The sequence below is a fragment of the Trifolium pratense genome, linkage group LG2 (assembly GCF_020283565.1).
Source record: "Trifolium pratense cultivar HEN17-A07 linkage group LG2, ARS_RC_1.1, whole genome shotgun sequence".
NCBI classification, from domain to species: Eukaryota; Viridiplantae; Streptophyta; class Magnoliopsida; order Fabales; family Fabaceae; genus Trifolium; species Trifolium pratense.
The window spans coordinates 10,060,034-10,132,122 of NC_060060.1; the positions used below are offsets into that span (position 1 = coordinate 10,060,034).

Genomic DNA, 72,089 nt, shown 5'->3' on the forward strand with positions numbered 1-72,089 from the left:
AGAGAGTGAAATTCTGCCCATTTCCTCCTAATTCAAAACATTTGGGAGCTCTCTTGATCTTTTCAAGAAGTATCTCATGCCAAGGAACGTTGCTCGCAAATTGCAGAAGCAATGACTACTATTGGTTCCTAAAGCATGGACTTACCTTCCCATAACATTTTATGTGGAATGAACGATATTGGTGATTTGGGAAATTTTCTCATCCCACCCACTCACTTTCTCGCCTACTCACCTAGCGTGCAAAAAAAATTCGGAAAAATACGTTCCGAACTGTTTTTCTAGTGTAAAATTTACACTATAAAAAATTCGGAAAACATTTTCCAAATTGCTAGGGGTAGGGGAGAAAGTGAGTGGGTGGGATGAGCAAATTTCGTGATTTGGTGTCTGTCCCTGTTCCGATAGGAAACTGGCACTGTTTTGCTGAAAAAAAGTGTGCCTGTTGTCTCAACACTTGCTTTGGAAAAAGGCCTTTGTAATCCGTTGTAGAAAGTCCAACACTTGCAATACTCTGATAGTTTTATAGAAGAAAAAAAGAGAGAGAATGTGACAAAAAAAAAATGGTTGGATAGATAGGAGAAATGATAAATATTATTGTTTAAATTTCGTTATTGGATAATTCATAAATTATTTCTTAAAAATCGCCCTCGCTATACATGCCTGACTATTGTCTTTATTTCTTAAATCTCCCACGCCATGCATGCCTACATATTTTATGTTAAATAATTTCCCCACTGCCTTACTTGGAAAAAAAAGGGGTAATGCAGACAAAGCTCGTGGCTCTCGAGTAGTAAACATTCTGTTGGATCTTATATTCTTGTTTGTATACATATTTTTTATGCCTTAATGATACCAATTTATTTGAAGATTTGAATGGAATGGATTCATTGTAATGAAAATGTTACATTATCTATGTACAAGGAAAGTACATCATTTATTTGGTTAAGCTAGTTTCTTTTTTTGGTTGATAGACAAAAAGACAAAGCCATTGAAAACTTACACACACAAAGTGGAGTGACTGGGGTTCGAATTCCCGTCCCGTTCGGCATTTTTTTCCGTTGAAAATGGTTAAGCTAGTTTCTAATAGTGAAATATATTGAATGCAAGTGTACAAGGTTTTATCCCAAAAAACACACGTTATTCAAAAAATCTCACCGATCCAACATTATTTATTAGCTTCTAAGTTCCATAACATTACATTTTCTTTCATATTTCAGCTCATAGGTACCAGAACCACATTCATAGGATCAACAAAAGAAACACAAACATTTAATTAAACAAAAATGAAAGAAAGTGATTTTTAGTGGCAAATTCTAAGGTTAAACCTTGGCAAGTTTAATTGTCTTAAGCTCCTGAATCAATTCCACCATATTATTATAAGAAGAACCACCAACTTGAACAGCTTTCTTAGCTTCAACACTCAACTCCTTAACTCTTTTCCTCATAGCAACTTCTTCTTCACCACCATCCATCATTAATCTTATAGCATTCCCAATATCTTCTCTTTTCACAACCTCACTCCCAAACTCATTCCAATTCCTCCATTCTTTAGCTCCAACAGGAACACCAATTTTCAACACATCAACCACAAGCTTCTCATTAAAAAAATGTTCTGCAAACAAAGGCCATGTCACTGTTGGTAATCCAACATTCACACTTTCAACAACAGTGTTCCAACCACAATGACTCACTAACCCTCCAATTGCAGGATTCTCAAGAATCAAAAGCTGTGGTGCCCAACCCCAAATCAAGAAACCTTTTCCACTTTCCTTCATTCTCTTCTCAAATTCTTCTAAAAAGACATCACTTTCTCCATTTTGTTCATTTTTTCTAACAACCCAAATGAAATTATGACCTGAATCTTCAAGTGCATGTGCAATTTCAACTAATTGTGAATAAGGAAACTTGTTCATACTCCCAAAACTTACATATAAAACAGAGCTCTCTGGTTTTGAATTCAACCATTTCAACCATCCTTCTTCTTCTTTTTCACCTTGTTCTTTCTTTGCATATCCTCTTGCAGCTTTATCTGAGTCATCTTGATTAACCCACAAAGAAACAGGTCCTAGTCCCCAACTTTTAGTTCCCATAACTTTCTTGTAATGATCATAATAATCACTTTCAAGCTCATAAAAACTATTGAAAACAGAACCAAAGCTTTTTCTTTCTGATTCTTTAATCACTTTCATTAACTCCGTATATTGATTCGGAGATCGAAGCCAATCCGGTAACTGCAACCGGGTCATCTCCAATTTATCAGGTAAATCCGGAATAACGAATTTTTCAGTATCGGATTCAACATTCAAATGTGGAGCAAATTGTTCAACAGAATGCGCAGCGGATCGAGCAAGATAACTAGCACCATGAAACATAATCCTAGGAATGCCAAGTTTCTTTGCAGCATCTGCTGACCAAGGAAAAAACATGTCAGTGACAATGAAATCAGGTTGAAGTGTTTCGAATAGGCTTTCGATTTCGGGTTGGAGAATGTATAGACCCATGTAAACTTTTGGGATCATTTCTTTTGGTGTGTTGACATTGAAAGCTTCAATTCCTATTGGGAGACCAACTTTGCTAGCTGGGAATTCTATGATGTGTGTTCTAATGGATCTTCCACGTGATGAATCAAGGTTAATGGAGTTTTGGAAAATGGTGGAGTTGTGTTTTGTGGAGATTATGGTAACATCCACGTTGTGAAGAGCAAAGAGTCTTGCCATGTCTACTAATGGAATTATGTGACTTGTTGAAAGAAAAGGAAGGAAAATTGATTTCAACTTTGGTTCATTTTCCTTCTCCATGATGATTGTGACTGTAGTTTTCGAGGGTACAATGTTTTGGAGGTCAAACTCTGTAGTGTATTTGGTTCTTTATAGCCGTTTATCTAAATCTTTGGGACTCGTGGTGCAGTTCTTACATCACCATAGATTATTAAACTGAAATTTAATAATTCAATCGTGGGACACGAGGACACATTTTTTTTTTTAAAAGATTACCTATTAGACATTTGTTTTTTTCCATAGATTTAAACTTTAAAGTTTACATTGTTTATGAACAAAAAAAAGCTTACGAAGTGTGGCGTAGATATTTGAGTCTTTTAACCATTTGGTTTATGATTCGATCTTCGGTGTGCCCATGAATTTTTTTTGTTGAGATAGATCAACCCTTTGAATGGATTTTATTCGAGAAAACTAGTACTTACAATTATGTGCAGATGATGCTTTTGATTTTAAAAGAAAATTTATGGTATTTTATTTCAAACGTGAGACCTGGACCAGAGTCCATATTTTTGTAAACTCGAATTATCATTTATTTTTTTGTTTACAAGACTAATCAAAACAAAACAAAAAACAAACAGAAAAAAGAAAAGGGAACTATTCTCTAAGGTAGAAAGTTCCAGTCGCGTCGCTCTGAAGAATATCAAAAAAATCTTCAGGGGAAGATACATGAATCGTGAGATCAGAATCTGAAGAGGCTTCAAGTTTGTCAAAAAAGGAAGAAAAAAAAACTCAACAAGTACAAATGAGTATGAGTGTATGACTCCTGAAGAGTCAAGACCACGAACCTTAACTCTTAGCTCAATTAAAACTTGAAGAAAGCCTGGTTATTGAGGTGGCCCTCATCATCTCTCCCAAAGTTAGAAATACTCTTTGTTTAAAGGACACATCCTAAACCAATCGTTAGTTGGTTCAATGATGATTGAGGTTGAACTTGGTAGGGAGGAATGCGGTTCGATCCCCGCAACTGCGATCGAGAGGGTGCTGAAACCACTTGATGTCAGAACTAACCCCGAACCAGATTCAACTAGTGGTGAAAAAAAAAAAGTAAAAGGATACATCCTAATTTAATTGTAAAGTCCCTCGAAGCACATGCAATGATGCAAACTCAATATGAATTATCTCATGTGGGTATACCCCATCAGACCACTATATCATTTATTTTAGGTTTAATTACACTTGTTTTTTATCTCTTATCTAATTTTTTAATTTCGTTTTGGTCTCTTAAGAAATAAACATTTTGTCTGAGTCCCTTATATATATTTTTCTCAATCACTTGATACAAAAACTGATCTCTAAATCGCATTAAAAAGAGTGGGTCTTGACTCTACAGACCAGCCCACCAGTCCACTACAAACCACAAAAATTTCACCATGTTTTTTTTTTTTTTTTGACAATAAAAATTTCACTATGTTAAAAAATTAATAATTCAAATTAAAAAAAACAATTGAAATCGAAATCAAAATTCTAGGGTTTGTGTTGTGAACTGCAATCGAACTTCAATGGACGATATGGCAGCTTACTACGCACAAAATCAACCGCCGAATCTTCTACCTTATCAGTATTATCCACCGCCGCCGCCGCAACCACCGCCACCTCTGACATTTGTACCACCGCCCCCTGGTGCTCCACTACCGCCGGCGCACCACCTTCATCAGCCTTACCATCCGCAACATCCACAACCACATGTGTATGGTTCTTACGCTCCTCCTCTATCTTCTCCTCCTCATCAATCTTCAACCAATGATGTTCGCACTCTTTTTATTGCTGGTCTTCCTGAAGATGTTAAGCCTCGTGAAATCTACAATTTGTTCCGTGAATTTCCTGGTTATGAATCATCGCATCTTAGAAGTCCCAACGGTTCGTCGCAGGTATATTCTTCATGTTCTGTTGGGTTCTGTGATGTGTTGTTATTGTGGATTATTACTATGGTTTGTTTCTGATATGTTTTTTTTTTTTTTGTTTGTGTGGACAGGCGTTTGCTTTCGCTATTTTCACGAATCAGCAATCTGCAATTATGGCATTGCATGCTCTTAATGTGAGGATATAATGTGTTATTTTATGTGCCATCAATGATTTCATGATTAAATGGCTAATTGGGTCCATGAATATGTGAGGTGGTGTCACAAAAATATCATTGAATGTATTTTTTGCTAGTCAATTTGATCTGGTTTGGTTCTCAAATGTGTCTTATGTTTGATGTTTGATAGATTGGTCGTCTAGTTTGGCCGGTAAAATTATTGATTACTAAATGATGGATGACACACCAAGGGTGTTTTTGAATTTTTGATGCATTGAGTTTGAGACTATAATGACACCGCCTCACACATTTAGGGATCAAAATGACCTGTTCCTTGTAAATATATTGATAATTTGGTTTTTTATATATGAAGATTGAACTTTTTGATTGATGTGGTTTGTAGGGGATGATCTTTGATCTTGAAAAGGGTTCTACTCTTTATATTGATCTGGCTAAATCCAACTCTAGAGCTAAACGTGGAAGGATAGGTGTGTGTTTTGATTTTCCTTATTATGCCATTCAGATTAGAACTAATTTTGAATTGTAAAAGTAGATAGGTTTTGTGGTTTTGGGTGAATGTTTGAAAGTTTCAATTCTCTCAAGATTGTGAGTTTGAATGAATGTTTGATATAGGTGAATTAGAATGAAATTGATTGTGAAATAGTTTTAGTTACAATTGAGTTTCAAGTCAAATGGTTTGTCGTTTAAATTTTCAACTCAACTCCCAAAGCCACATTTTTTTCACTTCCCGTCAAATTGAGGTTTGGAGGAAAAACCAGTTCACTAAAATTACGTTTGACAGAGGGTAATCAATTTTGAATTTGAATTTTGTTGATCATAAAATATCACTCAAATAAATTGACTGCTATGCAATATGATTAAGGGTAGCGTAAAATGCTTCAAATCCAATTGGGAACGTAGTAGGTTGATTTTGGAGTCATCATTTTTGGCTGTAATCTTCAAAAAAATATTTAACTTCATTTTATTTCAGAGCTTCCAACTAAGTTTGGTGTGATTGATTGCCATTTTCATTGACATACAGATGATGAGAGAGCAGGCTCAGATAAGAAAGCTCGAGGATCTGCTCCATCATGGCCAACTCCTGATTCTGGTAAGCCGGTTCAGATAAATGCATAGATGTTCTCTATGTATGTGACCTGTATGGATTTTTTCCCTTTACTAGTATTCTTTTGCTCAGTTCAATGTCTAATATCTTTCTTGGAGACCAGTTAAGTATTGATCACACAAGACACTTTTATATATGAGCTCACTTTGCACATGTTTTGCACTCTTCGGCACTAGCAGGTGTTAGCAGCATTCACGTGCCTGGAATTGGTAATCCTGCTTTCAACACGAACATGATTGGTTATCCACCTGCACAAAGGTCATCTGCACTACTTAATCACAGCTTTGTTATATGGAAGTGATTGCTTCTAGATTGGATAAAGCACATTTTTCAATTTCCAAAGTTATTTCGAGATTCAGTTGTCAAACTCTTCCTCACTAAAAGAAAAATAACCAATATGTTTGAATATCAATTAATTTTTTACGGTAGCTGCTTCCGTTGTATTTCATGCTATATTGTCTAATTTTAGTTTTATTTTTTGGTGATAGTTATGGAAACGCTCCAGGGAATGCTCTGCATGACAATCTATTTCCACATCTGGTTAGTGTTATAAAGCACTCAATTCATTTGATTTCTGCATCACCCTAAATAAAATTGCACTATTATTTGGTTCAAGTCATTATATCTTTCCGTGTTTGAAAAACGCCAAGTGCCGTTGATTATAACCTGTCTCCCCCACTTGTTGTGACTGTTGATGGATTCAAAAGCTTGTTTTTGGATGTGTCTTTTTTGTTGGTGTAGGAGAAAAGCTTTTTTAAAAGTCAGATGAATTTCTCCTTTTGTTTTTGCAACCCTATGAGGCACGGGAAATTCACCTCCCTTTTTCATTTTCTATTTATATTCACGTTGATTGAAGGTTTTGATATGGAGAACATAGCAGTTTTTTCCCTCATACAACTATTTTACAGATTCATATTTCATTTTGCCCCTTCTTCCATTGTTACACAAATAATAGTATATTCTGTTGATATTGATAGTATTCACACAATGATTTCACCGGTCTGACTCTTTTCTTGACTGCTATTTAGTGTTGCCAAGATTGCATTGTTGCTCATAGGATTGACAATTTTACAAGTATTGCTATCCTTCTCAATCCCAACTGTATAGAGGATTGTAATCCCTACCATGCAGGTCTCGTAAAACCCTACCCTCTCCAATCCTTGGTTAGATCTCCATTTTGATTACCTAACATAGAAATGGTCATCGGAGTGGTATATGATCTGATGATGACTATGTTCTGGTGTGTATGTAATGACTAGGTTTTGGTGTGTGGTGGAAGATAGTAAGCTGGAGTATAGGGAATAATTTCTATTCTAGGATTCATTGATCTCCAAGATGACTTGGTGGTTGGTGCCACTTTAGATACTCTTTCAGTGTCCCAACCCATACCACTAGACTACACCTTCAGAGACAGGTTCTTTAGTTAATTGATTAGGTTGCTTAGTGTTATTTAGATTGACATGGTACTATGATACTTCTCTGAAGGATACCTGATTGGAATATTTTCTTCTAACTATTACATCACTCACTCACCTTACTCTGCAACACCCGTCAACAAATCATGTCTTTAATAAAATAAAATATAGTTTTGGTCATTTTTATGCAATGCTTATGTCAGTATGTTTCTAATGTTTGAATTGCCATGTATAGTCATGTGTTTTCTTTGTCATGTTTGACAAATTTAGATTGTATATCATTCTAAAAGATGCATTTCTTATTTTTTGTTTTGACAGAAAAAGTGTGTCAATCCCTACATTCCAACAAATACAACCCCATGCGCAACTTTATTTGTAGCTAATTTGGGGCCGTCTTGTAATGAACAAGAGCTAATCCAAGTATTTTCCAGGTCAGTGAACAAGAACCATGTCAAAGTACTTTATTATTTGTAAAATGGGTATAAGCTGAAGTTGTTTTTGCTTATTTATATATGTATCTTCTATCAGATTCCCTGGATTTTTGAAACTGAAGATGCAGAGCACATATGGGGCTCCTGTTTCATTTGTTGATTTCAAGGTTTCTCTTTTTTGCCCTTTTAATTTTTTGCTACATATTTAATGATTATGTTACTTCCTGTTTCAATTATAAATGGATTCCCTGGGTATTCTATATCTACAAAAAAAAGAAGCATGCAATGACATTAACTTCTAGCATAAAAAACTTGGTTTATGTTAACAAATGGATAAAACTTGTATATGAACTTTTGCATCTACTAAATGACATATTTACTGTCATATTTGATTTGCATGATTAGATTTAGATGTTTTACTCAGTTTGATTGCTAACCATACATGCAGGATATTCCTAGTGCAACTGGCGCCTTAAACAGTCTACAAGGCACCATTCTTTATTCCTCACCAGCCGGCGAGGGAATGCGTTTAGAGTATCCTTTGATTATTAGCATATCATCTTTTTTGGTGGGTTTTATTTCATTTTTGTTTTTTTGTAGGGTTGCATGTCTTTACTTTTCACGTTGTCTGGTATTTGCTTAATAAGAATTTTAGATATGCTAAATCGCGGATGGGTATGCGGAGGAAGCCCAAGTAAATTAAGTGCCGGAAAATGGAAAACAGAAAAACAAAGCAAAACAATACAGTGTAGAAGTCACTCATGACTTTATTGAGAGACACACACACTTACCTTTGGGCGGAATAATGAATTTTATTTGCGGGTGCAATAGAAGGGAAGCTTAATGGATTATGGATTGTCCAAAACTTTGCAAGGCTTAATTATCAGTTTCTGCAGTCACTGTATTTGAGATTTAAATTCTTGTATTTGTCTTGGTATTTGAGAGTTCCTCCACATTCATAAAGATCTCCTATCCCCTTGTAAATTTCATATAAAAGTTGCTTTTAAATTTTGGTAGATTTATCAAGATTCATACGTGTGTACTAATAAAAATTTATATTGGTCAATAATAATGGCTATGCAGATGATTATTTGATATTTAACTTTGTTTACTTCAGTTAACGTCTGTCAAATGAGATCCCTATAGCATCAGCAACGAAGTTACCTCCTCGAAGGGCATAACACAAATCAACGATCCAATCTTTACTCGAGCTTCTTAATCGAGTCACCAAGTCTAAGGAACACATTCACTCGACTTGAACCAACTGAATCTCATGCAGGGAATTCAGAAAACAAGTAACCCAAACCATACGACCAACACAAATTCAGAAAACAAATAATTTGCCGAGAGCCATCTGACCAACACAAATTCAGACATGGTAAAAACTAAAAAGCAACAATATCAACATTAATAATAGAAGATATATCAACATTTATTACCATAGAAAACATGATCTCTTATAAAACTACCAAATCCCATCAATCCTGAATCCATACACATTAAGAGAAACTGAGTCAAGAGGGGAACACTATTAGGACACACTCCTAACAGAACCTTGGATGTGAACATAAGTAGTGTTCCAAACGTCATCCTAACATTAACTTAACATTTTGAAAAACTTGAGATGTGACCATTTTTTTACAAATTTTTTTTTGCATGATTCAGAGAAATTTAAAAGCTAATAGATTTCTACATAATGTATATCAAAACAAAGTAATTAATTTGATATGTCGGTCTGTAGGTCACATGCATTAACCTTCAATACCCCTCTTCTCGGTACTTAAGGGGTGTATTGGATTAGGTTTTCACAATACAATTTTAGCAAAAAAAAAACCTTGAAAATTTTAAAAGACTTTGTGAGATTGTATTGATTTTATGAGATTTTAAAAGACTTTTTTGAAAGACTTTTTACAATCAAGATTCTTAGCACAAAATTTGTGAGACTTTTTTTTTTGACACTAAATTTGTGAGACTTTATAACACATACTTTTGAGATTTCAAAATACTTTATAGACTTTTGAGATTTAAATGACTCAATAAATTCGATACAAATTTTTTCTAAAATAATAATGAATGAATCAATGAAAATGAATAGTTCCTTAAAAAATCAACAATCACCAATATCAAATCAAAACAAAAAATACAAAAATAAATAAAAAGAAGAATAAACGTTATAACAATCTAATCTATCTACTATATAAGAAAAGAAAGTACATATGAAATTCCTAATTTGCCCCTTTTTCATTTTTTGACACATAATCAATTCAGGGTTATTTTGTGTCTTTATTAAAAAAAGTTAGTAGAAAAATGCTAAAAAATTTCTTAGTAAGAATTGAACCCTTAACCTTTTAGTTACACTTCTTATTAGATTTACCACTAAGCCATATGAATTAATTTGTTATATTTTTGGAACCAACATATAATCAACATGAGTTAAGTTAAAAGAAGAAAGGAGAAGTGTTTATTTATTTTTTCTTTTGGTTTTTTTTTTTTACAATATAGAGGTACATGGTATTGTTTCCATTTATTTATGATATTTTATTTGAGTCCAACCCTTTCTTTAGTGTAATTTTATCATTTATTGTTTATGTTTCGTTATTTTAGATTCACTCAACTTGATTTATGGACTTCAATCCAATATTTAATTAAGTTAATTTTTAATTTGTAGTTCAACTCAATAAATTTAATTAATTTAATACAAGAATATGGTGGGAGAAAAACTGAAAAACTCCCGTAAAAAATGGTGAGACAAAAACAATAAAAATTGTCAGTTACCTCAAGAGGATTATTCTCTACAGTTGCGCGTGAATGATACATTTAGTTTAAAAAAAAACAGTAAAAATTAAATACAAAGTTGAAAATAGTTGAAAAATAAATGACATTTTTTAGAAGTTTTTTTTTTAAAGATTTTTTGTTTTTGATATAAGGACTAATATTTTTTTTAACAAACCAAAATGAGATATATTCACATAGAAAACCTCCCCAACACAAGACGTACCGAGGTAGACTACAAAAGTTTACAAAGAGTCAGAGAAACAAAACCATAAACAAATCATACAAGAAAGATATGACTTTCGTTCTTATGAGATTTTTCTATACGGAAGAAAATTATTGGAGAAAAAAAAGGACTAAAATATTATGTTGCCTATTTTTTTTTTAATAATTTTACGGGTTATATTCAAATTAATACGGGAACCTAATTTTTATGGATATATCTACGGGTCTTATATTTTTACTCATATATTAGTAAAGTTGTTTATTTTTTTTTATAATTTTACGAGTTATAGTCATATATTAATATGGGGACATAATCTTTCGTGTGAATTCTACGGGACCTATGTTTTTCTTTTATTTAAAGACTAACAACAAACAATATTCATTTATTCAAGTAAGTAGAGTACGTGTGAATCTGCACTGAATCTGAATCGGAGCAAATCTGCAAATCTGAACAAAACAAACATTGTACTACAACGGAATTAAACCGGACACCGTACCAAGACGTGAACTCAAGACAAAAAAACTTTGCACTAAGACGGGATTAAAACAACATCAGACAAGAACAACAAAAGAAAACTCAAATGAAACATAAGAATGTGTGAAAAATCACTTATTTAAATAAAAAAAATATAAAACAATCAAAAAGGAGTGATTTTAGATCAAAATTGATCCAAAATCACCCCTCTTTGAAAGATGAACAAGAATAAAAAGCAAAAAGTAGGGTTACTATGTTGTTGTTGTGGGGCGGCTATGAAAAAGCAAAAAGTGGCATATGTTTTTCCTCTTATTAATAAGATTTCATGTTCTTTAATAATTTATGTAGGACTATATATATTTATACTCATCAATTAATAAGATAACCTTTTTTTTATTTGTACGAGACTTATAATTTTAATCATATATTAATAAAGTTGTTTATTTTTTTATAATTTTACGGATTATACTAGATCAAATATTAATACAATGACCTAATTATTTTGTTCATTTTTACGAGCCATATATTTTTTTTATTAATATATTAATAAGGTTGTTCATTCTTGACATATATTTATATTCATGCATTAACAGAAGGATATAATCTTTTGTGTGATTTATGCAGTGCCTGTGTTTTTTTTTTTGAACAAACTAAAATGAATTTTATTATTAATAATGAGTCCTGATTGGCACAAGGTGTGCCAAACAAAACAACAACAGTTTATATCATATACGTACGCAGGGCCTATGTTTTTACTCTTATTAATAAAATTTACAGTTTTTAACTATTTTTTGTGAACTTATATTTATACTCATATATTAATATACGATAACCTGATCTTCTGTGTGGTTTATGCGGGACCTATGTTTTTTACTCATATTAATATGATTAATATGTTTGTCCGTTCTTTTATAACATATACGGAACCTATAAAATACTCATATATTAATATGGAAACTTTTTTTTTGTGATTTCTACGAGCTTATACTTTTATTTATATATTAATTAAGTTGCCTATTTTGTTTTACAATTTTACGGGTTATACTCATATTTAATATGGTGACCTAATTATTTTGATGATTTTTGTGAGACCTATATTTTCACTAACATATTAACAAGGTTACCTATTTTTTAATAATTTTAAAAGGATATATTTATACTCATATTTAATACAGGGACCTAATTTTTTGGTGGTTTTTACAAGGCCTATGTTTTTACTAATATATTAATAAGGTAACCTATTTTTCCAGAATTTCTACATTATCATTTATATTCAAATATTAATACGGAGACATAAGGTTTTTTGTGATAGTTTTACCATTGTTCTTTTTCTATTTTTTTTACCAAATATTATATCTTTCTATTTTTTTAATCTTTTAATCTACTTCTCAATAAATTACTATTTTATGTTATCAAGTGAAGTTTTCAATTTTTTACTATTTTTTTTAGACCTATATTTATAATTATATATTAATACGAGATCCTAATCTTTTGTGTGATTTCTGGGGACCTATGTGTTTTTTTTTTGGTACATGGGGACTTATGTGTTTTACTCATATTAATAAGTTTGCCCATTCTTTTATAACATCTGCGGGACATATATTTAAACTCATATATTAATATGGAAACTTTTTTGTTTGTGTGATTTCTACGGGACTTATACTTTTAATTATATATTAATTAAGTTGTTTGAAACAAAAATAAAATAAAAATTAAGTTGTCTATTTTTTTTTTACAATTTTTCTGGTTATACTCATATTTAATACGATGACCTAATTATTTTGATGACTGTTGCGAGACCTATCCTATATTTTCACTAACATTTTAATATGATTGCCTATTTTTTAATAATTTTTACGGGACTATATTTATACTCATATATTAATACATGGACATAAATTTTTTTTGTGATTTTTCAACACATATGTTTTTACTAATATATTAATAAGGTAACCTATTTTTTTTCTTCATAATTTCTACATTATCTATATTAATACGGAGATCTAAAGTTTTTTTGTGATGGTTTTACCATTGTTCTTTTTCTATTTTTTTTACCAAATATTATATCCTTTCATCTTACCAAGTGAGGAGCGGCAATACCGTGACTCCCGTGTGGACGCACGGGTGTCCTGCTAATACCTTTTTGAAGAAACAGGAGAAAGAAAAAAACAAATATATGAACCAATCATATATAAAAATATAGTAACAATGAATCAGTTTAAAAAAGATAAACGTAAAATCGATTGCGATATGATTACAATATAACAGTACCTTTTTAAGAAGTTTTTTTTTTACGAAACCTTTTAACATATACAATAGCTTTCCTTTATCAAGAATTTATCAACAACAACATGGATCTATTACGATATGCATATACAGTAGCATGAACAAGATTTCAATTGAAAAGTTGCAAGCAAAAGAACGGTAGTTGTGTTCGACGGCAGAAGAAGAGAAAAAAAAAAGTCTTGCAAAATTATAAAATGTCTTCAGGGTTTGAGTGATAATTAATGTTTTAGGTGTATTTTCAACTAAAAAGTCTCTCAAAATCCATTTCATAATTAAATCCATCAAATTCCGTAGACTTTTGAATACCAATAGACATTTTAAAAGTAGCGAGAAATCTGAATTGAATACCAACAGATTTTGTTGTTTTAAAAAAAATCTTGATTGTCTTAATTGAATACCATAAGATCTATTTAATTTTTCCAAAGTTTTGATTGAATACCACAAGATTTTATTAACATAAAAAAGTCTTTTAAAATCCTTTGAAATCTCAATCTAATACACCCCCTTGGTAATGTCTAATTATTTATTTTGTCAAATAATTTAATAGTTAGGCGCACCCATTTTTGTATGCGGAGAATTGAAAAATCTTAGATTTGAACTCATGTTTATAAACAGTGGCGTCTCTAAGTTTTAGGGGCTCTGTGCAAAATATAAAAATGGCCTCTTAATAAAAAAATATAATTTTTTTAAAAAAATTATCGATTTAAATTGTATATAATATAAAAAAAGACCACTCTTATTCTTGTAAACATATAGATTATCAATATTAAATCAAATAGGACAAGAAATACAAAACAATTATCCTTGTATATAATGTCAAAAAAGAACATCATAATCTAAGATTAAATTTTATGCAAAGATTAAAATAGACTGAAACTATATTTATGAGTATAGATAACTAATTTATTGATACTCATATGATATTTTATGAACATTAACAATATATAACTATTACTTTATGACCTAAAAATTAATCAATTAATATACATATGATATTTTGTAGGTATAAATAATATATAACTAATATTATAGGATCTCAAAATTTTGAGTTGAGATCTTAAAATTTTAAGGTCCGATGCAGTCGCACATGCCACACATGTATGCAAGCCGCCTCTGTTTATAAATCATCTTAGATTTGAACTCATGTTTATAAATAATGTCCCTTAGTGGATCAAACTTTTGATTTGTTTATCTCTACCATTAGCAGTATTAATAAATGATCTATTTAAAACAAAATATAAGTATACTTAATAAATTGAAATGATACATATATTTAGAGGCAACTTTGTATTTGGCTGTTTTATTTTTCTTTTGAAAGAGATACAAGTGAAAGGTGAAAGTTGTTATTTTAATAAACTTATGATGTATTTTGTTGTGATTTACCCATAGCACAGTTGATTTTATTTTTTTTTGTTAAGCCATAGCATAGTTGATTTACCCATGTCAAATAATTTTTTTAAAATAAATTGCTTACTTTGTTGTGTTTTAAAGTTGCGTTACACTTATAAACCAAGAAATTTTTTTTATTACCGAATAAATTTAAGATATACCCTTACCTTTCATTAATTTATTCACTCACCTACTCCCTCTTTATTGATATAAATGTAAATAATTAATACATGTAATTGTTAATTGAGAAATAACTAAAAATAGCAAACAAGACTTTAAAATAAAAACAAACTTTTCGTAAAGAAAACATGATTTAAGAAGGAATTGATAAAATTAATCAACTATTTAGTATTCTATGTAGAGTTGATAAAGCAATCACGTGATTGAACTTGAACCAATCTAGTATAGGAAGAAGACATGGACTAGTGTTAGTCAAAAAAAGAAGAAAGGAAAATGCAGAAATGGAATCAAATTGCATTACTTACTCAATTGTACTATTATTATCTACTGTTGAACTAGAGTAATAACAAATGTTCATGCTGAAAAGCTGCGTCATAAACAAAAATTATTTTCACCACTTTCGGTTCTTTCTTGTGGTGAAATTAAGTCAAAGCAGACCAAGACCAACACATAGGTAAGGTTTCATCTGAAGAATCTTATAGTTGTACTATATACTAATAAAGAGGATATATATATTCATCAACTCAATTTATTAATCAATAATTATAATTTATTTCACTTTAGAAAAACCAAAATAACCACACAAGACACAACACGACATTTTGCCAACTAGTTTGAAGACTATAATTTTACTCATAGTATCGATAAGGGAAAGGTTCAGAATTTAAACTTCGATTTCTATGTATATAATATGATGTTCTTATCAATTAAGTTAAACTCACGGAATTACAACCATACGATACGCGCGAGTTTAATAAGTTATTAATAAAAATCTCAATTGTTTTATATTTTAATATTTTATTTTGTATTTAAAACTTTTTTTTGTCAAGTAACCCAATATGGCTAGAAGTTCCACTCTTATAATGTGTTTAGATTTGTGGAAAGAAAATGGAAAGAAGGAAAACTACATACTGATTGATAAATTTGGACAAACTCTAATCCAAGTTCATCCATTGATTTCCATAATTTTCTTTCCTTCTACTTTCTTTCATTCAAACCAAACAAAGTCTTAAGGTGGATAAGTGGGATGATATGGGTTCGAATCCCGACCCACTGCATATATAATGTAATGTCTCTACCAACTTAGTTAAGCTCACGAGATTTATTTCAAATCTAATGAATATCTTATTTCAAATCTAATCAATATATAAATGTATAAGTACAAACAATATAAAATGACGGGGTGAAATGAGTAGCTTGAGCTGAAGGTTAAAGAGTTGGAGACTTAGAGTTCAAGTTTTGATAATAAGAAAAACTAACATAACATTATAATATACTAAATACTAACAATTTGCCATTAAAAAAAATATATTATTTAAAATAACTCTTATTCTGGGAGAAAAATGTTATGTTGACAACTTTTTAATTGCCGACACCGTATATTTATACGATGTATACATAATTTCATTTTTTATTATATCAATAATTATAAATAGTATATTTTTATATGGTGTCAAATACAGTTGCAGGTTTTAGTTATTCAAATAATACTACTCATGATCGGATTTGTGTAAAAAATATAACAATACTCATCTCTAAATATATGATATTAATTTTATGTCCCTTTCTATAGAACTATTAAAAATGCTTGTATTATTGAGTCCATATCCTCTCCCTTTTTAAAATTAAATGGTAAGCTTAATTAGTTTATGAGACATAAATAAAATAGAAGATTAGTGAAAATCACTTATATTAAAACATTTTAAAAAATTGAATGTTAGAATATTTTCTAATATTTTGTGGGCTGCAATCAATTGTGAGTTTTGGTTTTAATAAAAACGGGTTGATGTTGTTGTGATCCATTTGATGATGCTTAAACTCGATAATTGTGATCAGTAATAATGGGCTTGAATACTAATTCTGATTTGTGTAGAAACAAAGTGTAGGCCCAACTCTAGAGTTCATGATGGGTGGTACTAGGGTTGTGATCTTATATAAGATTGGCTAGGTCCCCTTTGCTGTCATGTACAAACACAGTAAGCTCATTTGTGGTTTTACCCATCAAAGACCTCAAAGACCGGAGCAAGTGATAGGCAAAGAAAGACCTTGTCTAACATATCAATGGTTCTGATATCGACTCTTCGGTAAACACAATCATTTGATTATCAAGTAAGTGTATTCTAATTTCATATAATATATCGATCTCTAATTGTTAATTTTTACATTGAATCCCATCAACCACTCATTTTAAAAATAATGATCTCAAAATAAGTGCCACTTTTTCATTTTTAATGTAATATTAATTATTAGTTTTTCAAGTACGATTTAAATATTTAATCCATCTTATGCGCATAATCAATCTAAAGTCAATATTTTTCAATAATTGATAGGATTATTTAATTTGGAAAAATTGATAATACTATTAGGGATTCTTTTGCCATTTCTCGCGCATCCTATTTTTACTCTATTACTTAAGTAGCGGATGTTATAAAATGAGAAATTTTGTCCCCGTGAGCTTAGCTCAGTTGGCATGAACTTCATATTATTATATGCAGAACCTAAGTTTGAATCTCAAACACTCCACTCATTTATCTTTAAGGTGAAATTTTTAACCACTAAACTACTTACTACTTAAAAAAAAAATGGTGTTTGAAAAACTCATAAACAGCTAAAAAAACTCCTATACGTACTAATTATAAGAGCCAAAAGTTTCACATATAAATAAAAGTCAACTACAATAATTTTCATAAATTTCACTCTACCATTATTTTTCACCAACATTTGACTTTTCCTTCAATGATAGAACAACCCCCATTAAGTCCCGTAGATGGCTAGATCTATGTCCTACAAACTACTAGCAAAAATTATGATATGGTGATACGCACAAACTTAATTTCTCTCATTTTTTTAAAAAAATTGAGTATTAAACTCTAAGACCAACTAATTTAAAAAGAGACCATCTTACCTCTATCTACGGGGATTCATTTAACTGGTCAGAGTTTTTTTGCTCTGTACGGAATAGCTCACTGACATTGTCCCAAAAAAAAACTTAAGATCTTAATTAGAGAAACATACTCCAAAGACCTAAGCTAACACCATTAAACCAATAGAAATGAGTTTAATTTCTCTGATGTTAAATGATGAGTTCCAACATTTTCCGACACGTTTACATTTTCTTTCAACTTCAAGGGGTCTTGTAATTGTTACCACTAAGTAAGTTCCTAGATGCATGCATAATGGTCTCTTTTTTCCTTCTCGAGAATGGTTTGACAAAAAGTCAAAACATAATTAAACCTCTAGTAAACATACATCTAGTCAAAGATTAAGATGTCATATTCTTGTCTTATGGAACAGGATCAGATAGTTCTCAGCCAAGATGGTCATCACCTTTGCTTACAAAATAGGTGAGTGATGTGATTTTCTATTCTTAGGCATGTTTCGAATACACTATTAATTTTTAGTTGCTAAAATTGAAAAGATGAATCTATAAATAAATTTATATATAGCATTTAAATTAATAATATAAATAGATGAATATCTATAAAAGTGACAAAATTTGAATTACTATAGTATCTATACCTCTAAATTTGTAGCACTGAAGATCAAGTTATTATCGATTTATAATGATTCAAGTTGTTGGTATTTGCTTATATTTCATTTGAAGAAATATTAGTTAATTTTGCTTATAATTTATTTATGATGAAGTAACAAATAAGAAAAAAAAAAATTGAAACTAAAATAAAATAAAGTTTGGAAAAAATATTGTATTTTTCTTTTATTCATATGGTAAAAAAAGAGGAAATAACATTGTAAAACTATAAGGAATTAACTTTATCCATGAGCCAAGCCTTCCAAACTTCTTCATTGTTATTGTCCTTAAATAAAGAGTCAACTCTGTCCATCAATATGAATAATTTTTACGTGATCTCAAATATTTGAACACATATTTTAGTCGCACGTACAAAAAAGAAAAAGTGAAGAAAAATAATAATTAAATAGAAGTAATATATATTGTTTGAATAATTAATTTTATAATTTTTAAGTGTGTGACCGAAAGAAATGACTACACAAAAATTGCTCCCTCCATACCTCTTCAATTGCCGTTCATTATTATTGTTAAAAAAAACATTGTTCTTTAGCTTTATCAATCCATACAAAAAAAATTACAATCTACTACCTCGTCCTTCGTTTATTAAAATAAATTCAACGACTTCAAAAAAAAAAAACGACAATTAAAGAAAATAGAGGAAATAACATTGTAAAACAGTTCTAACGTAAATTTTATATCATCAAATTTTGGCGTGTTCGGTTGGCGTTTACTGCTTAATAAATTGGCAACGACGGAGAATTTGTTTAACAAGAGAATAATTACAGACATTATAAACAGGTTCTATGAGTTTTGTTGCTGCATATAAGTAAGCCATAATCATCTTTTTTTCGAATATCCGATGGCACGTCGTGTATGGACTGATATTTACGGTTGGCTCGGTTGCAGACATGTTATATATGAAGTTAGATGGGCTCACTTGCTAGCTTTTGGTGAGCCACTCAAACTTATAAAGTTTTAGAAGGTGAGACGGTTGGTTTGGTGTGCAACAACTTGGTGTATTTTGTCTCTTAGAAATAATGTTATTTTTAAGGGATCTCTCTTTGTAATTTGCTGGATATGATTAAACACTTTTCTTAGGTTTGGTTTATTAGTAGGAATGGAAGAAACTTATGTTACTCTGGTATACTAATCCTTTATGTTGCATTCCAAGCAGGGGCGTCTCCGGGTTTTAGGAGGCTCTGTGCAAAATATAAAAGTGACCCTTTAATATAAAAAATTTAATTTTTTTTTTTAAAAAAAAAACTGTCGATTTAAATTTTATGCAACATATAGATTATCAATATTAAACCAATTGCATTTGAAATCTGGCACGCAGTGAACACAATGCTGCACAAGATGCTATAGCATAAGTTACAGCAAGACAGTCGCAGAACACAGGAAATAAATAAATAAATTGCAGAATAATAAATAAGACAGATAGTTGTTAACCCAGTTCAGTGCAACGTCACCTACTCTGGGGGATACCAATCCAGGAATGAATTCACTATAATAGCTCTAGTTCAAAGCCCTCGACCAACACCCGGTACTTGACTTATCACCTAGACACTACCCGTGCAATCCTATCTAAGAACCTCTTAGATAATGAGACCCCGTCCCAAATTCCCTCTAACAACACGTACCATGTTGCTGTCAATAATAATAATCAAGATGGAGACACTCTCCTAGAAACTAGACCACACTCTTGCTTAAAAGCTTATGAGTGAATCACACACACTAACTCCGTGCTTAAAAGCTTAGGAGCAGCTTACAATAAACAACAAAAAACACAGTCCTAAACTTGCATCAAATTGACACAAGAAAGGCTGACAAAAGACACAAACTCTAAACCTTAAAAACTCACACTTTGTAAAAACACGGTTTAGAATACATGAGTTGTAAAGGCTTGAGGCTTCACATATTTATAGTCTTCAATTGTCTTGATGTGCAAGCTAGGTCTTCAGACAAACACAGCTGTAAAAATTGCGGCCAACCCTATATTATTTCCAGAAATATAATTTGTTTTGTTTCATGTGTGGCCAAACAAAAAAAATATAAATTATTATTTTCAAAAATATAACAAGTTATATTTTTTTGTTTTCAATAATAATTCTCAAACCGCCTTCAGGAAAACTTGTAGAACAAGCCACGTCTTGAATAGTCGCACATGCTTAATTATAAAAACGACTTAAATCTTCCTTTGATTTGAAAAAGAAATTCTGCGCAAAACAGAGTATCAGGATTCTGTACGATGATGCTACAACATCGCGATCCAGCATCTGGCTGGTTGGCTTTTGCAAAATTTTAGCCAATCTCAAAAACCCAACAATCTCCCCCTTTGGCAAATTTTGGCTAAAACAACCTTAGGCCAGTGCATAGAGAGATACAGTCTAAACTTTCCTTCGAGTCAACATAAGCACACAACTAGGAAAGAAAGTAGAACGATGCTAAGCTATTTAAACTTTCCTTCGAGTCAACATAAGCACACAACTAAGAAAGAAAGTAAAAAGTTCATCAGATGAAAGGATAGCTAGCACGTAAGCATCAGAGGCATGCAACAGCGGAACATAACACATCTAGCCTCAAAGTACAGATAGCGAGAAATAAACTCTCACATAGTGGATTCAAGATAGGAGAAATAAACCCCTTCATATTTAATCAATGCCACAGAGGATAGGAAAAATAAATTCCTATATAAGCATGCATATCATAAGTAGTAGAAAAATAAATTCTACCTACTCCCCCTCAATATATGCATAAACTTCACTCCCCCTCAAAACTTGCATATCACATAGAACAGACATGCTATACTAGATGCTATAGCATTATGCATCACATCATGCACAACATATTACTCCCCCTTTTTAGCCATAAATTCTGACAAATAAAGTCAGTATCACATAGTAGGAGCAAAATACATATTTCCACAGAGTTATCAGATCATAGAGAACATAGAGTGCAGAGATAATCAGAGCATAGGAACTCATAAAGTGCATATACAAACCATCAGGGCATAGAAAACCTGGAGTATCGGACCCAAAGACATGTAATATGCATGTTACAATCCAGAGAGCATCAGGGCGTAGCCCAACAAATTAAAATCCAAAAGGACATGCAAATAAAGCATAAGCAGGTCACATAGAAGGACTTGCGCCAGAGTCCTCCTCCTCTACCTCAGTATCACCACCTTCAATATCATTAAGAACACCAGGATTGACATTGAAAAAACACCTTGAGGTCAACAGTCATTTGCTTCCTAGGCAAAACATCAGTTTGACTGGTTGACAGATGATGCAGCACAGTCTGCAGCATGTGTACCCTCAAACAGTCTAAAATCAAAAGACAAATCACAACCTCTCTTACTAGGAACACCAGCCTTAGTACAAATGTCAGGATGTTGAGCTAGAATAATGTCACACATCAGTGTAGGAAAGACTATAGACATCTTCACAGTACATGACTTACCATGCAGAACAGTTTCATCAAGAATATAAGGACCAAAGGCAAAAGGTGATCTGGTCCCTACAACATATATAAACCTAGCCAAACCTGTAGCCACAGTATTGGAATGAGTAGTTGGAGCCCAGTTGCAGTTTTCATCAATCCAGCTGCATTAATCAAATCAACAAGCTTTTGGCATTGTAAAAAAAACTTCACTTAAATTCCTTTCCACGACAAGCTCCTCAAAAGCTTCTTCTTTTGCTCAGAGGGCCCAGTAATCTTACTCCACTGTCTTTTAAGACCATAGATTTTCTTTTCCTTGGCAGTCTTGACAGGAACATTAGAAACAACTACACCTTTACCAGCATTGCTCCCTAACTTCCTAGTACTAGAAGCAGGAGTCCTCTCAGTAAGGTTGAGATTGTCCACATTTGGAACAGACATAGTTTTACCACTATCATCAACATAAGGGATCACATAGATATGATGAACAAAAACATTATCAGTAGTAGTTGCTTCAGAACCCTTTTCTTTGTTAGAAACAATAACATTATCTGGAGACTCGGGTATAACAATGTTATCCAAATTTTCCCGTGCTGCAGATGTTGTAGCATCATGTGCAACATCTTTCTTAGGAACACTCTTCTTGACATGTTCCAACACAAAGTCATCTTTGACCTCAGTTGGAGCGCTAATATCATTACTAACAAATGTTAAACACAGCAGGGGAGAACACCACATAACTTTCTCTGACAAATACTTTCTCACCACAAGAAACATCCTTATCATCAACAAACACACAATTCTTACCAAATCTTCAGATGTTTCAACATTACCCATAACAGCGTGCATTACTAAATAAGTTGAAGAGAAAACTGCACGTCACACTTGCAATAATTGCTATAACTCTTCAGATAGGCAAATCCCAAGTTTGCCTCGCAATTTTTCAAATTGGACCGCATCTAGAGCCTTAGTAAAAATATCAGCCAATTGCTCTTCAGTTGAAATATGCTCAAGAGTCACAATACCTTCTTCAACTAGGTCTCTAATAAAGTGGTGCCTAATATCAATATGCTTCGTCCTGCTATGTTGGATAGGATTCTTTGAAATATTGATGGCACTAAGATTGTCACAGTACAATGCCATAGCATCTTGTACGACATTGTACTCCAACAACATTTGTTTCATCCATAATAGCTGGGAGCATCTACTACCAGCAGCTATGTACTCTGATTCAGCTGTAGATAAAGATACACAATTTTGTTTCTTGCTGAACCAAGATATAAGATTGTTGCCTAAAAAGAAACAAGCTCCTGAGGTGCCTTTTCTATCATCTGCACAACCTGCCCAATCAGCATCACAATACCCCTCTAGCATAGACTTGTTCTTGTAGACCCACTTGGTACCAATCACATTAGTATTTTCTGGTCTAGGAACTAAGTCCCAAACTTCATTCTTCTTGAACTGATTTAGCTCTTCTTGCATAGCATTTATCCAAAACTCATCAGTGAGGGCTTCCATCACCTTTTTGGGTTCAAACATAGAAACAAAACAAGCATTAGGAACTAAGTCAAGTGTCCTTCTAGTAGTAATTCCATGATTAGGATTACCAATAATCAGATCTGTGGGATGATTCTTTTGAGTACGAATGGATGACCCTTTCTTTGAAGTAGAAAGGATTGGTTCAAGTGTAGTAATCTCTGTATCATTCTTGAATTCCTCAATAGTTTCAGAATCTATACTACCTGGGATAGATGCTGTAGCATCTTCTGTATCATCTTTCACAACTTCACTTGAAATATCATCTATTACTACATTTATAGATTCCATCATGGTTTTGGTTCTGTAGTTATATACTCTGTAGATTTTGCTATTTGTTGAGTATCCCAAGAATATGCCTTCATCACTTTTAGGATCCATTTTAGTTCTTGGTTCTCTATCAGACAAGATATAACATTTACTTCCAAACACATGAAAGTACTTAACAGTAGGTTTTCTACCTTTCCACAATTCATACAGAGTAGATGTAGTTCCAGATCTCAAGGTGACACGATTATGAATATGACAAGCAGTGTTCATAGCTTCTGCCCAAAAACCATGAGAGAGTTTCTTTGCATGTAACATTACTCTTGCAGACTCTTGTATAATTCTATTCTTCCTTTCTACTACACCATTTTGTTGTGGTGTAATGAGAGATGAAAATTCATGGATGATGCCTTCAGAGGCACAAAAGTCAGAGAATCTAGAGTTTTCAAACTCCTTTCCATGATCACTTCTGATCCTTAACACAACATTGTTTTTCTCTCTTTGAAGTAGAATACATAGATCTTTGAATACGTCAAAGGTCTCTGATTTCTTTCCAATAAAATTTATCCAGGTGTATCTAGAGAAATCATTTACAACAACATAGGCATACCTTTTTTCTCCTAAGCTTTCAGTTTGCATAGGTTCCATCAAATCCATGTGTAGAAGCTCAAGAACTCTGGTAGTGGTAAGATGTTGCAGCTTTGGATGTGGCTTCTTGGTTTGTTTTCCAATTTGACATTCACCACAAATGCTTCCTTCTTCGATCTTGAGATTTGGCAAGCCCTTGATGGCTTCTTCAGGTATAGCTTTCTCCATGCTTCTTAGGTTGAGATGGCCAAGTTTTTGGTGCCACAATTTTATTTCATCTTCTTTCGTGATTAAGCATGTCGACACATTTGCCTCTTCTTGGGGAACCCATAAGTAGCAGTTGTCTTTTGATCTGACGCCCCTCATCAAAATTTCACCCTCATCATTTGTAACCAAACATTCAGACTTGGTGAAGTTTACCTTCATCCCTTGGTCGCATAATTGACTGATGCTTATTAAATTTGCAGTCAATCCTTTTACTAACAACACATTGCTTAGTTTAGGCAAGCTATTACTGTTGAGCTCCCCTATACCAACAATTTCTCCTTTAGTGCCATTACCACAAGTTACAAAACTAGTTGAGTAAGACTTTAAATCAACAAGAAATTTTCCAATTCCGGTCATGTGTCTTGAACAACCACTATCGAAATACCAGTCTTCCCTTGATGAAGCTCTAAGTGATGTGTGAGCAACCAGAGCAGTAATCTTCTTCTCAAGTTGAGTACCATCACTGGTCTTCACATTCTTACCTTTAGGTTTCCATTCTTGTTGAGTGGAGACAGTTGTGGAAACTAGTTTAGGCTGATGATGCCTGTTAGGGTATCCAAACAATTTGTAACAAAAAGGTCTTATATGCCCTATTCTACCACAGTAGTGACATATCCAAGAATGATGTTTTCTTTTGTTCTTTGACAAGGGATGCTGGTTATGATGCTGTAGCATCTGTTGAGGCATCTTTCGCTTATGAGTTTCTTTTGGATGCATGTACATGAGATCTGAGCTGTAACCTTTGTGTTTGTTGACATTCTCATAACTAAGCCCAATATTTTTAGGCTTTAGAACATTTTTCTCTAAGATTTCTTCTAGTTGACCATTAGCTTTATGAAGTTTATCAAGATGATCATCATCTTTATACAGCATGTCAGAGAATTTTCTCAAACGCCAAATGTCAGCATTTAATTTTTCAATGACTTCCTTAGCTTCATCAAGATCAGAGGATAGATAATTTACCTTCTTCTGGAGCTCATCCATCTTTGAAATATTTTCAAATTTTTCTGCCTTCAATTGATTGATGGTTACCTTTTGTTTCTCAATGACTCTGCATATTTCTCCACTCTTGAGGCAGAGTTCTCTGTAAGAATCAGCAAGTTCTTCGTAGGTTACCTCTCCATCACAAGATTCTGTATCAGATGTAATAGTACCTGTTAAGACTGAGATATGTTTGGCAGTCACAGATGTTGTATCATCTTCTGAGTCATCATCATCAGACCAACTGACAGTTAGTCCTTTCTTCGTTCTTTTCTGATATGTTGGACATTCAGGTCTGATGTGACCATATCCCTCGCATTCATGACATTGAATATTCTTGTTTAAGCTTGACTTTTCATCACTCTTAAGTTTTCCTTGATTCACAATGCTGCGCATAGTGCCTGGAGCATCATTCTTAGAATTTGGTCTGGGTCTTTTGTCCATTTGTTTTAGAACTTTGTTGAACTGTTTTCCCAGCAACTCCATAGCTTCATAGATACTTTCATTAGATTCTTCATCCTCCTCCAGATCTTCTTCATCATTTTTGGATGAAAAAGCAATGCTCTTATTTTTCTTTTCACTTCTTCCATTTGCAGCACTTTCATAAGTTTGGAGTGATCCAACCAGTTCATCCAGCTTCATCTGAGATATGTTTTTGGCTTCTTCCATAGCTGTGACTTTCATATCAAATTTCTTTGGAAGAGATCTGAGCATTTTTCTTACTAACTTTTCTTCGGGAATTTTCTCCCCCAAAGAATCAAATTGATTATCATAATCTAGAATAGTCATATGAAAATCTTGGATTGTTTCCTCATCCTTCATACGTAAATTTTCAAACTGAGTAGTAAGGATCTGTAATTTAGACATCTTTACCTGAGGAGTACCTTCATGAACAGTTTCAAGAATCTTCCAAGCTTCCTTTGCAGAGACACATTTTTTGATCAGCTTGAAGATGTGTTTGTCTACCCCATTGTATAATGCATATAATGCCTTTGAGTTTCCCAAAGCAAGCTCATCTTCTTCTTTAGACCAGTCCTCCTCAGCTTTTAGTTCAAGTGTTGGCTTTCCATCTTTGTCCATGACCACAGGGGGGTCCCATCCTTTCAGAACAACTTTCCAAGTTTTGCTATCCATAGATTTTAGGAAAGCAATCATGCGTGATTTCCAATAATCATAGTTGGAGACACCAACGAGAAGCGGTGGTCTGCTTACAAGCCCTCCTTCTTTGTCCATGTTGCCAGACATTCTCCCTGGAGCTCACCCTATAACCAGAAAGGGTGCCTGCTCTGATGCCAATTGAAATCTGGCACGCAGTGAACACAATGCTGCACAAGATGCTATAGCATAAGTTACAGCAAGACAGTCGCAGAACACAGGAAATAAATAAATAAATTGCAGAATAATAAATAAGACAGATAGTTGTTAACCCAGTTCAGTGCAACGTCACCTACTCTGGGGGATACCAATCCAGGAATGAATTCACTATAATAGCTCTAGTTCAAAGCCCTCGACCAACACCCGGTACTTGACTTATCACCTAGACACTACCCGTGCAATCCTATCTAAGAACCTCTTAGATAATGAGACCCCGTCCCAAATTCCCTCTAACAACACGTACCATGTTGCTGTCAATAATAATAATCAAGATGGAGACACTCTCCTAGAAACTAGACCACACTCTTGCTTAAAAGCTTATGAGTGAATCACACACACTAACTCCGTGCTTAAAAGCTTAGGAGCAGCTTACAATAAACAACAAAAAACACAGTCCTAAACTTGCATCAAATTGACACAAGAAAGGCTGACAAAAGACACAAACTCTAAACCTTAAAAACTCACACTTTGTAAAAACACGGTTTAGAATACATGAGTTGTAAAGGCTTGAGGCTTCACATATTTATAGTCTTCAATTGTCTTGATGTGCAAGCTAGGTCTTCAGACAAACACAGCTGTAAAAATTGCGGCCAACCCTATATTATTTCCAGAAATATAATTTGTTTTGTTTCATGTGTGGCCAAACAAAAAAAATATAAATTATTATTTTCAAAAATATAACAAGTTATATTTTTTTGTTTTCAATAATAATTCTCAAACCGCCTTCAGGAAAACTTGTAGAACAAGCCACGTCTTGAATAGTCGCACATGCTTAAATATAAAAACGACTTAAATCTTCCTTTGATTTGAAAAAGAAATTCTGCGCAAAACAGAGTATCAGGATTCTGTACGATGATGCTACAACATCGCGATCCAGCATCTGGCTGGTTGGCTTTTGCAAAATTTTAGCCAATCTCAAAAACCCAACAGCATTAAATCAAATGTGATAAGAAATACAAAATAATTATATTTGTATATAACGTCAAAAATGAATCTCCTAATCTAAGTTTAAATTTTATGCAAAGATTAAAATGGACTAAAACTATATTTTCGATTATAGATAACTAATCTATTGATACTCATATGATATTATATGATCATTAACAATATATAACTATTAGTTTAGGGCCTAAAAATTAATCTATTAATATACATCTGATATTTTATAGGTATAAATAATATATAAGTAATATTATAGGACCTCAAAATTTTGAGCTAAGGCCCTCAAAATTTTGAGGCCCGATACCGTCGCACACCTCGCACATGTGTGCAAGCCGCCACTGATTCCAATCTAAAATCTTTCTTGTAGTGGTCGAAGTACCCATAATACTTCCTTTTATATACATTTTCTCATTGCTTATAAAAAAAATTTCTAACATAAATTTTAATACTACCCCCTCCGGTCCTTAATATAAGAGATATTCTACTTTTTAGATTCATTGAAAATCTAATATATTTAGATTATAATATAAACTAGATATACATTAAATTCTCAATGAATTTAACGACTACTGCACTGAACTACAAAGCCCAAATATAGTATATACCCCATAAATTCCACTATCCATACGAGTCATAACTACTATGGCAAATCGGTTGAGACGGTACACTAACAAGTTGCTTTTCAATTTATTTAAAATCTATATACTGTACAGTATTGTTTCGGGATATTTTTTTATGTTTTTAACTGCACAAAAATTTCTGTGAAAGAAAATGTACTTGTCAATTTTTTCACCAACTTATGAGAGGGAAGATTTACCTTAAAATTATCGGATGTTATGGTGTACATGTGCTCAGGGGCGGAGCCCTTCATGGACTGGACAGGGCCATGGCCCGCTCCAGAATTTTTAATTTTTTTTTCATAGGTATACTATTTAGCGGCGGTTATAAACCCCCGCTAAATAGTCTGTGTAGTTTGTTAAATTTTGTTTCGCGGGGGTTTCAAACCATACAATCCAGTATTCTTTAATATGTTTTCAGTTTGCGTGGGTTTAAAACCCCCGCTAGTTTTACGTCCCAGAATTCAAATATACTTTTTAATTTATTTTTTTAAGCATCCCTTCTAATATTTTATTGTTTAATAATTTATAGATGTCTTAAAATGTGTAATTTATTTTGTCGAAGTATTCAAGTATATTTTTTTTGAGAAAAATGTACTCAAATTTTTATTTAAATTAGAGTTTGTGCATAAAAATTCATGTTTGATCAATCTTTTGTTAAAAAAATTTAAATTTTTGTTAGAGATATGCATATAATATTATAAACATAAATACAAAAACTAATTAAAAAGTATGAAATTTACACATTTGACATAAAATATATTTCATAATATATTTTTAAAATTTATTTAATAAACATGTTAATGGTTCACCTTTTGACTACTTTTGAGATATGCATACTAGACAAACTTTCGATATGATATATCTTTTTTTTAGTAATTTCTTTTGCATGTTCGATTTATATTTGTAGCGGCCCGCCCCAATTTTTCGGGCTAGCTCCGCCACTGCATGTGCTTAAGAGGAAAAGACAATATGTATATGTGAAATTGATTGAAGTTTTTTTTAGTTGTAAGATTGATGATTGGGAATTTTACTGTGAGACTGACGATCCACGAATATAAATTAATAAAAGAATGATTAAAATGTACAATGGAGTAACTTATTTATAAGACTATTTGGAGTAACTAACTTCCTAATTAACTTTCTAACCTCCTAACAAACTTGGTAAACTATCAACTAACTCTAATTGATTAACTAACTATCTATATTCTTAATATTTGTTTCACGCACTTTACATACTTCTACATCGAAGCACCTACAATTACAAAATTCCCTCCTTTCACCAAAATTAAAGAGGATCATCAAGATCGACTCTGATCAATATACAATCATAATTATTTTAAATATATACAAAGGGCAATAATAAAGTTTGTGAGAAAGTGAATAATTAAAAGAACAAACACACACTACTAATAGGAAATTAAACCGCCTATAGTATGATTAGAAAGACAACAACTTAAGACCATGGGCCATTAAAATTTACATATATTTCGAAAAAGGCCTTACTAATGTACAAAACAACAAAAGTTTATAAAGGATAAAATTGGAAAACTTGTCCTATCGTTATTGCGTGGTGGGAAAGTCAATTGCTAACGGTATCTATCCACCGACCACCGACCTACCTCTCTGCCCACTCACAATTATTAAAAAAAAATTACATAATAATAATAATAGTGAAAATGAAAGAAAATATTTTATATTTTCTTATGTATGTGTCTAACTTATGTACAAAAAAAAATTATGTTTTATGTCATGATTAGTTTGTTAATAAAATATTTTTGCTGAAAAAAAAAGTGTCTTATGTTATGGTGAGTTTGTTGATAAAAGATTTTTGTTACTACTAAAAAAATCAGTAATATTGTTAGTATTATGAAAAGTTCACACCAAAGTATTATGTCCAAAAAAAATTATGCTTTATGTTATGATGAGTTTATTAATAAAATATTTTTGTTGCAAAAAAAATTGTGTCTTATGTTATGGTGAGTTTATTAATAAAAGATTTGTTGCTACTAAAAAAAATCAGCAATATTATTAATATTATGAAAAGTTCACACCAAAGTATTCTCTTTATATATAGTATAGATATAATATCAATTAAAATATAGTTTTCTTAACTCCTGATTTAAATTCTTCTTGATATCTTTATTTGATTAACCAACAAAAGACACCAAACGAACCCACTTCACCATCATACACCAGATTGGCATTCATTAAAATCTTATTATTGTGCCACTAATACACAACAACTTGATTTATTTTTTAATTAGAATCATGCCTGACGGCAACAACTATTCTTTTTAAAACATAGATAGATGATATAGATATATTAATTTCATCACAGCCCAATATCTAGTGACAAGATTGATTAATTAATTTAGATATTTTAATTTGAAGTAGAACTTATTTTAATTGAATTTGTTTATTTGGATTTTTAGTGTGATTTCTTTCGGCCTTGAAGTTATTATCTGTTACTATATATACCATTCAGAATCTATCAAAATTCAAAAATGTCTTTAATTTTCTTATATGTTTTTTTAGTCTAGCAGCTTGAAATTCCATCTTTTAAAAATGAATAAGTGGAGGGTCCGGAATTCGAACCACAAGTCCTGCGTATAAAATGTTGATGTCTCTACCAACTGAGTTAAGCTCACGGGGACATTTTCTTATATGTTTTTATTGTCGTTTCTCTAATTTTAGTGTAGAATTTTATAATGGGTCATGCAAAACAGTACACTCGGGACACTAGTTAAACATACTAAAAAATGAAATAATTAATGATGAGAGAATAACTTTTTACATCTTTAAATCATTGAATACACAATTTATAAAATACTAATTTTCATTTTATAATTCATAAGTTTAGATTTAAAGAATCTGTCAAAAATACATTAATATAAGACATTTATTTATGCAAAACATTAATAAATACATAAATATATCATAATTAAGAATATTAATAGTACTTCATTGTGAGCTAAAACAATTAACAATAAAACATTTGTAAACTATTTTATTTTCTAGTCGGATATCTCTTGCCAACTAGGCGACTACTATACTAGGATACAATTTTATTTTATTACCATGATATTGATACAAAATTTCTAATCTCCATCGGAGAATCTGTTGGCACACAAGATCGATTTTTCTCTTCCAACCAATTTTTTTTTATATGTATAAGTCAGAAATTAAACCACTAATCACATGCTCAAGGAGATAAAGACACTTACCATTTGAACCAATTTATTATTGGTAACAAGATACAATTTATTTAGTAGATTAATTTATCTTAATATGTGTATATATATTCTTCCATCAATACCAACTTGAATCAAACACATGTCTACGTAATTAAGAGATCTAATACTGAGTATGCCATGAATTTATATATGTAATTTATAGTTGTTTGTTACACCATGCAAACAGTATCTGAAATGAATAAATATAGAAGAAGAAAAAATTCTTTCTAAATTTAGAAAAAAGTTCTCTCTAAATATATGGTGAAGATCGGGGGAGAACGCCTTTCATGTTTCATTAGAAGTTCAACTAAAAAAATTAAGTAATTAAGTTTGTTTTAGTGGTGAGAAATTTAGATAATATGTTAGAGATTATTAGTTTGATCCTCAGCTACATTGTAAACTAAAACAAAATGTTAACGAGTGTTCTAAGAAAATAGTTTAAGAGTATAAAATAGTATTTTCTTTGTTCATTTGCAAAAATTTTTTACTCATATCATCAAAATAACTATTTTTTTCCTTACTTTGTTGTTATTTCAAGTGTGAGTTGAGTCTCACATCGTATGAAAAATTGGATGTTGAATTGTTTATAAGTTAGAGAACCCATGAACCTAACGCCTTAAGGTTTTGGGTAGAAGTGTGGTGTCAAACACTCACTTGTAGTTGTTCAAGATTCGATGTGAAGATCCCCGGACCCCTTCATGTTGTGGAAAGTGTGAGTAGTTAAGTCCCACATTGCTTAAAAAATGGAGGTTGAACACTTTATAAGTGAGAGGACTCATAAACCTAACACCTTAAGGTTTTGGGTAAGAGTATGGTGTCCAGCTCACTTGTAGAGTTGTTCTTAAGCCCAATGTGGATGATCCCCCGGCTGCCCCCTTATGATGACCCAACAGTGGTATCAGAGTCGATGGTTCGACGAAGGGTTGAACTAGCTCTTTGTATCGAAAGTCTTCCTGACAAAGGTGGTCAGGCGGCGAGTCTCGTGGAGCAGTGTGGCTTACAGCGGTACAAGTGTAGGATGAAGAAAGCTTCCGCTTGAGGGGGAGCATATCCAAGAGTGGATGGACTCACACTTGAGGGGGAGATTGTTGTGGCAAGTGTGAGTGGTTAAGTCACACATTGCTTAGAAAAGTGGAGGTTGAACACTTTATAAGTGAGAGGATCCATAAACCTAACACCTTAAGGTTTTTAACTCACTTGTAGAGTTGTTCTTAAGCCCAATGTGGATGATCGCCCGGCTGCCCCCTCGTGATGACCCAACAGTGGTATCAGAGCCGATAGTTGAGCCAGCTCTTGTGAAAGTCTTCCTGACCATATTGTTCAGGCGGCGTGTCCCGTTGGTAGACTAAGCAACGACGGTACAAGTGGATGAAAAAACTTCTCAATTATGTTAATTTTTTTTTTTTTATACATTTGCTCCCTTAAATTAATTTTAAGTTTCACTTTTGTCACTTAAGTTTTTTGTTTTATTTTTGTACCTTAAGTTACAAATATCGTACAAATTGATCTTTAAATTTTTTTATTCGTTAACTTATATATTAACGTGAAAGAAAAGAAATAAAGAGAGAATCATTTTGAGGAATGATCGTTTAATGTTAGATACTTTTATTCTTTAAGTTTCAAAATTTAGACAATTTAATTCTCTTATTAAAGACCAAAATATTTTAATATTTATAATTTAAGGGCCCTAAGTTATCAAAATTCATAACTTAAAGCAACAAGTGAAACTAGAAAAATTAAGAGACCCAATTATCTAACGTTTATATTTTACGAGACAAAAATGAAAAAAACAAGTAAATAAAAACATAAGCGACCAAAGTATGAAACTTAAAATAAATTTTCTTTAAAAAAAAACTTAAAATAAATTTAAGTTACTAAAATATAATTTAGCCTTTTTTTTTCTTTTAGACAGACAATCTAATAACTAAACTTTAGTAACAAAATTTAAACTTATAGTCCTACATATCTCCTTGCATTTATTAAGTAAATCATACTACAAATATTTTTATTTTAATTTTTTTGGTCAAGTTGCCTAGTAGTTAGCAAGTCCACCTTAAAGATAAATAAGTGAAGTGTCTGAGGTTCGAATCTCGTCTCCTGCACATGGATGTTCCTGCAAACTGAGCTAATTAAGCTCACAAAAACTACTACAAATATTTTTAAGTCATATTAACACGTGTTTTAAGAGCACATATTAAAATATTTAAATATAATATTTTTATATTTAATAATATAAAATATTTAAATAGTTAAATCTACAAATTTTAATATAATTTTTTTTTGGTTGATTAAAATCTTTATTCATTTACTTCGTTAATATGTACTATTAAAATACATATTAATATTTTTCTTTTATTATAAGTTCCTTAAACAATATATATTAGAAACTCAACGAATCTAAAAAGCAATTTTTCTCTTATATTATGGACCGGATGGAGTAGTTAATAGTTATACATATCTCCTTTCAGAAAAAAATAAAAAAAATAGTGGTACATACCAACATAGTCTGATACAAGCGGTATATACTTGGATCCTTTAATTATTTTGTTTTAAGTTCGATTTCCGACTAGTGCGTATAGAGAAACATTTATTGAAAGAAGTCAACTGCTTAAATTAATTTCAGTTACCTCCCCGGAGGATAACCTTTGGTATAAAAAAAAAATAGTACTAGATTTTTAAAACATTTATAAGCGTAACCCATTAAAGACCGGAGTAGTACGAAAAAAAGGGAAAAGTAATAAACATAAACAGGATATTTTGTTTTCTTACTCCGAAAAAAAGGGTCGAGTAATTTTGTCGGTGAATTAATTAAAAATCCCTAAACAAAAAATATAAAAAACATAGTGATTATCTTGTTCAATATTATATTATATTATATTATTAAAAAATATATAAAAGGATTTTGTGCTTTAAAACACAATCCAAACCAACGTGTAACCTTACCCAGATGACAAACTCTAGTGGGAGAGAACAACAAACTCTCTCTCTCTAGAAACTCTTTCTCTCTCTAACCTAAAAACTCGTTAACATAGTTATTTACATAACCCCGTGTCTTTTACTCGTTATATTTTTCAGTTTTCATGAAGATTCACTCTCTCTCTCTTTAACTAACAAACTTAACAACAACCTAGAGAGAGAGAGATGGAAGGTGGAGGAAAAGGCGGTGGAGAGAGAAAGAGAAACGGTGGTGTCGTTGTTGACGGTGGAGCAGAGAGAAGATACAAAGGAATTCGTATGAGAAAGTGGGGTAAATGGGTAGCTGAAATACGAGAACCAAATAAACGTTCTCGTATTTGGTTAGGTTCATATTCTACACCTATCGCCGCCGCTAGAGCTTATGACACCGCCGTTTTCTATCTCCGTGGTCCTTCTGCTCGTCTTAATTTCCCTGAATTACTCGCCGGTGAAAACAACAACAACAACTCTGTTGTTTCTTGTGATTTATCTGCTGCTTCGATTCGTAAAAAAGCTACTGAAGTTGGTGCTAGGGTTGATGCTCTTCAAGCCACTCTTCACCATCATCATCACCATAATCATCATAATCATAACCACCGTGTTACTCCGCCGCCGCCGGAGTTACTTAACGGTGGTGGTGGTGGTGGTTCTGGTGATTTTGCGGAGCGGGTTGATTTGAATAAGATTCCTGAACCGGAGAGTTCAGATTGTGAATGGGAAGTTAATTGAGTTGAGAAAGAAAATTGTGAGAAGAAGAATCGAAAAAAAAAAAAAGTGATTCTTCTTCTTTTTCTTCGCGTTTTGGGGTGGTTGCTAACGTGCGCCGTGGAGGTTTTGTGACGGCTGAAGCAAAAAGTGTTGTTGTTGATGAAGCCTTTGGAGTTTGGTCGGTGGGTGGTGTGGATTAGAGTACTGTTTTTCTTTTCTTTTTTTATTTTTATTTTTTTTTTACTTTTTTTTCTATTGGGTACTTTTTTTATTTAAGATTTTACAGAAGAAATTTTGGCATTGTAAAGATGTTAAATGTAAATTAATTATGATTATTATTATGATTAGTTGGTAGTAATCAAGAGAAACTTAATGTTTCTTTGTTTTTATTTCTATCTTTGGAATGGTTTTTTCCTTCACTTTACTTAACTTATCTCTTGTGTTGGGCTATATTGATTAATTTTCTTATCTTCATGTTATCTTGTTTTGATTCTGATTATGATTTTGTTGGAAACAAAACTTTTTATTTACTAGTATTTTATATTAAATTCGGTTGAAATTATGAATTTTGGAACATGGGTTTATTATGAGTGAGGTGATTCTTTTGATGATGGTAATAAGAATGATGAGAAAGAAATGGGGTAGGGATTTGTCACAAATAGAGACACATGTTAATAGTGTATAACTAAATCATGTTTGAAATTTATCTATACATAGTATTAGAGTGTTTAATCAAAATAGTGCGACACAATTCGTAGATAAGTGAACCATGTTTGATGCTCGATTGATGCATGTAAAATAGTGTGAATTTGGAAGGATTAGTCTCTAATTTGGTAGGGAAAGAAAAGAGTAGGGACATGAGAGTGGCCTACGTTGCCAAGTAGTTGGGTGCAAAGGAGAGAGTGAGCCATGCTAACCACTAAAGTAATAATAAGTACTAAAAAAGTGATAAGATTTAGAGTTAGGTATTTTTCTGGTTCTTCACTATTTTCCATTTGTGATTATTGTAGTATAGTATAGTATTTGTGAAGAGGAAATGGAATGGGCCAGTAACGAAAATGCTCTGTCCACTGCTAATTTCTTCTGTTTTGATAACGATTGATGATGGGGTCGGTTTAATCGGTTTTGTCGTTTAAGACTCATTTTTTAGTCAATCTCACACAACAATTATATCATCCAAAACTATATAATAAAATGAAAAATGCAAACAAATAATTAGTTGGTCTACTGGTGATTGACGCTGGGTTTGGTAGAAAGAATTACAATTTGATTGCTTGCAACTGTAATTGAAAGGGCTGAAACCACTCGATGCTAGAACTAACGTCCGAACCAGATTAAGCAGTGTAGTGGAACAGATACTTGTGATAAAAACAACAATTATATAGAAACTATATAATAAAATGAAAAATACATAAAAAGAAGAGAAAATTATACGAAGATATATATGTCTCCATGTGAAGGCAAAATTACAACTCTTCAATTTGATCAATAAATATAATTTTTTATTTTAGTCTCATATGAGCTGTATCCCATAAATAATATTTGGTTGGTTCATGCTAGGAATAGGATTATGTATCTTGAGCCCTTCTATGTTTGTAGCTAAGAATAGGATTAATCCATCATTTGCGGAGGATTAGAGATATTAATGATTTTTAAGTTGTGGTGGTAACTGTGGATTACATCGAGTTTGACGTAAGTGTGGCATTATTTAGTTAAATTAATTGATTCATGAAAAGTTAATCTCCACGTTAATACTATATGATCAAAGATTCATAGGTGAATGAATATGACAAATGATAGAGAACAAAAAAATTACAGAAAATGCAAGGATATAGCAGTAAAAGACAAATGTCAAATGAAAACTTGGTGAAATAGACAAGAAACGAAAGCTCGTTTGTCAAGAAGTTATTTTTTTTCAGTAACATGAATGGTCAAATTAGGTAGCAAACGAAGAACTTTTGAAGGGTGAAACTTGAGAGTATTAGAAAATACAAAAGGAATCTATTTTAGTATCCTAAATTCAAATAATCTGGTCAATATTATTCACTACATATGAAATTCCACTTAAAGATAAATAAGTAGAATGTTCGGAGTTCGAACCCCGACTCTATATAGTGTGATGTTCCTACCAACTGAACTAAACTCACGAGACAGAGAGATTACGTTTTTAATACGGTTATTATATCCTTTAAAGTGTTTTAGTAATAAATCAATCATTTAGTCGGTAAAATATTTGTAACATTTTATCTTATTAAAAATTACACTGCAGGTCCTTTATCTTATTTTTTTGTAACATTTTGGTCCTTTATCTTTTATTTGTAACACTTTGATCTTTTATCTTTTTTATTTGTAACATTTTAGTCCTTTTTTTTTGTAACACTTTGGTCCTTATCTTATTTATTTATAAAAAATAAAGGACCTAAATGTTACAAATAAAAAATAATAAAGGATCAAAGTGTTACAAAAAAAAAGATAAAGAACCAAAGTGTTACAAAAAAAAGATAAAGGACCAAAGTGTTACAAAAAAATAAGATAAAGGACATGCAGTGTAATTTTGCCTAAAATAAATTAGTAAAGCCACTAGATTTGATCTACTGATGAGAAATTTATATAGTATGCATAAGATCATAGATCCGATCCTCATTGTCAATTGTAAACCAAAAAAATAAAATAAATCAGTAATTTTGTTCCTTCTGAATTGTTCATAATCCCAGCATCCTGTTAAAAAATATCATCTAATATAAAATCTTACCGAAAAATTTCTTCCATAACATATTTTGCATGTGTGAATAACACAGAAGAAAAGAGTACTCACCAAATAAATTACATCCCCTATCTAGTGTTACTCTCAAGTCTCAACCTTGAATGTGATGGGCCAAGAGCCCAAGACATATCATCGTTTAAGCTAAACCACATAAAAGATTTAGTTCTTTTTCTAAATAGATATTAACGCCGTTTGATATTTGCGTCTCAAGTTATTCTTAGTCCGTGGAATATGATTAATATACAACAAATTCACATTTCAACATCATTATCACCATGGTGTTCCTTATCAATTACTACAATCACAATGTGAACATTGGGAATAATAATTAATTGTCACTTTCAAACTTATTATTGTTGATGACAAATATTCCTGTAATAGCAAAACAATATAATAATATAAGATATACATGCCTAAGCCAAAATTTTAATTCTAATTCAAGCAAAGCTTGTGTGAACACTTCAATTGAATCATTGCTTGAAATCAACAAAATCATCTTCTAAATCTCTATCATGCTTTCTTTTCGTTGTCTCGTTTCATTTGAAGTGCAGCTCTTACAACATTTCCTCTTGTGATAATCCCAACCTTCATATCACATTAAAAACATTCACCATTACAAACATGAAACAAGAAGAAAAAAATTAACAATAACAATAGAACGGAGTCTATACCAATCTACCCTCGGCATCTACAACTGGAAGTCGTCGAAATTTTGTTTCCAGCAACAATCTGAAGAATGACATTTGGCGAAGGTCAGCTTAACAAAATAAAAATAGAACATGTTTTCGTAATGAACAGATACTAAGGAAAAGGATAGAAGAACCTAGCAGCATCCTCGAGATTGGTGGTCTCGCGAACGACCATAGGGGCAGCGGTCATTAATTCACCAATCACCTTCCCGTTGGTCTTACTCAGTAGTCTTTGAACCTCGTTGAAAGTCTGCAAGACACCGTGATATTAGTGAAATTAAGCTTTAAGAACTTGAATTAATTAGTTATTAGAATAGCTACAACCAATGCAGAAAATCTAGTTTAATGCAAACATTACCATCTATGAAACATGAACATTTAAAAGGAAAAGGGTTTGTCTGTATTGAACTCTATGGCATGTTTTATATCAACATACGTGTTTTTTTTTTTTTTGACGCAACATGCATGCTTGTTTGGTGAGCATTCAATTATTGTTTTCCTTTCCGCCCGTAGTTAATGAAGAGTCGGTTTGAGATTGTTCCAAATTAAATCCATGCAAATGAGGAAAACATGGGGAAAAGTGACACGCCTACATCAGCAGTAGATGGTTTAGAATAATCTGTCTTGGGACTCCTCAACACACGGCCCTCGTGTCCAGGAGTGGACAGCTGGAGCGTGACATGAGTGACCCGATAGCAGGTTGCTCAACGGATCTTTGATAGGCCTAATAATATCTTAGAATTTTGATTGACCCGATAGCCAGTTTTGTAGGATCTTTGATATAGCCAGTTTTGTAGTATGTTAGTGTATTATAGGTCTGACTACCAAAACATCAGCTTAGTAAAACTCCACTTGTTGGGTAACATTAAGTATTGAAAACATAGTTTTGGTTCCTAAATGTGAATATGCGAGGAAGTCCAGAAAATACCAAAATACAATACTAGTAAATATAAATTAGATAAAAGTGAAAAAAGCTTTAACATACCTTCCAAGTACTGTCAACTTCTGGAAACATGCTGTTATCTGTTCGCCCATGACCTGAAACCAGCATTGCGCATTTTATTTCAGCTTAGAACCCAAACTTGGGAATAGAAACAGATAAAAAATGCCAAAAAAGTTCATAGTATATCCTCACTCTGAAATGAAAATGCTACAAGTTTCCGAATGTGGTAAAATTCAAGCTTGCAACAAATGAGAGCAGATCATTTTTTTTTAGAAAAAGATCAAATTACCTGAAATAGAGTCCAGTGCTAATAAGTCGTAATCTGAAACAACGCCAACCTGCAAAGCATAAAGAACACTTAGAAAAAAAATCCATGACAAATAATACTGCAATTTTAAGCTGAATTAACTGTATTAAATATGTTTGTAGTATAAATGAAGAATAGTCCGAACTAAGCCAAAGCATTATGAAGACATTCAAAGGTTAAAATTAGCTCTCTATGATTATGTTAAATAAATACTGTAGTTAATAAAACAAGATGTATACATAGACAATCTTCTGATTCATTAAAATCAGCTGCAACTGAATCTTATCCAGCGACACTTCATGTAATGAAGTTTTGTTTTCACATTGACGGTTTCTTAAAATGGTATCTTCTTACTCAAATCAGAATTAGAAGGTCTTGAAATTTTTCCTTTGTTAAAAATTCAAAGCGGCGTAATATAGCAGGTGTTTTGACAATAAAGGAATGAATTAAAGGACACCAGATTTCAAACAAGGAAAAAGTTAGGCTGTCTAATGTAAGAGGCTCCCACCATCACAAGATTTAATAATTACATGTACAAGTCATAACCTTATTTCATTTATGATTTGTTTGACAAATGCTCATAAAGTGTATTTATATATTTAAGACCAAATGAATACGAAAAAGCACAAGTTTTATCAATAAATATAGTACTAGAGAAAATGGGTAGGCATAACTTACTAGCTTCCAGTTATCATCAATCACCGGAAAACCGGTTATTCTGTGTTCAACAAGAGATTCCAAAGCTGTTGCAAAATAACATGTTAGAAATTTAAATATAGAATCTAATGCCCACCAACAAACTAACCACCAACAAGGTATATACCTTCATCCACAGTTGTTGTGGGCTTCACTACTTGTAACTCATCTTTCTTTGTCATAAAGTCACCGACAGTGTACACTCCATTTTTTGGCTGCACATTATGTTAAAACACATGATATGTCATACTAGAGTTATTACATTAGCACATGACCACAGTAGACCCAAAATATAAATATAAATATAAATAATAAGAAATGAAATTGGTCTTGAATTTTGTTACTGCAAATGGGACCTTCCTCTATTTGAAAGTTAGAGTTTTGGTTGGGCCTAACTCAACCCTACAAAACCAGTTTGTAAGGTAAGGAAGGATTACCCTCACCTATAAACATATCCTCATGTCATCTCTCATCCAATGTGGGACTCTTGACAGAAAGAAGCAGATGTAAATTGACATTGTTTTCTGACTCTACATCACTCTTCAATTACTATGGCTTTGTTTGGTAAAAAGTATCCGATGGTGAATAAGCTAGCAAGTAGTAGATAACTTACACTAGTAGCATTTAGCAGATAAACTAGTAGACTGAATTTGAAATGATCGGTAAAAGTAGCGATTGAACTAGTAGGTTAAATTTGAAATGGTTGGTAAAAGTAGCGATTGAACTAACTTATACATATAAAATGACATTAAAAAGTATTTTAATATTTTTTCAATCAAGATAACAAGGGTAAAAATGAACGGGGGCGGGGAAATGATATACTATAAGCTCAAACGGTTACACGGTTACGCTACTTGACGTAACATCTCAGAAAATGTTATAAGCTAGTAAAAAACTATTACCAACTATTACCGGAGTACATCTAGTATGATCATAAGTTAGGGGAAACAAAACCTAATTCTTCATATTAGGGGAAACAAATAAATAACTCCTCCTAAGTCTGAACAATCAATCAATATAATTCCCTAATACAAGTTAGTTACCTTTGAAGGTGCAGCATTTCAACCATTTTGGCAAAAACACTCTACCTCTTCAATAAGCAACAATATAATAAAGTTTCTTTATAATCAAATTCAAAAGCTCAACTAAACAAATTTCCCAATCTTTTTTCAATAAATTGCTGAGCAAGTGAGCATAATAAAATTGGATACTAAATCTAATCCATAATAATCAAACTAAGTATATTTCAAATCCTAACACATACCGGCACGGAATTAGCGGTGAGTGTATTGGCGGCGAAGAGAGGGGAACCACGAAGAGTAGTTGGAAGATGAACGGAGCTGTGGAAGCAGCGGAAACCGACAGTGGCGCGTGGAATGAAAATTGGACGGTGAGTGGCGGAAGAGAGTGCAGAGAAAGGGAGAGTGACCGAGTCCATAATAATTGGATTGCGATTTGACTCAGTATGGACTCGGGGGTTTTGGGGAATTTGAAGGAGTTGAGAGAGAAATCTGTAATTGTGCAGATATTGTTGTTGCAATTGCAAGCTTACTCCACTTGCTTGCTTCTGTCTTTGCACGACAAAAGACAACAACACCGTAACTATAAACCGACTCACATTTCCACTTCATTTCTTATCTTTCTTTCTTTATTTCTTTCCTTTCTTTTTTTAAAAATTAGTTTAAACAATTTAGGTCGATATTTAAGATTACTATTATCTTAATGTAAAAAATTTATTTAAAATAAAATATTTTTAGATATAAATGAAAATTATTTATTCAATTTTTTATTTTATGTTTCAATGACAAATAATGATCTCGTATTTATTTTATTGTTATTAATAGTTAGTAGTAATTATAAATTTGGTAGTAATATTATTTATTTTATTTTTGATGAAAAATATTGTTTATGTTTCATTTTTTTTTAATATAGTTATTGTTTATGTTTCTATTTCTATATTTCTATTTTTCTGTATTCAGCTTATTTTTCTATATTTTTTCGATAATTTATTTTTTTTGACTAAACTCTCTATAATTTTTTTATTTTTTTTTCCTATTTTTATGCATAGATTCCTATATAATTTTTTTTTTGTACTTATCTTATTCTTTCTATTATATTTTTTGTATTTATCTTATGTTGTTTCTATATTTTTTATTTTATTTTTTAGTGAAATTATAACGAAAAATATAAAACTTGCAACGTAATTAAAAGTACTAAAGATAAATTAGTAATTTTGGTGGTAATCAATTTTAATATATTAATAATAGATATATACTCGTTAGAATTTTACTTTTAAGATGAGTATAAAAAATGTTTAAAATTTGGATATTAACTTTTACATGTATATATATATATATATATATATATATATATATATATATATAATATGATGTCGTTACTTTCTACCAACAAAATTAGTTTTTTCACTTCATTTTAGTACTATAGTATGTTATGTTTGATCAACCAAAAAAGGTGAAGGAAAGAAAGGAAAAATTAATGTGAAAAGTAAAATATAAGATTTTTTTTTTTAGTTGTTTGAATGAAGTATAAATTAGAAAGAAAGTTTTGGACTTTTTTTGCTAATATATAATCAGGTATATTCAATTTGACTCATTTAGTTAATTTTATTTTGAGTTTGATTCTATACACTAATCATGTACTTTTATGTCATTTTATAATTACAATAAATAAATTTGTCAAATACTTTAATTTCATTCTACTAATTTTTCAACTATATATAAACTAATTTATAGCTTAATTATACCAAGCCTTAATTTAACTACTTGAGTCCTATTAGTTCTCTCTTCTTGTGTCGAAAGGGAGTTGCGCTTAAGAAGATATTTTAGGCCAGAAATCTGAAGTTGTTGATGACTTGATTTTGCTTAGTCCAGACATCGATAATTTCTCTCCGGACCCTGCCTTTTTTTTATACCCCCAAACTGACTTGTTTGCTCTTCGGGGTAATTTGGTTTCTACAAACAACCGATGTTAATAGAGGTTTCTACAAAATTGAAAAATAATAAAATTACCTAATATATTTTAGATTTTTTTTAATAGAGGTTTTAGATTTCTTTTTTATATTATTAGAGTTAAATTTATTTTATAGCATTATAAAAAAAAATTATAGCATACCCAAAAATATTTATTTTATATATAAATATAATATATAATAACTATTTTTGTTTGACTGAACAAATGGCGCTAGTTTCCCCTCCTTATTTTCACTAAATTTTTAGAATAAGATGAGACGGAAATACAAACTCTGTCCCAAGTTTGTGACAGAAAAATCAATTCATCTCAATATTGAGACAGAATATTCATTCTGTCCCAAGCAAATAAATAATCATTTTAAAAAACAGTTGTGACAGAAATGTGTCGCAAATTCCGTCCCCATTTAATTATTTTGGGACAGATTTTAATTCCGTCACAAATTTCCGTCCCAGTTTCATTTTTTTCTAGTAGTGAACCGATGTTTGTATTGTTCGGTTTCTACAAACCGAAGTTTACCTTTTTCCCTGTATTATTTCTGCGTTGTTGCTTTAATTGTCGAGGGGCTTGAAGTAAACAAATAAGCATAATCTCAAATTGACATAAATTGAGTGAAGAGTAGGCTTACATATGACCGTCGCTAAGCCGAGTCCCGGTCCAATTGACGAGATCTGGTTTTTCAGTTTTTATAAACCGAAGTTTGTATTTTTTGGTTTCTACATACTGAAGTTTACCTTTTGCTCATCCCTAATTTATCTGAAATCGGCAGAATGACGGCGGCGGTGATGAGTGATCCGAGAGATGAAATAGCTGCACATCTCCTTTAAATCAATTGAGCGAAAGTTGTTGTGATTGTGATTGTGAGTTCGAACGATTCTCGCTTTCACACGGTGGTGTGAGAAACATCACGAAAAACAAAGTGATGAGAACGATTCTTCTTCCGCCAGGAACGCGAATTGAAGAAGCTTTTTGGATGAGAAAGATGAAAGGGAGAGAAAGAAGCTTCCGAACAATAGCAAGGTTATTCGGTTTCTAAAAACCGAGCGTCGTATATTTCGGTTCATATAAACCGATTTTTCTTGTTGCAAAAGAAAATCTCCTATTTTATTAGATTACATTTAAAGCCCAAACCTTACAATAAATTTTTTTTTTTATACAAACCCTGTTTTTCATAACTAGTCTACTCTACCATATAAAGATGTTTTCTCTTCCCACCTCCCGTGAATCTTTTATACCCCTAATATTCCAATTTTGCCCTTACAGAAAAATTCGATTCGCAGAAACCGAATTTTTACTAGTGCAAATCCAGAGTAAATTTCGGTTTTTAGAAATCGAAATTTGTTTTCAAGGCAAAAAAAAACTTCAGTTTCTACAAACCGATGTTTTTTCAAGGACAAAATTGGAAATTCAGGGATAAAAGATTAACGGGGTGGGAAGAGAAAACATCCCATATATAGTGTCATCCATCATATTCATATCATACGATATAAAAAAATATTCACATGATATAAAAATCTGTCATCTTCTCCAATTGTTAGAATGGCGCCAGGCAACAAGGGCTCCACCGGAACCATAACATCACCGACGTCACTTCCTATGGAACTTGTGGAAGAAGAAAACCTGTGTAGGTTACCAGTGAAGATACTCCTGCAACTCCGCTGCATATGCAAATCCTGGAAATCTCTAATTTCCGATGATCCTAAATTTGCAAAGAAGCAACTTCGCAAATTATAGAACGTTCCTTATGTGGAAAATCAACATACCTATCCAATGACTGTGTTTGTGTATATCTCTGACGATGATCAAGTGCTATTTGGTTTTCGTGACTTGATAAGTTCGAAACTCAAGCTAGTTGTTTACAATTTATTATGACTTTATAGATCATTGTTAGTTGATGTTTTGATTTCACTTGCTTTTTTTAGTTAGAGCCTGTCATTGTACATTTTAAATAGTTTGTAATCTTGCACATTGCATTATGAATTGAACTAAATATATTATTGTGATGTTTTCTAGAATATTAATTTTAGCAAATATGTAACCTTTTTTTCCTTCAAAATATCCACATATTTTCTCTCTGCCAAATATTTAGCCTTTTGAAAATTGGATTTCTAGTAATGAGAGTTTTGTATCATCCTATCTTACCTTATGAGAGTTTTGTATTAGAAGTAGTTGTTCACATTTTAATTACTTACTCTTTGAGGGTAAATGGCACCATGTTTGATATGTTTCAAACTTTGCACCTGTTTTAACCTATTATCCTATACTTCCATTATGAAAAGTGTTTTGTTATAGCCTATATAGATCTCTAAAATATGCTTTGTTGGAGAGACTAGAAAGGGACTGTGTGGTGCTTCTTTATTGCCATGGCCTTAAATCTGTGTTTTCATTTTGATATTTGTGTATGTGAGTGAACTCTTATGAAAATTTGAACCAGCAATTGCTCTCTAAATTTTGATTCAGGCCAACTATGCCTATATGTAATGATATGTAGTTTGAACCTGAATTCTTTATGCATTCTTCTACCTTAAGTCCGTTCCGCATATGGGGAAATAGTCTAAAGTTGGAAAGGCATATCCTTCTATCCTTATGTTTGCATTTGTTGGAGAGGTCAACCCCTTAATTGGATCTCATTACCTCAATGCTGGGAAGTGGGAAATTCCCATGGATAGATGAATCTTAAGATGTTAAATGAATTTATTTCACCTTGCTGTTTCTCAAACTACTTATTATGTTGCAAAAGTGCTTGGCAAGAAGCAAGAATTTGCAGCAGCACTGTAAAATGTTGTATTCATTATCTTTTCTTTGAATAATAGATACATCAACAGATGCTTAATATTCAGATGCTTAACGAATTTGTAAGGCCTGCTGAGGCTAAAACTTTTCAAGTTGTTTTAAAAATGAATCATGCTAATGAGTGTCTCACCAGACCTTTTTTTTTTTACAATTGAGCCAATGAGGATCGTACATGAAAAGGGATTTGATGCTCCTATTTCCCCGGTTTTAATTAATTCTAATTGTAATATTGCATGCTCTTTTAGTTTTAGATTGTAAGAGTACTACTATCGCTTGTTTAGTTCGTTAACTCAAGCCTTTTATTATATGTAAACTTCCTTACACAAGTTATTACAATGGAAGTTTTCTCTCCCGACCCCCCTCATTTCTTTTCTACCCTCCAAAAATCTCATTTTGCCCCTTGCGGTATGAAAATTTTTTGCCAAAAAACTTCGGTTTATATAAACCGAAGTTTTTAAACATGGAAAAAAAATTCGGTTTATATAAACCAAAATAACATATACCCCCCAAAAAGAAGGAAATTTTATGTGAAAATTCGTGTAGAGCTACCTGTGGTAAATTTATCATATCTCTCTGAATATAGGTCATATGCTAATGATTTTTAATCCAGTGTAAAGAAGACAAAATTTACTACAAGATTGACACCAGAATTATTAAATTTCATTAAGTATAGTATGAGAAAATCTACCTACAAGTTTGAGAAAAGTTTCTGCAAAATGTTGTAGAGATATCTGTGGTAAATTTATCATAGCTCTCTGAATATAAGTCGTATGCTAATAATTTTTTATCCAGTGTAAAGAAGACAAAATTTACTAATATATTGACACCGGAATTGTTAAATTTCATTAAGTATAGTATGAGAAAAGTTTATGCTCTGTTTCTGTACCAGTACCCATTATTTCGTCAAACTGAACCAATTGGATAGTTAACCCTCAAAACAAAAATTATATTTGTATTCTTGACACCCTAAGCTTTCAAACGAGTGGTCATTTACTCAAATCGGACATCGTTTAGTATTTCAAATAAATTGTGGAAATTGAGGGTCTCATGCAGAATTTATGCAGGAAAGCTGGAAAAAAATTTGGAACACAATATTTCGGTTTATATAAACCGAAATTTTTTAGCATGACAAAAAAATTCGGTTCGTATAAACCGAAGTACCCCCAAGGGCAAAAACGAAAATTCAGGGGGTAGAAAAGAAATGAGGGGGGTCGGGAGAGAAACCATCATTACAATGGACATAGGCTTTTTCTTGGTCGAAAAGACATGGGCTTTAGAATTCAAGAACTTCTCTGTTGGGCCGATATTTCCAGCCAGATCCATAATGAGATCATGATGTTTTCTCTCCCCACCCCCCATGATTCTTTTATACCCCCCAATATTCCGATTTTGCCCTTGCAAAAAACTTCGGTTCGCAGAAACCGAATTTTTTCTAGTACAAATTCAGAGTAAATTTCGGTTTTCAAGGCAAAAAAAACTTCGGTTTCTATAAACCGAAATTTTTCGCATGGGCAAAATTGGAAATTCAGGGGGTATAAAAGAATCACGGGGGGTGGGAAGAGAAAACATATCTGAGATCATTGTATTTGAGTTGGCCCACTACTACTTTTTTTTAAGCAAAAAAAAATACAGTTTTTTGTTTTATCACCTCAAAATATATTTTAATATTTGTATCACTAAATAGATTTTATTTTCTAAAAATTAATTCTGGTTTTTCATTCTCTGGTGTCAATTTGGGTGGACTAATTTAGTTTCTTCAAAAAAAAAATCTGGTTTTTGCATTTTATTTTTACCAATAATGGCCATACTATTGTTTGATTGGGAAGAAAAAGTGAAAGAAACATCATATGCCGAAAACATGTACAATTTCAAAATAGTTTTCTTATAAGTTGTTTTAAGGCAAATAAGTAAAGTGTGTGAGATTTGAATCTCAATTTTTATATATAAAATGTGATATTCCACAAACTGAATTAAATTTAGGGGACTGATTGTTGCTTAAATTTAGGGGACTGATTGTTGCTTTATGCAAATCAATTTGAATGAACAAATGAATTAGACATATCATATATCTTCATGACTCAAACAAAGCCAACAACAATCTAGTCTCCATGTGTTCCAATGAAAAGGGTACTTATGATTAAAGTTGTGTCTTGTAGTGGAAATAAATATTACAAAATGGGACCCCAAGCAAGGAAACCTAGATTCGCATCAATCTTTCAATGGTGATGATGATCCCATATGGCCATATAAGATGACTCGTGACATATATGGTGCCGACGTGAGATATTTCTACATAAATTATTTGGAAGTAAATGTAAACGTGGCGTCTAGTGTAATGAAGAGTAGGTTTCTCTTCTTTTGAAGAAAAAATAAAGACTCCTAGGGCCCAATAGAGCCCATGTTAGAAAAATACAAAGGAATAGACAAGAGAGAAAATATCTATCTTTTAGCACCCTACTTCAATATTTGCGATAGCATGTTTTGCAAGATTAGTTCATGTTGTTTAGTATGAGTATAGGAAAATAGAAATATAATCAAAGTATCAAGGCCAACCATAGAGATGTTGATTATTGTTGCGAAGTAAATGTGCGGTTAGAAGTCTCACATCACTAATTGTAAAGGTAAAAATTGAGTACTTTATAATGAGATCATTTATATATTTAATGTCTTAAAATTTTAGATTAAGGTTTAATATTCAACTTACTTATGTTGTTGTTCTTGATCTAATATGAATGATGATCTAGCTCGCCTCATGACCCAGCAAAAACCAAATATATTTAAGACATTAAATATATTATTTTTAAGATTATATTATCAATTTATTTCCTTAATTAGTGCTTCAAAAATACTAGTTAATATTTTTCTTTTTTAATGAGCATATTTGAATTAATGTAAATGAGGTTCACTCAAACTTGTGGTCATATACGAACCGGATCCATATTCTCTGTTTTGTTTTGTTTTGTAGATATTTGAAAGATTTCACAACTTGCATCCTCGTGTCTTATGAATCATCAAATCCCAACCTTAACATGGGATGCCTTTAAGAATCCAAAAACATTATTAAAATTATTTTTATGCCTTTATCATTTAATTTTGATAATATTTTTAACATCATACGAAAAGTTTAATAATTTAACATTTGTCTAAGTCAATAAAAATGTATAATAATATTTGTCAAATAAAAAAGGCAGACACAATAAGCAGCAAAGATATGACAAAAGGGAATAATTATCATTTCATAGGATTCTCTAGGTGTTGGTTGGTCCATTTCTAAAATTGTGCAAATAACACAATGGTTGAAAATAGCTATATTCTATATACAGAAAATACACATGAAGCCATAGATCCATACCTAGCTACCACCTACCACTCCATTAATATTCGATTTTGTTTGTCAATGAAAGAAAACGTTACTATACGAATATGTTCTTTTAAAAAAAAAATTACTTTCGTATACAAAAGTCATCTTTAAAGAAAAGATATATATGCTTCCAAAGCCAATGTATTTTATCTTCCGTGTGCATTAATAATTTATTTTGCTTAATAAAATTTAAGGTAAATACAATGAACTTTGCTAACACTTTCTCATTCTCCTTGTGACTTACGTTGCTACCTTTTTATAGTAATCTACTTGAACCCTTATATGGTATTGTCTACATAAAAATTCAGATTCAACTAATCTTGCATTATTGCATATATTGCTATAACTTGTGATTTTAAAACTCTTGAAATTATGGTTTACTCGTTTGTAAAACTTTATCAATTGTAACTTTTGCTTTAAATATATGTTGTAGTAGTTTCACAAGCTAAATGAAATTACATGCAAGAAATCCCAAAAGGAAATAAGAAGTCGAGTTTTGCAGTCAATTTTGTTGGGTTTAATGAAATAAAAACTTTTCTATAAAAAAGCATAAAAACATTGCCATGGAGGGAGTGCAGATTTTGTTTTCAAGATCTATTGGGGATTGAGTGCTCAACTAATGGAAGATATCAACGAAGCACCTAACATATATACAAAATATATCTATTTGGTTAAAAATTTAGACAAAATACATTTATTTTGATGGATCAATTTTTGCTTATACTTTGAGACAGATGGAATGGTAGTTATTTAAAAATTCTGTTATTTTTATCGACAAACATATGTTATATTAATATAAGTTGCTCATAAAATTTTAGTCTTGTTAGTTAAAAAAAATATTATTTGTACCGTGAGTTTAGTTCAGTTGGTATGACATTGCATTATATATGTAGGGGGTCGGGGTTCGAACTTCGGTCATCCCATTTATCCACCTATTAGGGTGGAATTTCTAATCATTAGACTTTTTGACAAAAAAAAAAATAAATTATTATCTAATACAAATCTTGACATAGAGTAACCTTTTAAACTAAATAGGTTGCTCATAAAATTTGAGTCTTGTCAATTAAAAAAATTATTATCTAATATAAAAACTTGACATAGAGTAAACCATAACCCTTATCAGGCAACCTAACTTATTTTCGTCCCCTACTTATATTTCAAACGTGTCATACAATCCATGGAGTTTCTACCCACCATATAGAGAAGCATTAAATGATTTTTGTTCTATATATCTTGATTATTTGTTTCATATGAGGATGTAATTCATTTCAAACCTAACAATAATCCTAAACTATGATTTATGGTTTGTAATGGACCAGGACCATGACCAAGATATTTAAGTTTGATCATGTGTAAAATAAACAAACGAAGAGGAAGTAATAATGATATATATATGAAAGAAAAGAACCTAAATGATCCATTTTTGTTAATATAGAGTTGTATAATTTGCAGACACCGTTATATGTGTTTTATGATCTTGATGCCAAAATAGTCAAACAAAAGTTAGGTGCGGTAATATATAAGAATTTTAATGTTGGAACAGAAGTTAGGTCGAATACATAGGTAATAAAGTGGTGGGTTAAGGATAATAAAGGTGGTGGGCCTAGTAAGTGGTACCGTTTGCTGTTGTTGAGAGAGAAAGAAGTGGGCCTGGGCTTGAATAATTGAATGGAAAAAGATGAAATTAGGGCCCACTATATTTGTACTGTTTCCACTTAGGGAAAACAGCAATTTAAAGATAGCCTCGTCCCACTTCCATTATGGGAAGGTTATATTAGCTTTTGAATTTTTGCTCTCCACTCATTTGGTCAGTGGTCTCTCTATGTCTCATGACTCATGAGAGAGGTAAATGTTGAATGTGAATGTGAGTGAATATTGGACGGATTAGCATGTGAGTAATTTTCTTAGGTTGGATTTGTTGGGGTTTCTAGACTCCGTTGTGACACGTCTTCCTCTTCACCATGTTTTTGACAAATACTAATATGAGATAAAACAAGTCATGTTTAACATGAGAGAGTAGTTTAGGTTGTGTATCATGTACAAGTCATGAATAATATTGTAATGAATACGAATTTTATAAAATTTATTGGAAATTGAAAGTTTATATTATATAGATCATTTATAATATTTTTTAAAGAAATTGAAAATTATTTTACATGATATTGAGATCCATCAAGATTAACAGTATTGAATGAAAAAACACAATTTAGAGGCTGTTGGATATAAATTTGGTATTTATCAATTAAATATAATTGGTGGGTCCAATATTTATTTGGAGGTGATATTGTTAAAATAAAACTTTCAAAGGTGGCGTCGAAAGCCAGCTAGGTCGAAGCCAAAAGCGCTTCGAAAGATATGGATAATACGTCCAATTTTGGTTCTGCCAGGAAGCTATCGAAAGCGCGAAATCGAACCGATGGAGAGTTGGGCCAAGCCCAAAGAAGGAACAACGAACGGCCCAAAAGGCCTTGGCGCGCGCTGAAGGAATGAAAGATGAAAGTGGAGAACGTGGTCGACGTGGCAAATGGAGGAGCGTCCAGATGATCGAGAAACAGTTACCACTTAGTAGTAGTATTTATAGTAGTTTTTCATTCAGAACAGGTGTCACAAAATTTATACAAACACTCTCTCTAAAAATTCTAAGTACTCAGCGATCGAACGAACGGAATTCGAAGGAGAAATGTATGTTTTGTGAACCATCTTTATTTGTAATTGTTTTCATTCAATGCAATTTGTTTTCCAGTAATTTTTTCCAAGTCTGAATCCAGATACTTGCTTGAGAAACTGCTACTTCGAGGCGATTCGAATTAGTTTCTCTTGTATGCTTTAAAATATTTTAATTCCTAAGTGTTTGTTTCCTTATTCAAACGAACATTCAAACAGTTTTCTTGAAGCGAATAAACACAAAATTGTCCTGAGATTTACTAGTTGATCTCGCGAGTTTAAATACTTAAACTAGCGGTTGTTTACCAAATTCCAACGTAAACAAATTGGCACGCCCAGTGGGACTGGTTTTGTGTTTGTTAAAGTTGTGTTTATTTTTATATTGTGGAATAAAAAACTTGTTACTTGCATATAACTCATGATAAGTTAGGTTATGGTTAACACTACTCAGAGATCTAATCCTAGTAAAACTCCAAGTTCTAGTGCGATGAGTAGTGAAGCAAGTTCGAGTGGTGGAGTCGATCCGCCTCCACAAAGTTTGGTAACATCTGAGTTGGTGAATGTTCCAATATTCTCCAGTCCAACCATTTCGACTGTGCATGATGTTATTCCAACTTTGCCAGTACCAACTATGGCAATTCCGTCCGTGACTGCTGGGTTTGGACGTTCGAAACCACCATCAGGTCAGGGCTTTATGTATGGGCCTCCCCCCACACTTGGCTTAGGAATGCCAAGTTTCGAACCTGATAGGTATACTTCGTCAAGGGTAACTCCCACACCCTTAACGACTGCATCTGTGTTGTCTTTGAGACAGCAAATGGATGAGAGCAACCACGAAATGGTTAATCTCTTAACACAACAAATGGGTACTGTGTTTAATCCATTAATTCAGAATACCAATGAGAGTTATCAAATGTTGGCATTTCAAATGAGTCGAATTGCAGATTTTTTTGGGACACCTCCACCACCTCCTAGAGTAAATCCCATTACTCCACAAGTAATATTACCTGCAATGTCTTCGACCCCAGTGCAGCAGAGGCCAACCTATGTGGCTACTGAAACAGTTCCTAACCCAACACCTACGCCAGTTGTACAAGAGGAAACCTATTATCCTCACGAGGTTAATCAAACGCCTCAAGTAGTAAATCAAAACCCTCCTGTTATGAACCCAAATCCACAAGTGGTACATCAGAACCCCCCAGTGGTAATGGTTAGGAGGAACCAGGATCCTGACGAGGTAGTGCGAGAGGTGCAAAACAATAATTTGCTTGGCCAACACAATTTGGCTAACATGGTCGAAACGATTTTGGCCCAAAACGGCCTAAACACGGGTTGTCGAAGGCCAAACTTTGTCTCTGCTTTCACTGAATATGTGCTGCAAACCGAGTTACCAAGAGGTTGGAAGGTCCCAAAATACACTAAGTTTGCTGGGGACACTAATGAGTCAACCGTAGAACATATTGCCAGGTATCTAGCTGAGTCTGGGAATTTAGCGAATAATGAAAATTTGCGAATGAAGTATTTTCCTAATTCGCTTACCAAGAATGCATTTACTTGGTTTACAACTTTGCCTCCCAGTTCGATCAATAGTTGGGCCCAATTGGAAAGGATTTTCCATGAGCAATTTTATATGGGCCAAACCAAGATAAGTCTGAAAGAGTTAGCCAGTGTAAAAAGAAAAAACCAAGAGTCAATTGATGACTATCTAAATAGGTTTCGTTTGCTGAAATCCAGGTGCTTTACTCAAGTGCCTGAACACGAGCTAGTGGAAATGGCTGCTGGTGGGTTAGATTATTCAATTCGAAAGAAATTGGATACCCAATACCTTCGAGACATGTCACAGCTGGCTGACAGAGTGAGACAAATCGAAAGGTTAAAAGCTGAAAAAGTTAGAAATTCTAAGTTTCAGAAAAAGAAAGAAATAGGTTTTGTTGATTCCTATGATAATGAAATTGATTATGAAATGAGTGATGAATACTTAGATTTTGACGATAGTGATATTAATGTGGCTGAATTAAAGCCTGGGCCTCCTTACACTTGCAAATTGTTGAGGCCGTCGAATGGAAAAAATCCTATCGAACCAAAAAATGATAAGTTTGTTACGAAGACTTATACTTTCGACATCACTAAATGTGATGAGATTTTTGATTTATTGGTGACTGACGGCCAAATTATTGTGCCAAAAGATATGAAAATACCACCAATAGAACAAAGAAAGAAAAGAGGTTATTGTAAGTTTCATAATTATTTGGGACATAAAACTTATCAATGTGTTGTTTTCAGGGATTTGGTGCAAAAAGCGCTGAATGAAGGAAGGCTGAAGTATGCTGATAAGGCTAAGCCTCCAATGAAGGTAGATTCAGACCCTTTGCCACCTGCGGACGCTACCTATGTCGAAGTCTATGACTGCAACATGGTCGAAGTGATAGATGCTACTGCTCCAATCAAGGCGGTGCCTGAAGAGGAGTATGAAAAGAGGGTACGTGAGGTGTACCCCAATGCTGAGGAAGAATTGGTGGACTTCCTAAATAGGTGCAAGCTGAAGAATGCTGAAGTGATGCTTTGCCCTAGATGTAGTGCTGTGTGCGACAAAGAGGCTACTGCAGGCCTTCAAAGTGTTGTACCTTATGCTGAAAACAAGAGAAAATGGCCAAAATCTAGGCCAAATCAAAAAGCTTGGCCTTACAAAGGAGCCAACTGGGGAAAGCCTATTACCAAAGGCCTTTCGATCCAGCAAAGGCTAGGCCCCCAAAACACTTTCAAACCATCTGGGAGAGTGTAACAACCCACTTAATTAATAGTAGTAATATTAATTAGAGACAGTTGAGAATTTAATTACAAGAAAAAAATTGGACAAGTGAAGGATATGGAAATTACATAAGTGTAAATTGGAATAACTTGTGAAGGACAAAATAGTAATTTTGTAGTAATAGCCATATAAGTTCCAAGATGAGAAGAACAACTCTCTTTCTCAAAACACTCTCACGCCCAACCTCCCTTTCTCACCATAACCACAAACTTCATACTCCATTAATCCATCAAATTTCTTAATGCATGTATGAATTCTTCTTAACCCATCATCAATTAAACTCAATAGAAGCAAAAACCAACCCTATCTTCCTCTCCTTCCCACTCTTAGCCACAAACCCCTTTCTTCCTCACAAACTCATACCTTCCACCATTTGCACGAATTTCTTATGGGTAGCTTGTAGATGTTGGAAACCAATGTAATGTAAGCATTCCTAAACTTTCCCCTCTTCTGTGTTGATTTGACCGATTTTGATGGTTAGAGAATGAGATAGTTATTATCCGATTTCCCTTGAAAGTGAAGGTTGAAAGAAGTCATGTTTCACTGTTAGTTTGGAATTTCAGCAAAGATGTGGACTTGTAACAGTGGAGACTAAAGATTGAAGCTTGGAAGAAATTGAAGAGAATGGAAAAGAAAGAAATTGGAAGGATTTGGGTTAAACCCGTATTCTGGACAGACCTCCACTAAAAAGGTAATTTCTCACTCCTCGTAACTCCGTTTGAAATGCCGCTTGATTCTGTGGTAAGCTAACGAAATTCCGGTCGATTCGACGCCAGTTTCATGGATTTCTAAGCAGTAATGAATTCGGAAGAAGCATTTGAAGTTCGAGGTCTGATGCAGAACTTTGGGCTACGGGTTTAGAGTGTTGTGGCTGCAAATTCTGTTTTTCAACTAGCTCCGAATATGTTGTTAGCACGATTCAAACGTCATGTTCAGGTGGGTTCCTTTAGGAAAACTCTCACTTAATAGAGTAGCCTTATTAGTTTTCCCCCAAAATCCAACTATGCATGTTAACTTAAGTTTTAGGGACTAATTAGGGAGAACTCATGAAATGACTTAATTAATGAATTGAATATGCCCTACATGTTTGGAATGTTGTTAATTCGTGGAATTTAGCATAAAATGATTGATATGTATACTGTTTTGGAATGGTAAGTGCTGCTGGATGTTACAGGTTGCGTGTTTGAGTCGGTTCATACAGCTATGAATCGATGCATATGTTTTCCAGAGCTTAGAAATGTGTGTTCTGAGTCTATGAATCGGTGCAAGCTATGCTTGAACCGGTGCATAGGCTTCAGTATGTGTTTTATAAAAACATGGAAAACGTGTGAATCGGTGCATACCCGGTATGAGTGACTCAAACATGGCCTGGACAGAGTTTGAATCGGTGCATAGACAGTATGCACGGGAGCATGGAACCCAGAATAACTATTTTTGTAACAATAACTATTTTTGTAACAAACTGAGTACATGAACCGGTGCACAACTCTTATGAACCGATGCAACCTGAGACTATTATGCTTTTGAGTTAAGGATGGAGGATATGTCAACTAATTTAATTTAACTAAAAACCCTCCGTCACGAATAGTATTTTATAAAAACAACAAGTGTCTAAATTCCACGATTACAGACTTTCTACATGTTTAAAATCAGTACACTTAGGAATTTAATCAGGATGATCATAATAGTTAGAAATATTCCCGGGAAGGGTTGATGGGCAGGTTAATGCAATTTAGATTCTTAAGACAGTTGATCAGATTATGGTGGTTGATCCCGAACCACAGTTTTATCTAGCCTTTGGCTAAGAGTCTAGCTTTTGCTACGAGGGATTCTTCACTTTTAGTGGGAATCAAGTTATTTAAGTTGTGAGCTGAGGTGGTTCTCTGATCTACATTTAATATCAGAAACTACAGTCAGGCCTTCGAGACCCGCTCACCTCGAAGTGTCCGTGAGTTATAAAATTAATAAAGATAATAAATTATGTGATACACCTTTATTTATGTTTAAGCTATTCAATTATGAATATGAGTTATTTTAGTGATCAACTGATTTATGTACGAGCCCCCGGTGTAGTCACCACTGTAGTTGGGGTAGCAGGAGCTCACTGAGGCTTAGTAGTCTCAACCCACGATTTATTGATTATAGGTAACAGGTTGAGCATGATAAATGGATTTTCAAGAGGATTGAAGTAAAGACGCTGTTTATGGAAACTTCGTAGCATTCACCTGTTAAATTATTATAGAAGATGATTCAAGGCTTGATCCTGATTGTTATGCATTCTATTTCGCTCTGATGTATAATATATTATAGGTTGTACATTATGACAGTTTATTCAGGATTTTGTCAAGATTATGTATTGTCTGGCAAATTATCTTGTAATTGTACTATGTCGGACAAAAGTTATTCTGTAATTTTAATGTTTCCCGATTCAGTTATGTATGCTCCTATTGATATTCTAGATAAATCAATATGGGGTGTTATAATTGGTATCAGAGCAGGTCGATTCAGTATCGGACCTTGCCGCGGATCATTAAAATTCAATCTTAAGGAGTACGGTTTGGAGTCTGGACTGTTTACTCTGAAATCATCGTGTATTGAGCCTGATCAACTCAGTGTCACGTATGGTAGGCAGGGTACTACGGTTGAGAACCGAAGTGGACCAAGGAGTTCAGTGGTAAGAACGTGGTAGAAGCATGTAGAACCAAGTTTTGCTAATTCAAGAGGACTGCCGGTAGAAAGAAATTATGAAGTTTGAGTTGGGATTAGTAGAAACCGGATTCTCAATTACTAATCCATTCATGTGGACCCTTACTCATCCAAATTCATTGAATTGAGGGATGCTTAATCCGTAATCAGTAAGCCTTAGAAAGTTATGAACAATGTATTCTCCCGAGCCTAACTAATTTTGATAGAGACAGATAAGCTCTTCCAATGCCTTAAGACCCATCAGTACATTAATGTAAGAACTCTATCGAGTTGCAAACTTTTCTAATTCCTCGATATCAGTAAGTTAAACTGATATTATAGAGCATTATTCTTAAGTATCTATACCAAATGTATTCAGCCTTCCAGTCACATTATTGATGATCAATTCAGACCCGTAGAAGTTCAATTGCTCATTAGGGGTCATGAGAGAATTCAGTTTAAGTTATCAATCATCTTGCTAACCTGCTAGTCAGTTTCGTTAAGTGTCATACTTAAGTATCTCGGCCAAAACATCCCAGTCTTTCAGTTTCATTACTAGTGATCAGTTCTGATTAGTAGGAGTTCACTTAGTCACGATAAGCCACAAATAGATTTCGGTTTAGGTTCATACCCGTTCTATTGACGTGTCGTTCGCCATTGTTAGATTGTCTCGAAACAACAATTTAGTTTAGTACCAGCCTCAATTAATCACCCGAACTTTCCAGTGCTCAAGCTCGCGACTATTAATCTTATCACTTTAGCTAACTCTTGTAAAAATTTCATCAACTAATTCCGGATAAATTCCAAACCTATCCAGAGAAATAGGAAGTAGTAACCATGTCAGTTGTTGCTGTAAGATCATTTAAGTTCCATTTTCGGTACCTGGGTAGATTAATGTAAGTTGTAATTGCTAGTTGAAAGCAATGAATATTCCTTTGAAAACTATTAACTATCCTTATGTCCAATTAAGTAACACCAATAAGCAACCCAAAGTTAAACAACTCATTCAACGTTAGCATAACCACCGGGACTCAAAGATTCTTGTGTTGTGACATTTCCTTAGTGACTAGATTGTTTTAGCTAACTCTCCATTGCAAGGCTGCATTAGACAATTCTGTTAACAATCCAAATCTTACCTTAATGAAGTTAGGAGCTAGTAACAGAAGGAGTTGTTTCAAGAATTACCGATAAAAGGAGCAGAATCGTAAGCTTTATGATGAGGAGATTTTGGATTAGTCGGTATTTATACCCAAGCTTATACCCTTAAGATAATTTCATAACATCAGTCAGTGTCCCGTGTTTCGGAGTGTAACCGACCAGGCCAGATACCGACCTACAAAGTTAGTTGAGTAACAAAGTTATTGCCGGAAGCAATAAAAGGATATTAACCGTAGCAGAGATCGGTGGAGTGAGAAGTTAAGCAAAATCCACTTACTGGTAACACCAATGGATGAGGTAAGCGTCGTTGTTGGAATGACACGGTAATCACAATCAGATATAACGATAAGAAAAGACGCTATGGGACCGTTTCCGGGAACTTGTAGATCAAGGCAGTACTGACGCAATCAAAGAGGATGACGGTAAGTAGTCAAAAATCAGAGTGCGCAACAAGTTTTGGTTGAGAATGTAGTCAGCAGATTGGCCTTTAGGCCAACAACTCTTTGAGAGGAAAGTTTCATTCCAAGAGACTGAATGTGATTGACCACAAGATGATTGACGAACGTGTGACAATTAGTGCATACACTCCCACTTAAATCTTGGATTAATAGTAACGAAGTACTCTTGAGAGCAGAGACTGCGTTTGAGAAACACGGTTCAACTTAGAAGTTTAACACGGTGAACTAGTAAGAATAAGTATGCTTTGATGTAATTCGAAGACTACAGAAAAAGGGACTGTTATACCATGTGCGTTTGAACTGAGGGAGGATGACATAAGAGACTAACAGATGATGAACTCACATATAAGAGTTGTAATATGGACTGAGGTGTGAGTTCGATGTCATGAAATGGACGATTGGGATTTCCGATGGTAACATAAGAAACTGCTAACGCAGTAAAAAGTGATGATTAGTAACCAATGAACGGCAAGCCATGATCGGTAAAGAAGATATGTCAAGGGATTTTGGAAAGAACATAAACGATTTACCATGGTTATCCTGGTGATGAATGAAGAAGTTTCGAATTTCGAGGACGAAATTCATTTAAGGGGGGTAGATTGTAACAACCCACTTAATTAATAGTAGTAATATTAATTAGAGACAGTTGAGAATTTAATTACAAGAAAAAAATTGGACAAGTGAAGGATATGGAAATTACATAAGTGTAAATTGGAATAACTTGTGAAGGACAAAATAGTAATTTTGTAGTAATAGCCATATAAGTTCCAAGATGAGAAGAACAACTCTCTTTCTCAAAACACTCTCACGCCCAACCTCCCTTTCTCACCATAACCACAAACTTCATACTCCATTAATCCATCAAATTTCTTAATGCATGTATGAATTCTTCTTAACCCATCATCAATTAAACTCAATAGAAGCAAAAACCAACCCTATCTTCCTCTCCTTCCCACTCTTAGCCACAAACCCCTTTCTTCCTCACAAACTCATACCTTCCACCATTTGCACGAATTTCTTATGGGTAGCTTGTAGATGTTGGAAACCAATGTAATGTAAGCATTCCTAAACTTTCCCCTCTTCTGTGTTGATTTGACCGATTTTGATGGTTAGAGAATGAGATAGTTATTATCCGATTTCCCTTGAAAGTGAAGGTTGAAAGAAGTCATGTTTCACTGTTAGTTTGGAATTTCAGCAAAGATGTGGACTTGTAACAGTGGAGACTAAAGATTGAAGCTTGGAAGAAATTGAAGAGAATGGAAAAGAAAGAAATTGGAAGGATTTGGGTTAAACCCGTATTCTGGACAGACCTCCACTAAAAAGGTAATTTCTCACTCCTCGTAACTCCGTTTGAAATGCCGCTTGATTCTGTGGTAAGCTAACGAAATTCCGGTCGATTCGACGCCAGTTTCATGGATTTCTAAGCAGTAATGAATTCGGAAGAAGCATTTGAAGTTCGAGGTCTGATGCAGAACTTTGGGCTACGGGTTTAGAGTGTTGTGGCTGCAAATTCTGTTTTTCAACTAGCTCCGAATATGTTGTTAGCACGATTCAAACGTCATGTTCAGGTGGGTTCCTTTAGGAAAACTCTCACTTAATAGAGTAGCCTTATTAGTTTTCCCCCAAAATCCAACTATGCATGTTAACTTAAGTTTTAGGGACTAATTAGGGAGAACTCATGAAATGACTTAATTAATGAATTGAATATGCCCTACATGTTTGGAATGTTGTTAATTCGTGGAATTTAGCATAAAATGATTGATATGTATACTGTTTTGGAATGGTAAGTGCTGCTGGATGTTACAGGTTGCGTGTTTGAGTCGGTTCATACAGCTATGAATCGATGCATATGTTTTCCAGAGCTTAGAAATGTGTGTTCTGAGTCTATGAATCGGTGCAAGCTATGCTTGAACCGGTGCATAGGCTTCAGTATGTGTTTTATAAAAACATGGAAAACGTGTGAATCGGTGCATACCCGGTATGAGTGACTCAAACATGGCCTGGACAGAGTTTGAATCGGTGCATAGACAGTATGCACGGGAGCATGGAACCCAGAATAACTATTTTTGTAACAATAACTATTTTTGTAACAAACTGAGTACATGAACCGGTGCACAACTCTTATGAACCGATGCAACCTGAGACTATTATGCTTTTGAGTTAAGGATGGAGGATATGTCAACTAATTTAATTTAACTAAAAACCCTCCGTCACGAATAGTATTTTATAAAAACAACAAGTGTCTAAATTCCACGATTACAGACTTTCTACATGTTTAAAATCAGTACACTTAGGAATTTAATCAGGATGATCATAATAGTTAGAAATATTCCCGGGAAGGGTTGATGGGCAGGTTAATGCAATTTAGATTCTTAAGACAGTTGATCAGATTATGGTGGTTGATCCCGAACCACAGTTTTATCTAGCCTTTGGCTAAGAGTCTAGCTTTTGCTACGAGGGATTCTTCACTTTTAGTGGGAATCAAGTTATTTAAGTTGTGAGCTGAGGTGGTTCTCTGATCTACATTTAATATCAGAAACTACAGTCAGGCCTTCGAGACCCGCTCACCTCGAAGTGTCCGTGAGTTATAAAATTAATAAAGATAATAAATTATGTGATACACCTTTATTTATGTTTAAGCTATTCAATTATGAATATGAGTTATTTTAGTGATCAACTGATTTATGTACGAGCCCCCGGTGTAGTCACCACTGTAGTTGGGGTAGCAGGAGCTCACTGAGGCTTAGTAGTCTCAACCCACGATTTATTGATTATAGGTAACAGGTTGAGCATGATAAATGGATTTTCAAGAGGATTGAAGTAAAGACGCTGTTTATGGAAACTTCGTAGCATTCACCTGTTAAATTATTATAGAAGATGATTCAAGGCTTGATCCTGATTGTTATGCATTCTATTTCGCTCTGATGTATAATATATTATAGGTTGTACATTATGACAGTTTATTCAGGATTTTGTCAAGATTATGTATTGTCTGGCAAATTATCTTGTAATTGTACTATGTCGGACAAAAGTTATTCTGTAATTTTAATGTTTCCCGATTCAGTTATGTATGCTCCTATTGATATTCTAGATAAATCAATATGGGGTGTTATAGAGAGCACCTGTTAACCAATGGGTGAGTGGACAGTACGTCACTTTCAATCGACGGATGATGGAAAATGGAAGCTCTAGCAATGTTAACGTGAACATTGTAGCCGAACCCAAGGGTTCAAAAGTGGTAGCTGGGAAAGAAACAGTGAATGCCGCCACTGAAGTCAACAAATACTCTTATAGGAATAACTATAAGGGAAAAAATCCTATGACCCGCACTCAGTGGCGAAGGTTCCAGAGGAAACAAAAGTTGACAGCAAAAGAGGCTGGGGGCAAGGCTGTTGCAACCCAGAAGGTTGAAAAGGTTGAAATGGCCAAGAGGCCAGTAAAGGAGAGGCTTTCCATAATATTGGAAGAGCCAATAGCTGAAAATGCCCAAGGAGGGGCAGAAGATGAGGATGACATGGAGGATGATGATCTCCTGGATGAGGGGTCTGATTTTGATGTCATGGTCAATGTGGTGTCGATTCTGCCACTGGAATATGATATACCTACTGAAGTCAATGAACTGGAAGAGGACTTCGAAGCCCTTAATTTGGCTGATCATAAGCCAATGTGTTATTATGTTATGCAAAATGGTTGTGTTGAAGAGCAAAAAGCTGTCTTCGAAAAGCCAGATCTGGGAATGCAGAACCACTTGAAGGCTTTGTTCATTAGGGCAAAAGTCAATAATGTGGGAATCAATAAAGTCTTAGTGGATGGAGGAGCTGTGGTGAATATCATGCCTCACTTCATGTTGAAGAAATTAGGTCTCTATGACACAGACCTTCATTCCCACAATGTGGTGTTGGCCAACTATGAAGGAAAAACTGGTCATTCCCTGGGGGCAGTGCAGTTGGAAGTTTGTGTTGGTAGTACAGTTCGAAAGACCTTGTTTATGGTCATAGCTGCCAAACCTAATTACAATCTGTTATTAGGTAGAGAATGGATACATGGTGTTGGAGCTGTTCCCTCAACCATGCACCAAAGATTAATCATCTGGAGAGAAGATGGTTTAGTCGAGAATGTAGAAGCAGATCAGAGTGCATATGTTTCAGAGACAGGCACTGTGACATTACAGAACTTCGACAAAAACCTGGCCTCGATTGCTCCTTGTGGTGAGCAAGATGCTGCCTTCGATCCAAATGAAGTGGTATCAAAAAATGTATACCACTCAGTTAAGTTGCATCCAACCCATGGCTTTTGTTGGGAAAGGGAAGACATAGAGAAACCCTTGTGTGAGGATGCATACCCACCAGTGTCTGGATGGGTCAACCATGATGAGTTTGATGATTGAGTCCCCAGCATGGGATCGAATTACGGCTTACGCAGCCGAGAATAGAATCAAAATGGCTCTTGAGGCCATTAATGTTCAAGAAAATATGGCTGTCGAAGCTAATGATGTCTTAAGGGACAAACTGGCCTTGGAGGCTAGTGAAGTAAACGATGGAAAAAAGCAAAAGTTGGATTGCATCTATGATGATGAGCCTTTGGGTTTTGAGAGAGATCCACATAGTTCGATTCAGAGAATGCAAGCCCAAGATCCTTTGCAGGAGGTTGATATTGGAGATGGCTCTGTTAAAAGGCCAACTTACATTAGTGCCAATATAGACCCAACCTTAAGAGAAAAAATGGTCGAGTTGCTTAAGAAATACAGAGACTGCTTTGCATGGGACTATAACGAAATGCCTGGGTTAAGCAGAAATCTTGTGGAGCATAGGCTACCCCTTCGACCAGATAAGAAACCTGTAAAGCAGCTTCCAAGGAGGTTTGCACCGGAAATCATGACAAAGATCAAAGCAGAAATTGAAAGGTTGCTTAAATGCAAGTTCATTCGAACAACCAGGTATGTGGAATGGTTAGCTAACATTGTTCCTGTTATTAAGAAAAACGGATCACTTAGGGTTTGCATAGACTTTAGAGATTTGAATAATGCTACACCTAAGGATGAATATTCCATGCCTGTAGCCGAAATGTTAGTCGACTCAGCAGCAGGGCATGAATATTTGAGTATGTTAGATGGCTATTCAGGTTATAATCAAATCTTTATTGACGAGGATGATGTGCCAAAAACCGCATTTCGTTGCCCTGGTGCTTTAGGCACCTATGAGTGGGTAGTGATGCCTTTTGGATTAAAAAATGCTGGAGCAACATACCAAAGAGCCATGAACTTAATTTTTCATGATTTTATCGAAATATTTATGCAGGTTTACATTGATGATATTGTTGTGAAATCCTCTTCCCAGGATGAACATATCGAACATCTTAAAAAATCGTTCGAAAGAATGAGAAAATGTGGATTAAAAATGAATCCACTGAAATGTGCTTTTTGTGTACATGCAGGAGATTTCCTTGGCTTTGTTGTGCATAAGAAGGGCATAGAAATTAATCAAAATAAGACAAAAGCCATCATGGAGACAGAACCTCCAGGAACAAAGAAACAGCTTCAATCTTTGCTGGGAAAGGTCAATTTCTTGAGAAGGTTTATATCAAACCTAAGTGGCAGAGCTCACCCCTTTTCTCCACTGCTGAGGCTCAAGAAAGGTGATGTATTTGAATGGGGAACGGAACAACAAAAGGCATTTGATGATATCAAGGCATACTTGTCAAAGCCTCCAACTTTAATGCCTCCTATTCGAAACAAAGCAATGAAGTTGTACATCGCAGCGTCAGATTCGACTATTGGAAGCATGCTCGCACAAGAGGATGAAAATGGCATAGAAAAGGCTATTTACTATCTAAGTAGAATCTTGAATGATGCTGAGACTAGATATAGTCCAATTGAAAAGCTTTGTCTATGTTTGTATTTCTCTTGTACCAAACTTAAGCAATATATCAAACCAGTTCATGTTTATGTTTATTCTCATTTTGACATCATTAAGCATATGTTATTAAAACCAATTTTGCATAGTCGAATTGGGAAATGGGCTTTAGCTTTAACTGAATATTCATTGACGTACCAACCCCTGAGGGCTGTAAAAGGTCAAGTAGTGGCTGACTTTCTTGTTGACCACTCGGTGGCTGAGATCCCAATAACATATGTAGAACATGAACCTTGGATGTTGTACTTTGATGGCTCGAAGCACAAACATGGTACAGGAATTGGAATCTTAATCATTTCTCCTTCAAAGATTCCAACAAAGTTTAAGTACAAGATTAATGGAACATGCTCCAATAATGAAGCCGAGTACGAGGCTTTAATTGTAGGTCTAAAAATTATTTTGGACTTGGGGGCAAAACATGTTAAAATCATAGGAGATTCTGAGTTAGTGATAAAACAATTGACAAAGGAATATAAATGCATTCAAGAACATTTGATGAAATACTTTGTCATTGCCTTCTCGCTACTAAAACGATTTGATTCATGTGACATTCAACACGTGCCTCGGATCGAAAACCAAGAAGCAAATGACTTAGCCCAAATTGCTTCTGGTTATAAGGTAACGGGGAAAAAATTAGATGAGATAGTTGAAGTTAAAGAAAAACTAATCTCATGTGAGGTAATACCCCATCAGCTGGGGGCAAATGAACTAAATGTCGAAAGGGAGTCCGAAAGGGCTGATGCACACTTTGATGAAGCAATGACTGAAGTCTTCGTGATTGACAATTTGGCTGACACGGATTGGAGACAACCCATTGTTAAATACATAGAAAATCCAACAGGTACAGCCGATAGGAAGGTTAAGTATAGAGCCTTGAATTACACAATCATGGGAAATGAACTATTTAAGAAGACTCCTGAAGGGGTTTTGTTGAAATGCCTAAATGAAAACGAAGCGTATGTAGCAATTTCAAACGCCCATAGTGGAGCCTGCGGTGCCCATCAAGCAGGCCACAAGATGAAGTGGCTTTTGTTTCGACAGGGTTTATATTGGCCTTCCATGCTTAAGGACTGCATAGAATATGCGAAAGGCTGTCAAGAGTGTCAAAAACACGCAGGGATACAACACATTCCTGCCAGTGAGTTGCATTCGATTATCAAACCTTGGCCTTTTAGAGGCTGGGCTCTAGATTTAATTGGTGAGATAAGGCCCGCGTCATCCAAGAACCAACGTTATATACTAGTTGGGATTGATTATTTTACCAAATGGATAGAGGCTGTTGCCCTAACAAACGTGGATCAGGAAACAGTGATCAATTTTATCCAAGACCATATTATTTATAGGTTTGGGCTTCCTGAGACGATCACTACAGACCAAGGAACGGTGTTTGTTGGTCGAAAGATGCAAGATTTTGCTGAACAATTGGGTTTTAAGCTAATGACTTCGACGCCTTACTATGCTCAAGCAAATGGCCAAGTTGAAGCAGCCAACAAGGTTATAATTAGTTTAATTAAAAAGCACGTTGCCCAAAAGCCAAAGAATTGGCATAAGACCCTGGACCAAGTCCTATGGGCATGTAGGAATTCTCCTAAAGAGTCAACAGGTTCGACACCTTTTCGACTAACATATGGTCACGATGCCGTGTTACCTGTTGAAATAATGATGCAGTCGATTCGAGTACAAAGGCAATGGGAACTACCTCCTGATCACTATGAGAACATAATGTTAGATGAATTAACAGACGTGGGTGAGGAAAGGTTGCAGGCGTTAGATGCTTTGATTCGACAAAAAGAACGAATTGCTAGAGCATATAACAAAAGGGTTAAATCCAAACTCTTTGACGTAGGAGACTTAGTTTGGAAAGTCATCCTCCCCATGGACAGACGAGATCGAGTCTTTGGAAAATGGTCACCCAATTGGGAAGGACCATTTAAGATTTCTCAAGTTTTGTCAAATGGAGCTTATGAGATTGAAGAGTTAACTCCTGAGAAACGTTCAGTCAACATGAATGGCAAATATTTAAAGAAATACAAGCCAATGTTGCAAGAAATAACCATGAAAAATGAATAACGCAAGAATAAAATTTGCGAAATGGTAAAAGGAAATGCCAATAATCAAGTTTTATTTCATATAAAATCAACAATACAACCAATCATTCAAGAATGTTCAAGAAAATACAAGAAATGGTTGAATGTTGAAAGATAAACACTTAAGGTTTACCCTGAACCCGAGTTCCCTCATCCTTTGAATCAGAATTGGAAAGTTCTGAGATCTGAGAGTCTTCATCCTCAGAAGAAGGAGTTGGAGTTCCTGGGTATTCTTCATCAGGCTCTAGGGTACTGAGGAACTTGAGGTAGTCTTCATCTTCGTCATCTGAACTAGAGCTTGAGGAGTCAGAAGAGAGAATGATGGTTTCTACTACATTAGCTGGTGCCGGTCGAGGGCGAAGGATTCTAGCGCGTGGAGGTTTGGAAGCTGGAATCTTGATTCGTCCCTTTCTAAGAGGACGCAGCATGTTTGAGCTTGAGGTAGAAGAAGGAGGATTTGTCTTGTTATCCATTCTTTGTGGAGAGGTATTGATGCGTTATTTGTGCAAAACGATGAACAAAAACTTGCAAAGCGTGGGTCTTTATAAAAGGATTAAGGCGCGTTAATGGCTAGGTAGTTACAACTAACCATGGTCAGTTTGCATAGGGAAATGCCAAAGCATTAATGCCCAAAACCGTGTAGTTAATCATGTTGACTGCTTTGGAAACATGTTCATTCCATTCCTTGCAAAATGCTATTAATGAAGCTTGGGATAATGACCCAAAAGAAGGAAAGCAAGCAACAATAAAGGAATAAAATACTCAGCCAATACATGAACATGCACCATGAAAAGGCCAAGAAGGGCATACATTTAAAAAAGCATGTACAAAATTGTTCGATAGTTGCTAGTGTTAAAAGATCTACAGTTATGACATCCAAAAGAGAATAACAAAAATTTAAGACTAAAAGGAAAATTTATAAGGTCAAGATTGTTGCTGGGATGTCGAAGAAGGCTGTCGATTGGCCGCTTGAAATTGGTAATACTGAGTTCGAATGGACGCCAGTTTACGTTGTAGCATTTCTTTATCACTAGCAAGGTGCTCAACTCGCTTTTGGACAGCTAGACCATTACTGTAGTGTTGGATACCTTCACGTGCTAGCTCATCAAGCTTAACTTTTTGTGCTTCGATAGCTACTGCAGCTAGCTTTTCCATCTTAGCCTCTTCCTGTCGAACCTTTTCCTTTAGCGCTTCGATTTCAGACTGCCATTGAGCAATATTGTTCTCACAAGCCACAAGTTGCTCAAGGGCTTCATCAGAGGCAGTCTTGATAGTTGTGACCTCTGCATTGCAACTATTAGCTTGCTCGAAATGTTGTTGCTGGGTGGCAAGCAGAGATGTCAAAAGGTCGCTAGTCCTGGTTAGGAGTTGAGATTGACTAACGAATTGTTCTAGAAAGGTTTCAGCCTGAGTCACTAGAAGGAACATTGCTTCGTCAGTCTTTGGGTTCTGCAGCTTGCGGAAAAGAGCTTTGATGTTGTAATATATAGAAGAGTCACGCTCAAGCAGGCCCAACATATCCCCATTAAGAATTTCTCGCCTAAACCTGATTTCATGCTCAAACTGTTCTTGCTCAAGTACATCTCCGTTACCTTCTGTGTCCTCAAAAGTGGAGCTAGAGGTGCCATGGCTTGATAAAAGCTTGCTAAGTGCGTCTACTGGAGTTAAATCTTTTAACTCTTTAGCAAGTTCAGCTGGCAGGACAACAGTGGGAAATGGCTTTGACACGGAAGTTCCCTCTTCACTGAGTGAGTCACCAATATAGGAGTTCCCATCTTCAGAGTCGAAAGCGCCAGCACTGGGTGAACTAGATTCATGGTTTGACCCACTTGGTTGTGGTTGATTGGTAGTGGAGTGCTCACCATCAACTGTTGGCCTTTGTTCAGTATTAGCAATGGGGTCAACTTGAAAGTTGGTTGGAGGATCATTATTGGCTAATACTGGGGCAGGATGTGTCGAAAGGTTTGGTTGTGGTAGGCTTCGATCGAGTTGGTCTTCTTCATTGTTAGGCTTAAGATTGTCATCTTCGAAAGCGCGGTGAGGCGGGCTAGGAGCCTTGGGCGGTGATGAAGTTTCAGTAAGAATGGCCGTTTCGAGAGGCTGAGGAGATGAGATTTTTTCTGCAACATCTTCAGGAGGCGCATTGCTTGGTCCTTCGACCACCCCCTCAGCCGCTTTGCTAAGAGCAGGCTCATCCTGAGGAATAACTTGAGCAGAGTTTTGTGGCTGAAACAAACAAAACCATGAAAGAATGAGTAACACAGTCAAAAGCTGAAGAAATAACAAGAAGTAAGAATGGCTTACTTGGGTTTGAGGGGTAGCAGAAGCTTCAGGTTGTGAAGTTGTTTCTTTTGCAGTAGCAGAAGCCTCGACAACAGTAGCTGCAGCAGGAGATTTTTTCTGCTTCTTTTTCTTCTTTTTCTTCCTCTCCGATTGTTCCAAAGGAGGGTCTTCAGGTGATGCCTGTAACGACCCATTTTTTCGTATTCGTATATTTTATTAAATGTTATTTTATTTATTAATTGGCTTTTATTATTTTAGTGAGCGACGAATAATTATTTAGCCGAACGTAAGTTTTTAGATGCGAGAACCTTGGTTTTGGGCTTGAAGGGCGTGAGAGGCATGGGCCTAAGCCAAATGGGCTTGGTTCATGACCATGGGAAAGAGTATAAGTAGCAAGTCCAACTTATGAATAGTATCATAAATTCATTTCTTGAGTTTGAGTGAGTAGAAGCAAGATAGAGCAAGAGCTAGGGTTTTGGCTAAGAGAAAGCTTGAGCAAGTGAAGGCTTGGATCATCATCTTTGCTTAAGGTAAGAGATTAGAATTCATGATTCTTGAGTGACAAGGAGAGGGGAGATTGTCTATGTCTCCGTTCCCGAACTCTCCCACTCAATTTCTTTTAGACTTTTGATAAGCTTTTGTATGTGAGTATGATGTTCTTCATCATCACTCTGTATGTGTTAATCACTAGATTGATTTCATGATAAATATGTATGTGTTTGGATCATTTTTGGAAAGTTTATGAAAGTTGCTTAAAACTCAAGAAATTGCCATGATTTTGATTATTAGAGGTATTTGGATGTTTGGAAGGGATGATTAATGTTCCTTGATACCATATATGTTTGAAATGACTGTTTATATGAATTTATAACATGTTTGGATGAATTTTTGAGTTGATTTAATGTTAAACCGCCTTAGATAACTCAAGAACAGATTTTCTTTCTGGTGTAGTTCGCTGAGCGAACAGGAGTTCGCTACAGCGAATAAGTTCGCTACGAGTTCGCTACCTGTTCGCCATGTACCTGTAATCCTCTGATGTGGTTCGCTACAGCGAATTGAGATTCGCTTAGCGAATGAGTTCGCTACCTGTTCGCTATGGATTCGCTTAGCGAACAGTACTGAACCTGCAACTTTTGTTAATGTTTGTAAGTGTGATTTGGCACTTGTAACATGGTTTAAGAGTATCCTTACATGATTGTTGATACATGTTGATGCTGTTAATGCTTATTGTTAATCGTTATATGATTGATAAACGTGTATGCAATAAGTTGTAGCTTAAAGTGAGCAATGTGAAGATTTGGCATTAATTTGTAATGTTAAGTGAATGTGTTTGAATTGTGTTTCCGCATTCATAATGAGTAGCTTCGAGCTAGAAATATCATATTGATGATATGTGCAAACATACATGCATTCATGTATATATATGTTGAAATTGGAAACTTGGGTTCCAATAGATTTAAATGGATTTTTGAGTCCATAAGGAAGCCGAGGATCGGATTTGATGAATCCATAAGATCTAGAGCTGCTATCCAGCAAGATGTAAAACTGTTTAACTTATCCATAAGGGGTAAAAGGCAATTGGTACCACATGCATTAGTCGTGTCTAGGGATGACATGACATAGAATGATTGGCATTAGATACATTAGGGTAAATGCGCATATATTTGATAAATGGTATGTGACATTATCTGGTTGATCTGTGCTAAAACTTTATTAATTGATAACTGTTTAATACGACGTTTTGGACGTGAGTTAGAATATGTATGATGTAGTTCGAAAGTGTAAGACCTTTCTTATACTCGTATGATATGCGATTATGTTTTCTAACTCTCTGCTTTGTGTTATTTGCTGGACCTTTGGGGGTTCAGATATTCAGGCTGAGGATTGTGCCGACGTTTAGACTGCTGTTCTAGCGTGGTGTGGAAGTACCTTTTGGTGAGGAGACTTAGCATAGATTACTC

General features: G+C 33.8%; 4 protein-coding genes and 2 long non-coding RNA genes across 13 annotated transcripts; 4 read left to right on the forward strand and 2 right to left on the reverse strand.

The window, feature by feature from the left end:
- Positions 1 to 1,137: 1,137 nt before the first annotated feature.
- Positions 1,138 to 3,358, reverse strand: LOC123905841 (soyasapogenol B glucuronide galactosyltransferase-like). The gene has a single exon (XM_045955597.1). The coding sequence runs from the start codon at positions 2,793 to 2,795 to the stop codon at positions 1,317 to 1,319; it is 1,479 nt and encodes a 492-aa protein (XP_045811553.1). The 5' UTR covers positions 2,796 to 3,358; the 3' UTR covers positions 1,138 to 1,316.
- Positions 3,359 to 4,061: 703 nt separating this feature from the next.
- On the forward strand, positions 4,062 to 8,858 carry LOC123905843 (U1 small nuclear ribonucleoprotein A). 2 transcript variants are annotated; one of them, XM_045955600.1, is made up of 10 exons: positions 4,062 to 4,642; positions 4,747 to 4,809; positions 5,195 to 5,279; positions 5,834 to 5,902; positions 6,097 to 6,175; positions 6,406 to 6,457; positions 7,651 to 7,763; positions 7,861 to 7,930; positions 8,212 to 8,297; positions 8,419 to 8,858. In XM_045955600.1, the coding sequence occupies exons 1-10, from the start codon at positions 4,274 to 4,276 to the stop codon at positions 8,459 to 8,461; spliced, it is 1,029 nt and encodes a 342-aa protein (XP_045811556.1). In that variant the 5' UTR covers positions 4,062 to 4,273; the 3' UTR covers positions 8,462 to 8,858. The 2 variants fall into 2 exon arrangements, with proteins under 2 accessions (XP_045811556.1, XP_045811555.1); XM_045955599.1 differs by having other exon boundaries at positions 4,154 to 4,642; positions 6,094 to 6,175.
- A 25,934-nt stretch (positions 8,859 to 34,792) lies between these two features.
- LOC123905844 (ethylene-responsive transcription factor ERF010-like) lies at positions 34,793 to 35,926 on the forward strand. Its single transcript, XM_045955601.1, has one exon. The coding sequence runs from the start codon at positions 35,010 to 35,012 to the stop codon at positions 35,550 to 35,552; it is 543 nt and encodes a 180-aa protein (XP_045811557.1). The 5' UTR covers positions 34,793 to 35,009; the 3' UTR covers positions 35,553 to 35,926.
- Positions 35,927 to 38,493: 2,567 nt separating this feature from the next.
- Positions 38,494 to 42,549, reverse strand: LOC123905845 (CBS domain-containing protein CBSX1, chloroplastic). Its single transcript, XM_045955602.1, has 8 exons — positions 42,195 to 42,549; positions 41,058 to 41,145; positions 40,913 to 40,977; positions 40,217 to 40,265; positions 39,970 to 40,022; positions 39,119 to 39,234; positions 38,967 to 39,024; positions 38,494 to 38,880 (listed from the first exon to the last, which is right to left on the reverse strand). The coding sequence occupies exons 1-8, from the start codon at positions 42,366 to 42,368 to the stop codon at positions 38,806 to 38,808; spliced, it is 678 nt and encodes a 225-aa protein (XP_045811558.1). The 5' UTR covers positions 42,369 to 42,549; the 3' UTR covers positions 38,494 to 38,805.
- A 13,030-nt stretch (positions 42,550 to 55,579) lies between these two features.
- LOC123905846 lies at positions 55,580 to 57,996 on the forward strand. 4 transcript variants are annotated; one of them, XR_006808544.1, is made up of 4 exons: positions 55,580 to 55,968; positions 56,063 to 56,236; positions 56,322 to 56,481; positions 57,691 to 57,996. It is a non-coding gene; the product is annotated as an uncharacterized LOC123905846 (long non-coding RNA). The 4 variants fall into 4 exon arrangements; XR_006808546.1 differs by having other exon boundaries at positions 56,068 to 56,236; XR_006808547.1 differs by having other exon boundaries at positions 55,583 to 55,968; positions 56,109 to 56,236.
- A 1,595-nt stretch (positions 57,997 to 59,591) lies between these two features.
- On the forward strand, positions 59,592 to 62,929 carry LOC123905847. Of its 4 annotated transcripts, none has more exons than XR_006808549.1 (4): positions 60,414 to 60,901; positions 60,996 to 61,169; positions 61,255 to 61,414; positions 62,624 to 62,929. It is a non-coding gene; the product is annotated as an uncharacterized LOC123905847 (long non-coding RNA). The 4 variants fall into 4 exon arrangements; XR_006808550.1 differs by having other exon boundaries at positions 60,415 to 60,901; positions 61,001 to 61,169; XR_006808551.1 differs by having other exon boundaries at positions 60,418 to 60,901; positions 61,042 to 61,169.
- The last annotated feature ends 9,160 nt before the right edge of the window (positions 62,930 to 72,089 follow it).

Bases quoted from the DNA above. Each gene is read 5' to 3' on its own strand.
- LOC123905841 (XM_045955597.1), bottom strand. From the start codon at position 2,795: ATGGAGAAGGAAAATGAACCAAAGTTGAAATCAATTTTCCTTCCTTTT.
- LOC123905845 (XM_045955602.1), bottom strand. From the start codon at position 42,368: ATGGACTCGGTCACTCTCCCTTTCTCTGCACTCTCTTCCGCCACTCAC. The intron at 40,266-40,912 runs GTAAGTTATGCC...TATGCTTTGCAG, and splicing joins TTGATGATAACTGGAAGCTA to GTTGGCGTTGTTTCAGATTA. The intron at 40,023-40,216 runs GTAATTTGATCT...TGCTGGTTTCAG, and splicing joins AGCACTGGACTCTATTTCAG to GTCATGGGCGAACAGATAAC.
- LOC123905843 (XM_045955599.1), top strand. From the start codon at position 4,274: ATGGACGATATGGCAGCTTACTACGCACAAAATCAACCGCCGAATCTT. The intron at 4,643-4,746 runs GTATATTCTTCA...TTGTGTGGACAG, and splicing joins GTCCCAACGGTTCGTCGCAG to GCGTTTGCTTTCGCTATTTT. The intron at 7,931-8,211 runs GTTTCTCTTTTT...CCATACATGCAG, and splicing joins TTTCATTTGTTGATTTCAAG to GATATTCCTAGTGCAACTGG.
- LOC123905844 (XM_045955601.1), top strand. From the start codon at position 35,010: ATGGAAGGTGGAGGAAAAGGCGGTGGAGAGAGAAAGAGAAACGGTGGT.